Raw genomic sequence first — 72,089 nt, 5'->3', positions numbered from 1 at the left:
ATTTTGGTTAATTGTCATAAGCACCATCACCCCTATCATTCTACAATCATCCATCATGAGAAGACTGCATCTTTTGATTCCACCCTATCTTCAATCTGCCATGTTACGCTTATTCTTGTATTTTTCATTCTCTTTTTGTTTGGTCTTTCCATCGATTTACTGCTTCCATCTTATTTCCATCAAATCCATCATACCTGTAACGCTAAACAAAATCTCTCTGGCCCCACTATGTCTTTTAATGCAATTTAATTTCTTTTAGCTCCTTTACAGTCAAGAACACCAAAATCTCTCAGGTTCCTGCCATGCCTTTTAGCGCCATTTAATTTCTTTTAGCTCCTTTACAGTCAAGAACACCAAAATCTCTCAAGTTCCTGCTAAGAACAATGTCCTAATACACTTGTCATGATTCTTTTATTACTTTATTTAACTTCCAAATAAATTCAATTGTATGGCAATGCTTGTACTACATGAGATTTCTGAAGGCAAGATATACAAGCAATAAAAATCGTGAAGAACACAAGCAATGAATAAGGAATTCAGAAATGAACTGAATGACCTCAGAGAGTTTTATTTAGAATAGATAGATAACAGGAGAGAATGATGAAGTATATATATGATTCAAGAGGGTTAGAAATAAAGGAAATAACAGAAATCTTTACAGGATATAAAATGAGATAACTTTGATTCCGCACAAAACTGCCCCAGTTTTGTGTGCCCCCATTTTGCAATTATTGAATCTGACTACTTCCACATCAATCTTCTCATTCGCAGACTCATCATGCATACCCCTGAACATAACCAATTCACCTGTGTACAGCCTCGCTATCTGTCATTCATTGTATTTCCTTATATTCATCTCAAATCCTCAAAAAGGCCTCTGCCTCATTCCCCTTAGTTGCTTTCACCACACCTTTCTGATCTCAATATTATTTGAAGCTCCCCTGAAGGGTTTTCACTATAGTAGAGACTTTTTTTTTCCCTAATTTTTGCCTGAAGCGCCCACGAGGGGTTTTCACTCCAGCGGGATTTTTATTGCTCTAATTTTTGCCTAGACCGCCCTTTCGGGTTTTCAATCTGGCGAGCCTTTTAACTCTAATTTTTGCCTAGATCGCCCTTTCGGGTTTTCAATCTAGCGAGTTTTTTTTTTTTTTTTTTGCTATGGGTAATACTTTTTGATTGCGTCTGCATTCACCGGATTAGGCAATTCTTCTCCATCCATTCTTGTCAAAATTAATGCCCCTCCTTCAAAAGCTTTTTTCACCACATATGGTCCCTCATAATTCGGTGTCCACTTCCCTCGGTGATCCTTTTGAGGTGGCAAAATCATCTTCAACACTAACTCTCCCTCCCTGAAACTGCGAGGTCAAACTTTCTTATTATGTGCTTTCATCAATCTTCTTTGATACAATTGCCCTTTACAAATTGCTCGTAATCTTCGTTCTTCAATCAAATTCAACTGTTCATATCGCATTCGAGTCCATTCTGATTCTTCCAATCCCGCCTCCAGAAATACTCGAAGGGATGGAATCTCCACTTCGATAGGCAAAACTACTTCCATACCATACACCAAAGAGAAAGGAGTTTCCCCGGTAGATGTGTGTATTGATGTCCGATAACCATATAGAGCAAAAGGGATCTTCTTATGCCAATCTTTGTAATTCTCTGTCATCTTCCCAATGATCTTCTTGATATTCTTATTCGCCGCTTCGACAGCCCCATTCATCTTCGGACGATAAGGAGTCGAATTATGGTGATAAATTTTGAACTGGTCACAAAAATCCTTCATCATTTTGCTATTGAAATTCGTGCCATTATCAGTGATAATTCTTTCTAAGACTCCATATCGACAAACAATCTCTTTTCTCAAAAACTGAACAACCACGCTACGTGTCACATTAGAATACGAAGCAGCCTCCACCCATTTAGTAAAATAATCAATAGCAACCAAAATGAACCGATGCCCGTTAGAAGCCTTCGGCTCAATTGGACCGATGACATCTAATCCCCACATTGAGAAAGGCCATGGTGATGTCAACACATGCAATGGATTAACTGGAACATATGTTCTGTCTGCATAAATCTGACACTTGTGGCATCTGTTTGCATAACTTATACAGTCCCTCTCCATGGTTAACCAATAATACCCTGCACGAATAATCTTCCGTGACATTGCATATCCACTGGAATGAGTCCCACATATTCCTTTATGAATTTCCTCCATTATTTGTTTATCCTCAGCGATATCAACACAACGCAAGAAAACTATCCCATCATTCCTTTTATAAAGAACATTTCCACTCAAGAAGAAAGATCCTGCCAGTCTCCTGATGGTACGCTTATCATTCTCTGATGCCCCTGATGGATATACTTTCTTTTCAATGTACTTTTGAATATCATGATACCACGGTTTACCATCAGGCTCTCCCTGCAAATTTGAACAGTAACCTCGAACTTCTCGTTTCTCAATTTTAATTAGCTGCACTTCCCCTTTTAGGTCTACATCAAACATTGCCGCCAAAGTTGCCAAAGCATCTACTATTTGATTTTCTTCCCTGGGGATATGATCAAACTCAACCCAATCAAAAAACTTGACTAACTTTTTGATATGTTGGTAATATGGAATGAGCTTGTCATCTTTGGTTTCCCACTCATCATTCAATTGCCTAATCATCAACTGTGAGTCACCATAGACCTGTAGCCTCCTAATCCCCATATCGATAGCAGCTTGAATTCCCATCGTACATGCTTCATACTCAGCCATATTGTTAGTACATTCGAAATACAACTTAGCTGTAAACGGGATAATATTCTCATTAGGTGATATTAACACTGCACCAATTCCACATCCCATGATATTAGAAGCCCCATCGAACAATATAGTCCATTTTGCCAAATCCTTCTGAATCCCCTCTTCTATCGACACAGTCATGACATCAATATCTAGAAACTTCAAATCCATAGACTGAGTATCATCAATTGCTCCATCTGCCAAATAATCTGCTATTGCACTCCCTTTGATTGCCTTCTGTGTGACATACAAAATATCATACTCTGATAACAATATCTACCATTTAGCTATCCTCCCCGAAAGAGAAGGTTTCTCAAAAATGTATTTGATAGGATCCATCCTGGAAATCAACCACGTCGTATGATAAAGCATATATTGTCTAAGCCGATGTGCAACCCAAACCAAAGAGCAACACGTTTTCTCCAACATCGAATAATTTGCTTCACAACTAGTAAACTTCTTGCTTAAGTAATAAATGGCATGCTCTATCCTTTCCGATGAATCATGTTGTCCAAGCACACATCCCATGGAACTATCTGAGACAGTCAAATAGAGGATAAGCGGTCTGCCAGCCACAGGAGGCATCAACACTGGAGGACTTTTCAAGTATTGCTTGATATTTTTGAATGCTATCTGACAATCTTCGTTCCACTCAATAGAGTTACTCTTACGCAATAATTTAAAGATAGGTTCACAAGTAGCTGTCAACTGTGAAATGAATCTGGCAATGTAATTTAACCTTCCCAAGAAACCCCTAACTTCTTTTTCTGTCCGAGGGGGTGGCATCTCCAAGATCGCCTTCACTTTATCAGGATCTACCTCAATTTATTTCCTACTTACAATGAAACCTAACAACTTCCCCGAGGTTGCCCCAAATGTGCATTTAGCTGGATTCAACTTCAATTGATGCCTCCTTAATTGATCAAACAACTTCTGGAGATTCACAATATGATCTTCACCTTCTTTGGATTTTGCTATCATATCATCGACATATACTTCAACTTCTCTATGCATAATGTCATGAAACAAAGTGACCATAGCTCGTTGATAAGTAGCACCGGCATTCTTCAAACCAAACGGCATGACTTTATAGCAAAAGGTTCCCCAGAGGGTAATAAAAGTCGTTTTCTCACGATCCTCTGGTGCCATCTTGATCTGATTGTAACCCAAAAATCCATCCATGAAAGAGAAAGTTGAATGTCTAGCTGTATTATCCACTAAAACATCAATATGGGGAAGTGGAAAATTATCCTTCGGGCTTGCACGATTGAGATCTCTATAATCGACACACATCCGCACTTTTCCATCCTTCTTGGGAACAGGTACAATATTTGCCACCCATTCAGGGTATCTGGCCACTGCTAAAAAACCAGCATCGAACTGCTTCTTCACTTCATCTCTTATCTTCAAAAGCATATCTGCTTTCAATCTCCTTAGCTTTTGTTTCACTGGGGTACATTCTGGAATCAATGGCAACTTGTGAACAGCAATACTTGTATCAAGACCGGGCATGTCCTGATAAGACCATGCAAAGACATCCTGGTAACTATGCAACAAATCTATCAATTTCTTCTTATTCTCTCCTTCGAAGGCAGCTCCTACCTTAACCTCCTTTTTCTCCGTTTCAGTTCCCAAATTAACAACTTCAGTTATCTCTTGGTGCGGCTTTGTTAGTTTCTCTTCCTGATTGACTTGTCTTAACATTTCAGGTAAAATCTCAATTTCTTCCTCTATTTCATAGTCAGATTCAACATTGCTAATGGGTGCATCAAAATCTGGTTCATTAAGTTCGTCATCTTCGTTATCATCATTTTCAATCCTGTGAAAGAAATGAATAAAAATGGTTTTGAGAATGGAGAACAAAACTTAAATGGAAATGGAGAAACATGAACATGGATGACTGTCAAAAGACTTTCATTTCATGGAAAAGGGAATATGTACAAAGATTGAACATGCAATCGCCATACTATAAGATTTATTGAAAGCAAAGTAAAGCATGCTCATTACAAAAGACCCAAATGAAGGCCGTGAGCTGGGCCCACGATGGTAGTGCACTCGGGATTACTCTTGCAAGTTCTTGAGAGATACTGGGAGCTCCAGACTGGTCCAGTTGCCTAATTTGAAATTTGAAGGACGCGAGATGACAAAGCAAGGTCTAGCAGTTGAACTCTCTTCCTCTTCCACCATAGCAACTTGAAACTCTCCAAACTGATCACATATATTAGCGAGCATTGCCCCAGTTACATCAATCGAGTTTTCAAATAGCAGTTTTCCAAAAACTGCCCCAGTATCAGCCAAACTTATCTTGTTCTGCATCCCGCCATACACAAAACTGTCATAAAGCCAGGGAATCGGTTTCTTTTCAACTTCCAGCTCATTTCCTTCCAAACGAGCAAACCTCTTCGCCTGTTTTTCTGCTTGTGCATGGTTCCTGTCACTCTAGTTGGCTTATAACCCAAACCCCAACGTTCTGGATGTTTCACCATTTCTATTGGCTTCTTAATTCCCTGTCGATTCTTACCAAGTCATTCTCCCGGGCGAAACCCCTTTTTCAACATAAATCTTGCCACATTCTTCATAACCTTGGATACTTGTGGCATTAGGGGAGAAAATCCTTCCTTCACATAGCTAGCACTAGCAATTTCAAAGATTGGAATGAACTCTCAATCCCTTCTGTTGGAGCATCAATAGGAGAATTATTATACAAACTAGCAACCATCCATTCTGACTGGCCCTTTACTATATAAGCCCTTCCATCATGAACAAACTTGAGCATCTGATGCAATGATGAGGGAACGGCTCCTGCAGTGTGAATCCAAGGTCGTCCCAACAGGCAACTGTAGGTTGGTGAGATATCTATTACCACAAATGGTACATTGAAAGTTACGCTTGCAACCTGTAAAGGTATTTCAATTTCTCCCATAATCTCTCTACATGTTCCGTCGAATGCCCTCACCACCATCGGCACTTGCTTTAAATAAGATCTGTCAATCGGTAACTTTTCAAAAGTCTCCTTTGGTAAAATATTGAGGGATGACCCATTATCCACCAAGATACTTGCTAATTCCTTTCCACGACACATGGCTGAAATATGCAAAGCTTTGTTGTGCCCCATCCCTTCAGGTGGAATATCATCCTCAGTAAAGGACAACAAATGGGACGCCAACACATTTCCCACAATGCCATTAAAAGAGTCTGTAGGAATCTTGTCTGATACATACGCCTGATTTAACATTCTCATCAAGACTTGTCGATGCGGTTCAGAACTCATTATCAACTCCAAGATCGAAATCTTTGCAGGGGTTTTCTTCAATTGATCCACTATCATGTACTCACTCCGCCGAATAATTTTCAAGAACTCCTGGACTTCCACATCAGTTACAACTTTCTTTTTCTCCTCTAGGCGTACAAAAAGACCTTCTTCTGGAATAGAACCTGATCCTTCAACTTCAGGTATTGCTTTCCCTTTTCTTTTACGTTTAGCTTCAAGATCCACTGTCGGATTCCCTTCTGGCTCATTTCTCGTGTAACATCTCCCACTTCGGGTAACTCCACTGACACCAGAAATATTATCTACCATTTCTCCTTGCTTTCCTCTAACTTCAACCTCAGAATTCCATGGCACAGCCTTGTCATTCTTGTACAAAGGATCTATCTTTGGTTTGAGTGGCCCAACTGGTGGCGCATCTTCCACATAATACTGCAAGACAAATTGCGGAGCGTGATTCGGCCTATGCCCTTGATAATATCCTCCTATGACACTGACTTCATTTGATTGGCCTTTCACCTCAAACTTTATTATCTTCAAATCCATCAACTCTTGTACCTTCTCCTGAAAGCCACAACAATTCTCAATAGCATGCCCCTTTTGTCCTCTATGGAACTCACAAGTCTTCATGTCATCAAAAAGTCCACGTTGAACGGGCATATCCACTGCCACTTCCTCAACTAATCCTTCTTTCCTCAACACCATAAACAACTGGCCCAACGCATTACAATCTCTGATACCCATCTTTTTGTAGCACAAAATTCTTCAATGGCATTCACCCCCTCCTTCTCATGATTAGGCAATGGATTGTTGTTGACATTTGGTTTATTGATTGCACTAAGATCCAGCCATTTCGCTTCAATCATCCCCTGGACTATCCTTTTGAATTGTAAACAACCTTCAATTGAGTGTCCGGGTGTTCCTCCATGGTATAAGCATGTGGCATTAGGATCATACCAATGGGGATATGGAGGTTGGTGGACCCGTCCAGGAACAGGAGCCACTGCTCCTCGCGCTTGAAGTTTCGTGAAACATTCAGCATAGGTTATGGGCAAAGGATCGAAATGCTCAACGGGTCTTCTGGGTCTTTGGTTTTGGAAATTTGGACGAGGGTTTTGGTAAGTGTTTGGATTTTGGTAAGTGTTTGGGTTTTGCGAGTATTGATTGGGTGATGGTGCATTGAATCGGGGTGGATAAGGATTTTGGATGTGGGTATGATTATAGTAGGCTCCTGGGCTTGACATCCTTGGGGCATTGCTTCTAGGGCGATAATCTGAAGTAGCCACACCATAAACAGCTGGATTTGAATCAAAATTCACAGAATACACTTCAGCCTTCTTGCCTTTACTTGCTTTAGCTGGGTCTGATTTATCAAGGGTGGGATAATGTAGAGTACCTCTCTTCATGCATCGTTCAACTAGCTCCCCTGCTTGTATCATATCAGCTAAGTTACGATGACCGCCTCCTGCCAGATTGGAAGTATAAGGCTCCTGGAGAGCATCAATGAAAGCGTTCAACAAATCCTTTTCTGAAAGGGGTGGAATTATCTGGGCTGCCAAATCCCTCCATCGATGGGCAAATTCCCTAAAGCTTTCCCCACTCTTCATTGTTGTGTTCTGTAGATTGTAAATGGTAGGCACTCTTCTCTTCATTATGCTTATACTACTTCATAAACATTTCAGCCAAATCCTCCCATGAAGCTACTGATGAAGGATTAAGGGTATTGAACCACCTTTGAGCTGCCCCAGTTAGACTAACTTGGAAATAATGCATCAACACTTTCTCATTGCTTGCATATGGCTGCATACGCCGACAATACATCGTTAAATGATCCAAAGGGACTCCAGTACCATCAAACAAACTGAATTTTGGTAGTACAAAGTCATGTGGAACATTCAAATTCTTCACAAGACACAAATTAGCTGGGTTTAACATTCTCGAAGCATTGAAACCCTCCATAGCTCTTAGTCACTTTTCTAACTTCTTAATCGCATCCATCGAGTTACTATCTTCATTCCGAACTCCCTCAGTTACTACCCCGCCAATAAAAGTTCCCGCGGTATCAGCACCAACTGGGAAGGGATTCTCATGCCCATGAGGATCAACTTGATGAATGTAGGTTGGGTTCTGAGTTGTTGCCTGTTGAGAAACATACTGATGCTGGTGCAAACCAAGCAAAGATTGGTTACGCGCAGGAGTGAACCCGGGTGGGTAAACTGGTACTTCTTGGTGTAAATGATCGTCAGGAACCTCTGGTGTTTCAGAATTTCCAACTACTCCTTTTCCCTTCATTAGCAACGCCATATTCTTCATCAATAAGGTCATCTGCTCTTTCAGTTCAGCTATATCCTGATTCTGACTATGCTCACCCATTTCCTACTCCATATTCTCAATAATTCTTGATTTTAGGCGAGTCTGATAGGGGTGTCGATGATGCTTCTTGGACGCTATGATTATTTATGATTTTCTATGCATTTTGAACATGCATGTGTATATGAAAAGTATATATGTACATGTATGGATGATTAACGAGTGTGCAAGCATATATGGACATGTATGGATAATTAACAACCATGCACATGGGTACAACCTAGGCTAACATATACATGACAAATGTATAGACATGTGTGGTTCAGTAAATGTGTATATACAAGTGTAATCTAACTAATGCATTAAGTACATATGAATATGTAAATAAGGGATAAAGATACATGGTATATAAATGTACAACAACATAACATAATATAAGCAAGTGAAATAAATAGTTAGGGATAGGAATGCCCCATTTGTTCTTAAAATGGGCAATACCACCTAAAAATGTCTGGAGGTTTAGAACCATGGCTACGGTTTATCTATGGTGCATAGGGTGGTTTAACTAACTAATCACGAGGTCTCTGGATCAGGTGGCTTTTGCTCCATTGGATCACAAAAGCCCATCCATTAATGTTATAAGAGGACGTCAATCCAGGAAGGTGTCTTCCTCCACCCATACAGGGAAGTGAATCGCATGAAAGTGGTAGGTCAACCTTCACTAATCACTAAGTAACCCGGGTATAGGGTTATGTGTGTGCAGTGTGATAAGTGAATATGTGTGTGGGGGCATACAAACCAATATCCTTAACATTTAAATCTCACAAGGCCCATATCTGATGAAGAAATCTACAACATTGAACAAATACATCAAATTCTTCAAATTTAATATACAAATACAATGGGAACTAACATAAAACTATACAAGAAAAGCACAAAAATCAATCATACAGGCTCAACCCCTTTGGTATAAAAACCAATTTCCCTAGCAGAGTCGCCAGTTGTCGCAACTGGCGTCACGACGTCAACCGACGATGAAAGGATGAAAAATTTTTAGAGTCACCACCAATTGATTTAAGTGCAATTGGACACTAAAAATGGTCTACGAACCAGAGAATAGGTAAGGGGGTCTATTGAGTGTGGGGAAGGTGTTAGGCACCCCACAACTCCCTAAAAGTTTACCTAAATTGATCTAAGTGCTTTTTCTTGAAAAGTTGTTTGTCCAATATAAATGATATTTTGATTTAAAAAGATAACATAATTAAAGCATAGGCAGGAGCTGAAAGTCATCAAGTCCTCCTCCTAATTAACTTCAATTTAGTTACCATTATTTTTTGAGTACAAATGATACCTTAATTTGAAGAGATAACATAATTAAAGCCTAGGCAGGAGCTGAATGTCATCAACTCCTCCTCCTAATGAACTTTAATTTGGGTATCTAGTAAATTAAATTTATCATTGTGTTTAGGAATACAAATGACACTTTAATTTGAAAAGATAACATAATTAAAGCCTAGGCAGGAGCTGAATGTCATCAAGTCCTCCTCCTAATGAACTTTAATTTAGGTATCTAGTAAATTAATTTATCATTGTGTTTAGAAATACAAATGACACTTTAATTTGAAAAGATAACATAATTAAAGCCTAGACAGGAGCTGAATGTCATCAAGTCCTCCTCCTAATGAACTTTAATTTAGGTATCTAGTAAATTAAATTACCATTTACATTTTGTTTAAATAAGGATAACACAATTAAAGTCTAGGCAGGAGCTGAATGTCATCAAGTCCTCCTCCTAATTGACTTTAATATAGTATCCATTAATTTGTTTATGTGAAAAGTTGGTAAAGACGTGATTATTGAATTGATATATTGGCAAAACTAAACCTCTAAACATGCGAACTAATCATGTTAAAAATAAATGAAACTAAACTACACTACTCTATACTACTTTTCATTATTTCCACTACCCTATTACATGGCTTACATTTACAAAGATATACATGCCAAGTAAAAATAAGATAAAAATATACAAATAATGAAATATAAAGATAAAAATACAAATTTAAATATGGCCCATGGAGCCCATTAATTGCTCAAACCCGATCCAATCTCCAAATGAACTCTCCAGCCCCAAACAAAGTCAAGTCCGGCCCAAGTGGGATCAAGCCCGGTCCAAGCTCAACATCAAATACAAGGAAGGAATGATCAAAATTAGACGCTCAAATGTAATCAAGATCCAAATTAAATCAAAACCACATTATGAGATTCACATGTATATACAAAAAATTTATGTCACCTATAAACATATCTTCAAATCAAATCTGGACCAAACAAAATGAAATCCACATTTTTAACCGAACATAGCTCTTGGATAGTTTCTCTTTCACGAGATCAGTTCATCAGTCATCAACATTTCGGTATAATTTCATCAAGACTAAATATCAAAGCTAGATATCACAACCACATGTGGTAAAAAAAAATAAAAAAAAAACCAGATCTCCACACAGTGAGCGAACAAGGATGTCAAAGCAAGATATTAACACAAAGAGCAAACAGATCTCCAAGCCAAGAACATAAAAACCAGATATGCTTCAAAGAAATAGAACCGGAAAGATGGACCCAAAGAGATACAGAAGTAGCATCAAAGAAATGGAACCAGAGAAATAGAAATAAAGAATGATATAAATGTGTGTAGATTATTACCCTTGCAGAGAAGTAGAACTGAAGAGAACGAAACCCTTTTCTTCTTTGGTCTTTCGGAGCACCTTGACTTTTCTTTGTTCTCCTCTGGTTCTACTCTCTCTTTTCTTCTCCTTTTCTCCACTAATCATTGATGGCTTCCCTTGGTTGCTTTCTTCTCTATTTCCAATCACCCAAAAACCGTTGTTTTTTTCTCTCTTTTTGTTCAACTATTTCTCTTTTTGCTCCCTGTCTCTGTTGCCTCCTTCCCCCTTTCTTTTCTCTCTCACAACCCTTTTTCCCTCTCCAATTGTCTGGCTGCTCTCCTCTCTATTGTTCGCTCTCCCCTTATTTCTTTAACCTCTTTTTTTTTTTAAATCCCAAAATGCCCCCAAAAACCCTATTTTCTCTCCTTCTCTAAAACCCTCAAGACTTACATTTTTGTCTTTTCCTTATTTTTGTGAAACCCTAATAAAGGAACCACCTTTCTCTCTTAAGGATTTTCTTTTGTTTATTATTTATTTAATTGTCCTATTTTTTAGATATTTTCTAGGGTTTAGATCTTTTGGGCTTAGGTTTGAATTTTTATGGGCTTACGGTCCAAGAGGTGGGCCTTAGGATTTTTGTATGCTTATGGGTCCAAGAAACAAGTTTTGAATTTTTTGTAAGCATGTGGGCCTATGAAACGGGCTCTTGAATTTTGAATTTTTGCATTATTATTCTTCTTTTTTTTTTTGTATTTTTTTGTTTGGTTTGGCCGGACGAAAACTGGGTACTACAATATGTTATCTGTTTTCTTGTATATTTTTTATTCGATCTGTTTGAATACTGAAACACGAGAATTTCATTTGGTAATGTCTTCACAATGAATATTGAAATACAAAATTTTCGTTTAAACATATATAATATCATCATATCCAAAACATATGTAATATCATCAAAACATATATAATATTTGCATATCTGAAACAAATATAATATCAGTAGATCTGAAAAATCAAATCTAAAAACCATGTCAATTTTCACTCATTTTATTAGATTGGGTTTCACATTTGATACGCCTTGGTCCGATAAGTTGATTGGTGGTGGTGATGGTCGTCGACGTTAGCCGGATCGAGCTATTTTCAAAATGGTGGTCCGTGATTTCACGAAGCATTTCCCGTCACTCAAGTGATCATTGACGGTTGCTGATGATTGAGTTTGGTCGGGCTGACCTAGAGATTCAGTTTTGGTAGTTCGTTCAAAAATGAAGGCCGGACGGCAGCCAACTTCTGATATGATATGATGGTGCAAAGAAGGAGGAAGAAGGAAGAAGAGGGAGGGAGGGTATTTTTGGTAAGTTGATAGGCTTTGTCATTGTTTTCAAAAGTTTTTTTTAGGTTGTCATTATTGGAATACAACTTTTAGTTTTTGTTCTTATGGATACAAAAGGCAGTTCATATAAAAGCTACATACAAGTGGGTGAGGGTAACAAATCTCACCAACGTTAATATAAAAATCTTCGTCTTCCAACAAATTCCACAAAACATGGAAATCTACAAACCTTCCATACTACCATATTGTTGCACCATAGAAAAATAAACTTTTATTCTATCTTATTACAAGAAAAAATTGTTTTGAAGTAATTGACTTCGCATGCAATGAAAAGCAATAGAATACAAATAAAGGAAACTAACACTAATCATAAAAACAAAAAAGGCCTAAGAAGTATGCGAAAGTGTTGCTAGCTTGGCTCTTAAATCTTTTCTTGGTATTTTTCCAGAGGGAGATTTGGGAATTGCATGAACAAAGTAAACCTTATGCAGCCTCTTGTAGAACACAACCTGTTTGGCACAAAAGGAAAATATTATATATATATATATATATATATATATATATATATATATATAATATGTTGATGTAATAAATCGATAATCAAATTGTTTGTGAATGATTTGGAGAAAATAAGGCAAGACAGAGAGATTTTACGTGGTTCGACATTGAGCTTGGGTCCACGATGCAGAACTATATGATGTTCTTATTATTTCGGTGGGTTACAAAGTAAGCAAGAATCAAAAGTACAATCTTGTCTCCCCCTTTTGATCATTGCTAATGAACTCCTTTTATACTTGTCTTTAGTTGTTACCAGCAGTTGTTGTAATTGGTGCAGTTTGTAGCAATTCTAAGAAGTTCATAGCAGTTTGGAGAAGATTGTACTTGGCTATAACTGCTTAATGTATAACTGCCTTAGTTTCAGCTTCGTCACTTGGCTATTTGTTCAGCCTTTATGTATCGACCTTTGTATATAAGCCCTATATATTTGTATCGGCTTTGTATTGCCATATTTTGAGTAAGTCCATTTGGACTATGTTTTGGTCTGATTAATATTGGGCTTTTTTGACATTGTCTTTGTAGACTTATGTTTAAGCCTGGCCTGTGTATATGTAGGGTTAAACTGGACCTTTATACGTGGATTGGGTTGAACTGGACCCTTGTATTTGATCAGCGTTGAACTTGACCCCTACATTTTGCCCTTATTTTCGAGTTTGATTTAACTCAACAATATTTTGTTTGGGGTTGCATTGTATTTTAAGTTCTGTTCTTCTTCACTTCAATTGTGGCTTCACACCTTTGACATTGAAGTTCTTTTGTAACTACATTGTTCGAACAATCAATGTAATGGAATAACGGAGATATTAAATATTTCATTTGAGAAATAACAAAGATATTTCATTTAAGGAATGATAAAGCAAATATTTGATAAAACTAAATGTGAAATGATGTAAAATCTAATGATTTGAGAAATAACAAAGATATTTCATTTAAGGAACGATAAAGCAAATATTTGATAAAACTAAATGTGAAATGATGTAAAATCTAATGAGCCCATGTACAAATTACATCATCTATCCTGTTCATTGAAGTTCCAATGTAGGTTGCAAGATCCAGGAGAGATTCCTGCAGCCGATAGGTATTGTGACTTCAAGACCTTCCCCAAGTATTGTCACGAATCCTAACCAATGCGTCCCTGGCCGAGCGAAGCACAGTTGTGTAGGACTGGTTGTGTTCATATTCATTCTGAAGGTTCCTTTCAACTTCTTTCAAAAGTTCTTTTAACTCTTCCAAAGAGTTTTGAGGATTTTGTCCATATAACTCCTCAGATACTACAAATACCTCAACGACAGAGTCATCTGATTCTTTGTTTGTCCTGGAGGTGGAACCTTGCTCTATGATCTCTACTTTCCTAGAAGAAGTAGGATCTTCAGTTTTTACTCTCCTTGTGGGATTAAGATTTTCTTCTTCAATCCTTGCTCTTTTTGCGGGATTGGAATTGGAAGAACTAATTTTTTGTAGGAATGGGAGAATTTTAAGAAGATGAAGGATCCCCTTCTATTCCTTTTTTTCATCTATTTAAAGATGAAGGAAACACGTTGAGAGGAGTGGGGAGTTATTATTTTTTGAAGAACGTGGTAAGTTAGACGGTTGCACCCTCTGAAGGAGCTTTTAGCGTCTTTCCATATTCTCAAAAATGATTTGAATATTTTTTCTTCATCCTTCCCGATGCTTATGATGAAGAGTGCACTCCTATCTTATTTCAGTGTTTATTTTAAGTTTATATCATCTCATATTGGTTAAAGGATCTTCGATGAAATTTTTGTGCGTACTATCATTGTAAAACAGAAGATTATTTATGGAATATAAAACGCAGATTTCATTGAAATCTTTCTTGGAATTACAGAAAAGACAACACAAAGGAAAGATAGTATGAAATTTTATTCTAAGGTGCATTTAATTCTCAATTGTAGAGAACATTATCTATCCCATTTATGACAGAGCCGAGTTGCTCCGAGATCTCTGCGATAGCTTCGTATAATTTGTCTGGGTCCTGACTGTTTGCATGTTTTCCGCACGACATGTATCGAGTTCCTTGTATAGCATATTTTGAGACCATAAGTTATCTCCTATTCTTGGCTTTGATCAATTTTCTTTTCGAGTCTTCTTTTAGTTTCTTTCAGAGCTTCCTTTAACGATTCGATGGATTTTTGGGGATCCCCTTCATATATTTCTTCTTTCACAGGAGAAAAATTGAATATGGGATCTGTAATACCCCATTCTAATAAAAAGGAAAGAAAATATAGAATAATAAAAATAAAATGAATAAATGAGACTTAGTTGTGGAAAATACTAAAAGTTGTGGGATAAAGTTAGAATGTTATAAGGGTTTAGAGAATAGTTCAATTAAAGTTAGGGTCAAATAAGTAAAAGAATAAAAATAATGGAAAAAAATAATAATAACATAAACAGACAAAACAAAAAAATAAATTACAAAAAAGATAAAAAAAAGGAGTAAAAAGTAAAATGGGTGAAGGCAACTGTGCCTTCACCCGATAACCTTTATATATAGAAAAAGGGAGAAGGTTGCTTGGCTTCTTCTCTCCACCACCTCCGGCCAGCTGCTTCCGGCGAGTCTCCGGCCGGCAAGGTACTCTCCTCTCTAAGACCACACACATGCTTCAATTTCTTACAAGAAAATAGAAGATTAAGGTAATTTTTGAACTTAGGGTTGTGGGTAAAAGTGGGTTTTGGGGATTTTGATTCTTTAGGAGTTTTCTTTGTTCAATAGCTCAAATTAGACTCTAATCATATTATATTACTAGATTCAAGTGTGGGTTTTGATTCAACTTTAGAGAAGAGTTTGATTTCTTGAATTGAAGACACAAACCAGCTTCAAGGTAAGTGTTATTAATTTTAATTGTTCTATTTAAGGTTGGGTTGACATGAGAAATAATATATGGTGGGATTAGATTGTTTAACCTTTGAATTTAAGGTAGAATGTGGATTTCCAAGAAATGGGTTGAATTTTAAAGTATGGAATGTGAGACTTGAGTGATTGGTGAATATGGAAATGTAATGAAGTTTATTTTATTGAATAGGTTGGTGAATTTATGTGGAGTATACGTTACGTTTGTGGTAAGAATTTACAATTCGCTTTAAGGTAGGGAAATTTCACCCTTTACTATTCTCTTCGAATATGTCCTCCTATTAAGAACGTTTATCTTTTCTCATTGTTCATTATGATTCTTGTTCTCGCCTTAATTGTCCCTAAGGGAGAACAACCCCATTGTGTTTACTTTGTTGTATGACTTGAGTTTTATTGCATACCCTACATGTTCAGTCCTTTATTGAGCACAAATTATTCTTGAACATGCATCATGTAGTAGTATATATATACGTGGGTTGTATGTATACTTCATTGTTTAACCATGTTGGACATGCATTGTAGTTGCACGGTTGATGTTGGGTATGGACCCGTACATCTCCTAGGTTTGATTGATATGAAATGTGGAATGCTGGTGGGTTGTTCAGGGTTCCTAAGAATATGGGAACGCCAGTGGGCCGAGTAAGGATTTCACATGTACTCGAAGCACCATGCAATGATGTCGCTGGGCTGTTCAGGGTCCCAATATGTATAGGGACGTCGGTGGGTCAAGTTATGATCTCGTATGGTGTGGTTATCTACTTGGGTTTGGTGTACATGATGTTAGCTATCATATTGTTGCATTTGTGCTTTTCTTTAATATTTCAGCCTTATGTTATTCATTTACTCTTTATTATTCCCTACAGGGCCTTTCGCTCACCCTTTTCTTTCTCCTATTTCCTCCTCGCAGGTGAGTCTAGTTCCGGTACCAGGGTCGCGAATCAAGAGGAGGGTGCGTGACATGGATGGACCTCTAAAGAGTGATAGGACTAGATGGTTCTAGACTTTGATTATGTTATTACTATTTTGTCGTACCTATTTTCTTAGTTGAGACACATGGTGTGATATCCCTTTCGATGGTGGGATGGATAGTTGGGAGGGTGCTCCGTGTGATTGGGACTCCCGAACCGGGTTTGTGGACTTTGTGTCCTGACGATTTCCTATGTTTGCAGGATTGCTACTTGTGTTGGTTGTTGATTATACATGTTTTGTGTGTAGAGAAATTATGTGTGATTGTTAGGTGGCCTGAGGCCCTGTTTAGATTTGAAAATTGATTGATGATATGATTTGTTAGGTGGCATGAGGCCCTGCTTAGACTTGAGAATTTAACTGTGATATGAATTGTTAGGTGGCATAAGGGAGGTGCTGCCAAAATTTTCAGTGACTCAAATGATTGAATTAATTAGGACATTGATTAAGAGGATACCAAAAGTAACACATTCTGGGTTGGGGCGTTATAGGGTCTCCTCGTCCTTCATCTTCCCAAGAAGCAGAACCTTCATTAGTTTTCGACTTCTTCATTGGTGGAGAGTTGGGGGTACTCATTTTCGAAGATTTTTCCAGAAAGTTTGTCTTTGTTGTTTTCCTTTTGTTTTTCTCCTTCGTCTATTTATAGAGGTAGAGTACGGAAGAAGCTATCTCTTTGGAAAACGTGACAGTTAATTCTCAAATGCGTGGGAAGATGAATGGTTGTGAGATCAACTCACGTTCGTTCTCGAGTTGTGACGTTTTTCAGCCGCCTAAAAATTAAATGCTAAATCTATGGCTTAAATACTTTCTAGAGCAATATACTGATATGTGGTTTAGATGATTTTGCAAATATTGAGACAGATGAATCATGTTACATCTATCGAGACAGATGAATCATATTACATCTATTTCAAGATTTTTGTCTTTTTGAAGCTTCATCTCCCTTTACTGGAGTTTTGTCTCCTAGGTGTGGCAGTTTTGTTTCATCTACGAGCTTTGTTTAAGAATTTCGTCTTTATTGGGAAATTTTGGAAAGTAATAACTTTGAGATAATATTTCATTCATTGATAAGTTAGTACAACTAAACTAGTTGACCTTCTAAGGTTGTGGCCATAGGGCATGGTGCATTCTAACTAAATTATTTTTCATCAGAAGATTAATAATTTGCAAAGCTTCTTGCAGCTTTTGAAGATCTTCTTTCGTGGCAGCTAATTTGGACATATCTCAAGGCCGATAAAGGGAACGCCCTGCCAGTTTATAAGCTCTTGTGAGTTCCGTTATTCTCCTCTCAACTTGGAGGAGATCTTGGTCCAGGAATATTACCAAGTTTTGTAAATTGGCAACGTGCTGGCGAGGGTCATATCTGGTAGTGATTTGAGGTGGCTCTTTGTCCTAGTTGGATGCTGGTTCAGCCATTATCTTTTGGTACTCAAGCCTAATAGGAGGGAATCCAAGGTTTTGTGAGGAGCTCATGGATGGAGTTTAAAGAGTAATGTTTCTACTTTTGTGACTCTCTTTCTGTCTTCGTTCTGTACTTAAAGGATAGGGAGGATGTAACGTTTGGATAGAGTCTAGTTCGATTCTAACTAGTTTTAATGAGATACTTAAATGGCGCCAGCTTTCTCACTATTATCGAAGAGTTGAGATTGATCGGACGGTTGAGATTAATTCGGGAAAACGGTTTCCAAGAAGTTTTAACTTCTTGAGCTTTGAAATTACCATTTACTCCCTCAAGGTTCTTAATGGGTTTTATGTAACTACCCACTATCTAGAGCTTCAAGAGTGCGGTTCGAATCACATACAATACGTTTCTTGTCTTCTTATTCTTCTCCTTCTTTCGATTTTTCTATCATGGCATGGATGGGTTCCAAAGAACTTCTTGGTAGGTATGAGAAAGAAACAGAGAGGGATGAATCAAATTTCGGTCCCTCGATTATTTCAAGTGAGAATCACACTACTCCAGACACTTAGGATGAGTTTCCTGAAAGTGATTTACCCAAAAAAGAATTAGGTGATGGAATTGCTAGTCATAGGGCTTCGTCTTTTCCTGTGCCCAAAGGAAACTTTAGTAAGAAAGTGGCTAGCCCAAAAGATAAGGGTTCTAGGCCGATCACTCGTTCGAAGGGTAAGGCAAAAATGGCTAATGAAGAAGTGATAATAGATAAGGATCCTGCCTCTGTATTGTCAGAAGAGGATTTAGATAATATTAGGAAGGATTTTGAGATTCCCCAAGAAATAGAAACCTAACTCCTTACCCTTAGTGAATTGGCATGAAATTCTCGGGTGGATTATTGTATACCTACTGGCACCTAGATGTGGATTAAAATTTCCTATAGGATCTTTAGTTAGATCCGTTCTAAGATTTTTCGGAGTTGCCCCCTGTCAACTAATGCCCAATTCTTGGCACATTCTATAATCTTTAGAAGCTTTAAGTGAAAAATTCAACGTTCCTTTTGGATTACATGAATTTCTTGCTGCTTATTCTTGGCAAGAGAATAAGAAAGATGAAGGTAGATATATGTTGACAAAAAAGGATAAGGATGGTTTGATTGCTTGGACTACGTCCAGTGATCACAATTGGCAGAAGAGATATTTTTTGGTACGGAAGGAAAATCTCCTGGAGGACTGTCACGCCTCTCTCTCCTAAGATATACCGAAGTGTACCTATACCTACAGAGACGTGACCGGCAGGGGACACCCCATTCCCCGAACCAATTCCCATACTGATAATTAAACCCAATAAACATATGTAATAATAATAGTGATAACCACCTAAATCACCGGAGTAAATAAACAACAGCGGATCAGTAGAATATATCCACTCGATACCAAACCGTGTAATATACACAAAATACAATACCAAAATCCACGCCCTGCTAGAATAGTCGGCTCGAGGCTACACATCAGCTCACGCAACCCGTCACTAACCACCATCTCCGGCACCGAACTCACCTGAAAGGGAATCAAGAAGAGGGGTGAGCTACAAAGCTCAGTAGGGCGTAGAAAGGAAACACCGATATCCAAAAACATATAAGAAATTCAGGAATATGATGCAGAATAAGCAATACAATAAATAAGCAATCATCGACAATCCAATCAGGTAATATAGTAGCCGATGAGGCTATATAGCACTGTAACCACGAACCCCGGCCACCAGAAATCCATAATCCACTCCAAAATCCATAATTCATAATCCGTAATCCACAATCCACCCCTAGACCAACCCTAATCCCCGTATGGTGTCTCCCAGTCCAGGTCCACACCGAAACTGGATAGCATAGCCTACACCAGAGAACGTCCCCTGTGATGCACCTTATCTCAGACGGTCTACAGGTGCGTACCTGGTCTATATATATATCATCCATCGTAAATCCATATCCAATAAATTGGGCTCTTATATGGGCCCCACAGTCTACCAACCACCTCCAATCACCTCTAACCACCCCACTCCTAAAAACAATCCAATAATCATAATCAACTAGGAATATAAATAAACATATAACAAGCCATATTTCCACCCCCGGAAACCGACAAAACCACCATATAATAAGAGTTCGTGAAACCGGAACTCTAGAATCACAAGTAAGAGTAAGGAAACCCCTACCTGGAAATCGGAAAGCAAATACCACGCAAGCGTCCCCGTCAACCCCTGACTTCGAAAGTCAACCCGCTCCGAATCTCAACCGGGATCACCGTCTACACCGAAAAACACGATATACGAAAATACAGTTAAAATACGATCGGTCAACTATGGTCAACGGTCAAAGTCAACTGTCAAACCGGGTCAAATGGCCAAAACTGGGTCAAACCGGGTGAAACAGTGCCAAATCGGGTGAAACAATGCCAAACCAGGTCAGACCGATCAACACACCAGTCAGCCGAGTCAACTCTGCCTGACTCGGTCAACTCGGCCGAAACCCATTCAACACTACTGTCGGCGATCCGGCCACCCAAACCTGTCAAATCTTATATCAAATCGAAGAGCTCGATGAGATGAACTCATAGGTACCTGAAACAAGCTAAACCGTCATCAGAATCGGCCGGATCGACCAAAGGAAGTTCACGGTGACCGGAACTTCAATCCCAGATTTCTTCCAAACCGGAGCTCTGTTTGATGTGATTCAAGTTGGGTTACACTCTTCTCGTCAATACGCTTCTTTTGGTACCAACCACGACCACCACCGTCGCCGGAATCACAAAATCACTGTCAAGAGGGTGTTTTTGAAAAATTTAAAAAGTTTTGGTATTTAATTAATTAATTCATCTTTTCACTGTAGTCCCTACAGTCTTTACAGAAATGCCATTGTACATTTATAAGACACATACACGTATTAAACTTAAAAAAATCATAACTAATTCCATTTAACTCCGATTAAGGTGATTCTTGTCCCAAAAATTTTCTTTTTAAATCCCCCACTTATGAAAAATATTTCTAGATTTTTATCTTAATTTAATTTTTATTCTCTCCAAATCCCGGTTCGCGATCATCGAGGATTACTCCACCTCGATCAACGCGTCAAAAAAACTATGAATAGTGTAAAAATCAGGTCAGGATATTACAAGGACGATGACTCCATTCCTAGTCCTTGGCAGATTCAAGGTTTAATCAACTAGTTTTTGTTTATCTTTGCCTAATTCCTGATATAAATAATTATCTTTTTATTGTAGGCAAATCTCCCAAAATCATTATCACTAGAGAAGCTGAGAAAAATTATCGGAATTTCCTAATGACAGTGCCTCGGGTTGAAAGAGAGTGGAAGTTTGTCTACTCCAACTATCTTTTTAGTAGTAAGTTAGCACTTTGGTGTCTTCGTCTTTGATACATGTCTGATTATAATAGATTTTCTTGTTTTTTGATAGAATTGCATATGGCTCCTAGGGCAGTCGTTCCTTTGGCTTTGAAGGAAATATTTGAACATAAGAGAAGCAAGAAGAGTACAAAGGAAAGAAGATCAAAAAAGAGGCATGAGCCAAGTTTTGAGGTTCAAAGTGGGTTAGGGATTGTACTCGAAGTTTTTGATATTCCTAAAACTCATGAGGGTATACTAGACAATTTTGCACCTTTAGAAGGTATGAGAAAAAAGAAAGCTAAGCTTTTGAATCTTTCTTTGGAAGTTGAAGATACATTAATAAATAAAGAAGCCAAAGGGGTTGTCCATATAGCAGATGATGAAGGAAAAGAAGATGAAGTGAGAGTTGATGATGAGAAGACGGAGGAAAGTCATATTTCTTCGAATTCACCCATGAGAGCTCTTCTCGAGAAAAAGTTTATTCTTTCTGGTGCTAGACCATCGTCTTCTGCATCTTCAGCTTGGAATTTTGAATTTGCTATTCCTAACATCCCTATTTTTACAAAGCCCGATGGATTATTCTTTGATTTAGATAAGTTAGCATATCCCTTAGGCTTCGAGGCTCCTCCGAAGTTAGATATTGAGGAAGCTTTTCTCTTTAGCATCTCACATTCCTTTCAGGTATGTGTTAGATCCAATCTGCTTTCTTTTCCTATTAATTTACAACTTATCATTGTCTTTTACTTTCAATCCCTCTCAGTTCAACTATTCATTCGAAAGGAGATCCAACGCTTGAAGGAAGAGAAGAAGAGCCTTTCCTTTTCACTTAATCTTTTGTAGGCCGACACTGAAAAAGCTTTAGAGAGGCTAGAGAACAAGAGAGAAGGCTGAAGTCCAATTGGAGAAGGTAAAGAATGACGATGCCGAGGGTTTAAAAAGGGCAGAAGATAGATTGGGTGAATTGCAAAAGGCATATTGCTTTGAAAGGTGATTTTGTTGACCAAGGGAGATAATTGTCCAATGTGGAACACCAGAAGAACTTTTGGCTTTGAAGACAAGATTTCAAGAAAATGAAGTCAAACTGAAAAACCTTCATGATGCCGACTCTAGGTTAAGGGACTGTGAGATTAAACTGAGTGCTTCTATTGGGAAAGCAAATCGGCTATCCGATGAACTGATAGAAGCAAAGGAAGATGTCAATTTTTATAAAGGAGAAGATGCTTTTGCAGCTGGTAAAGAAATGATCAAGGCTTAGGGAGAAGTAATGATACAGTACAGGGTCAGTGCCTTGAGTGAAGAGGAAGTTGATCGCATGATCAAAGAATATGAAGAGTTCAAGCCTACTAATGCAATGCAAACTTTCGCCTCTAAAGCCAAAGATAATACCTAAGCTTAGCGATTTTATTGTTTTGTATTTTCCTTTCCAACTTTTGTAATCCTAAGTACAATACCGTAATCTTCGAATTTCTTATCAGATTTCTTTATGGTTTTAACTATTGTGCAAATAACTTAAACTAAAAAACGAGATTGTAAGGAAACCACAAGAATTTTAAAATGAAGCCATGACTAAAAGAATTAAATGTACAGGACCTTTCAGAAGATCGCATATTAAGCTTCATGCTCTTGTCCTTCATCTTCTTGGCCTCATGCTTCGTTCTGTAGACTAACTGATGCTCCAAAAATCCAGTATAGAACGATGGTGATGGTTTAATGTGGTCCGTCAGGCACTTATATATACTAAGGCATATATATATATATACTTAACTCGTTTGAGAGAATATATACATTTCAATGATTCATCATTCAGACCCCTATATATATATATCTTTTTAGAAAAGTTACAACCTGATGTGCTTTGTGTTCCAACAGTTGTTGAGTATCTTTCCTTCTTTGGTTTGCAATCTGTAAGAACCACTGCCAATGACATCTATGATTTTGTACTATCCGTCCCATGTGGCCCCCAGTTTTTTTAGAATTCAATTGCTGTGTGTTTTGGAAAACTTTTCGTATAACCCAGCCATCAATATTGAAAATTCTTTGATTTACTGTTTTGTTGTAATATTTTGCAATCCGATGCTTATAGGCCGTTGTCTTGATAGATGAAATGTTGCATCTTTCTTCGAGCATATCCAATTCTTCGACTAAGACGATGTTATTTTCCTCATCTTTTGGCAATTCAAATCGTGCTGATAGGGGACCAATTTCAACTGGTAGAACTGCTTCGGCTCCATAAGTTAGGGAGAAGGGAGTTTCACCTATTGATATTTTTGCTATTGTTCGGTATGACCAAAGAACCTCTGGAAGTTCATCTGCCCAGGCACCTTTTGCATTTTCTAGCTTTTTCTTGAAGGTGTTAACAATCATCTTGTTAGTAGCTTTAACTTGCCCATTCGATTGCAGATGTTTAGGTGATGCGAAACAAAGCTTTATTTTCCAAATATTGCAGAAGTTTTTGAGTTTGTGGCTGATAAATTGAGATCCATTATCGCAGATGATCTCATGAGGAACACCGAATCTACAGATGATGTTTCGTCAAATGAAACTCTTGACTTTGATATCTCGTACTTGTTTATATGCTTCTACTTCGACCCATTTGGCAAAATAGTCTGTTAGGATTAGTAGATAAACTTTTTGTCCTGAAGTCGGTGGAAGCTTTCCAACAATATCCATACCCCATCTATAAAAGGCCATGCAGATGAAATGGGAACCAGTTCCATTGGTGGTTGATGCGGAACTTGTGAAAATCTCTGGCATTTATCACATTTGGCCACATAAGCAGATGCATCTCCATGAAGCGTGGGCCAATAATAACCATTTTGCATGACTTTACTAGCTAAGCTTCGTCCACCTGAATGGTTACCGCAAAAGCCTTCATGTAGTTCTATCAAGGCATACTGTGCTTCATCTTGTGACACACATCATAGCAGAACTCCAGAGTATGATCTTTGTAAAGAGTTCCATTGAACATTCTGTAACGAGATGCTTTTCGTTGTAAAGCTCTAGCCTCATTTTTGTTTGAAGGCAATACGTCATCTTGCAAATATTGCATGAATGGAATTCTCCAATCATTGTCATTCGTGATTATAACGAATGATTGTTCCATGATGGTATCCTCATTTATTATTGGTGACTCCAAGTAGATCAAAGGGATAGTCTGAGTTGTCTGCGTCGAGATTGTTGATCCCAAATTTGCCAATGCATCAGCTTATTCGTTCTCCTCTCGTGGAACTTGATTGATTTGAAACTCCATAAATTCTAGCCTCAACTGTTGCACTAGCTCCAAATAGGTATTTATTCTCTTTCCTTTCGCCTGATATTCACCATTTAATTGATTGATGATTAATTGGGAATCTGAAGTCATATATACGCGTTGAACTCCGACTTCCTTTCTGAGCTTCAATCCTTCAATCAAAGCTTCATATTCTGCTTCATTGTTTGTAGCATAAAATCCGCAATGCATAGCCTGACGAAATTGATCTCCTTGGAGGGAAATTAAGACGATACCCAAACCACTTCCTTTTATATTGCTCGAACCATCAACAAATAATTTTCAGATTGCATCATAATCTTCGTTGATTTGTCACAATTCTTTTTGAGCATCGTTGATCATCCCTGGGCTAAATTCGGCAATGAAATCTGCCAAAACTTGAGCCTTGATTGTCGTTCGATGTTGATATGTGATGCCATATTTTGTTAGTTCTATTGCCTATTTTGTCAATCATCTGGACAACTCTGGTTTGGGAAGAACTGTTTTGATTGGGAAACTCGTCACCATAGTTATGGGATGATTTTAAAAATACGGATGAAGCTCCCTTGCTGCGGTGATAAGTGTTAAAACAAGCTTTTCCATCAAAGGATATCTTGTTTCAGCATCTAACAAGATTCGGTTGACATAGTATACTAGATGTTGTCGGCTGTCTTCCTCTATTAGTAGTACTGCGTTTATGGAAAATTCAAAAATTGCTAAATAAAGATAGAGTATCTCACCAGTTTTTGGTTTTGCAAGAATTGGGGGACTTTTCAGGTATTCTTTCAATTTCTTCAATGCCATCTTGCATTCTTTCGTCCATTTGAAGTCAGTTGATTTCTTCCAAGTTGTGAATAGATGATGACATCTTTTGGAAGATTTGGAGATAAATCTATTCAAGGACGCAATCTTCCTGCTAATCGTTGTACATCTCTTATGCTTGTTGGGGAAGGAATATTTAGAATGGCTTGAATTTAGTATGGATTTGCCTCAATACCCCTTTGTGTAACAATGAACCCCAGAAACTTCCTGTTTTGACTCCGAAAACACATTTGAGAGGATCTAATTTCATTTGATAAGCATCAAGGATATCAAATGCTTGTTTGAGATGCCTGATATGATCCTTGGCTTTCAGCATCTTGACTAACATATCATCGATATACACCAACATCGTCTTTCCAAGTAGACTTGTGAACATGTGATTGACAAGACGTTGATACATTGCCCTTGCATTTTTTAATCCAAACGGCACAAACGGCATCACCTTGTAACAATAAGTACTGCGTTCAATTATGAATGCAGTCTTCTCTTGATCCTCAGGGTGCATCAAAATTTGATTATATACAAAGAATACATCCATGAAGCTAAGTAATTCATGTCTAGCTATTGTATCTACAAGTACATCAATATATGGAAGTGGGAAAAAATCTTTTGGGCAAGCTTTATTCAAATCAGTAAAGTCAATATAAACTCTCCATTTCCCATTTTTCCTTTTTACCACTACCACATTCGCTAGCCAATCTGGGTATTGGACTTCTCGAACAAAGCCAATATCTATCAACTTTCGAACTTCACCATTGATGACTTTGTTTCTTTTAGGAGCGAACCTTCTTCTCTTCTGCCTCACTAGAGGGAAATTAGCATCGACTTGCAATTAATGAGTGATGATATTTGGATAAATTCCAATCATGTTTGCATGCGTCCAAGCAAAGGTGTGCTTATGGTCTTTCAGAAATTGAACTAAGCTTTTATGGAGTTGAGGATCCAGATATGCTCTAATTTGTACTTTCTGTTTTGGGTAGTCAGGATGAATGATGACATCTTCTATCTCTTTCTTAGTCGATTCTTCTTGACTACTTAGAATCAGATGCTGCTGTAATTGCTATAAGGATTTGGCTTTTCCTTTAAATGTTTGCTTATAACAACTCCTTGCCTGACGTTGGTCCCCATAAATCTCCTGCACTCCATCTCGAGTCAGGAATCGTATCACTTGGTGATATGTTGAAGGTACTGCCCTCATTGCATGGATCCAAGGTCTTCCAAGTATCGCGTTATATGGGGATTGGCAATCTAATACATTAAATCGAACATGTGGATTCACTCCTTTCGCATATACTTGTAGTGGAATGGATCCGATAGTATACTATTGCTCTCCGCTGAAGTTGATGAGTGGAATGGGGCCTCTAATTATATCGGCTTCTGAAAGACCCATGGCCTGGAGAGTTGACATGAATAAAAGATTTGTTGAACTACCATCTTCGATCATGATTCTTTTGTCTTCACAATTGGCAATTTGCCAAGTGATCATGAGGGCGTCATTCTGCGGATTGAGCAGTCTAGTCATCTCATCGTCTGTGAAGCTGACAACCTGTCTTGTGAATTGAACCATCGGTTTCTCCGTCCATACTCCAGAATTTTCTATATGCTTTACATGTTTCTTTGCAGATGAGTGTGTGATGCCACTAATTTCAGATCCCCCAATAATCACATGGATCGTCTTGTCTAGATGAGGTGGTTTGTGTTCTTCTCCCCATTTTCAGCTTGAGCCATTGCCGCTTTTCCTTTCTCATATAGTAAATCCCGAAGATGGCTTTTCTTTAGCAATTGATTTACTTCCTTTTTTAGTGTAAAACATTCGTCTGTTGTGTGACCATAATCATTATGAAATTCACACCATTTGGGCGTGTCCCGTTGATCAATTGGTTTGTGAATTTTATCAAGCCATCGAACAGCGTTTCCCATAGTCTTCAACATCGATAAAACTTCGACGGGTGGTATTACCAAATTATACTCATGAGACCGGGGCTTTTTCTTCAAGTCCATTAACTAAGGATCCTTTTGAGGATAACATGGAGCCTCTGAACTTGGTTGCTTCTGTTCTGGTTTCTTCGATGGCTCTACAGATTGTTCTGGAAGCCTTCCTTCATCTTCTTCCCATTTGATTTGGATGCTTGCTCTTTCCTGCACCTCTTGAAATGACTTATATGGACATTGAGTAAGTTTACCATATAACTTGCTTTCGGGAAGAAACGCCATATGAAATGCATTGACAGCGATCTCGTCTAAGCAACCTGGAATCTCAAGCTTGTCCTTGTTGAACCTTGTTAGGAATGAACGTAGAGATTCCCCTGGCTTATGTCGTAGCCGATACAAATCATTAGAGGTTCGAATTATTTTCCTGCTGCTCCATGAATGCATCGGCCAATAGCGTAAATGAAGCAATTTGCCCTTCGAAAAGACTGAGATACCACTTAAAAGCGGTCCAACCAATGTTGAACTAAATCCTCTACACATACATGCTTCATGCTTATTGAAAGGGTATGACGCCAGAGTCAACCGTGGCTGTACTGATCTACATGATCTTCTGGGTCAATGGTATCATCATAAGGTTTGATACATGGGATGATGAATTTCTTTGGGAGTTCTTCCATGGTAGTGGCATGGACGAACGGAGATTTGAGGAAAGTGCAATTCTTCTTAAGAGGTGGTGGAATGCCTGGTATCCTAAAAAATGTAGACTCCATTTCTTCCAATCTTTTGTTCATACTTTGTTGAGTTGCTATTTCTGGTAATGTCATAGTTATGTTTGACCATGCACCAATTGTTGGGATAGCTGATGATGAAGTTGGTATTGGAAACAATGGTGTCATGGATTGCGTTGTTGGCCATAGAAATTGAGTTGAAGTTGATGCTAGTGAAGATCCCGTCTGAGGCACAAATCCAGGCAAGGGAGAACTTGCCTTGGGAATTTGTGTTGTTTGCCCATCGTTTGGTCGAGCAAAAGTTTTTGGAATAGTACTAACAGGGATGGTACTGGTAACACGAGGACTTGACGCTGGAGTCATTAGATTAAGCAACCTCTGATCCTCCGCGCGAACATCTAAGTTTTGTTGCTCCAATTGTTGGACCTTCTCTCGTGTTAATCGAAGCATTGAATCAAAGCTTTCATCTTCTCATTCATAGCATTATCTCGTGAACCTTCTGAACTTGCCGTCTTGATTTAATTATAGGACCTCTATCTGGCGCACGAAATTGTTGATGTAAGAAATTGACAATCGAATTGTTTGTGAATGATTTGGAGAAAATACGGTAAGACAGGGAGATTTTATGTGGTTCGACGTTGAGTCTAGGTCCACGGTGCAGAACTATATGATGTTCTTATTATTTCAGTGGGTTACAAAGTAAGCAAGAATCAAAAGTACAATCTTGTCTCCCCCTCTTGATCGTTGCTAATGAACTGCTTTTATACTTGTCTTGAGTAGTTACCAGCGATTGTCGCAATTGGAGCAGTTTGTAGCAGTTTTAAGAAGTTCATAGTAGTTTGAAGAAGTTCTCTGCCGGTTTCGGCCATAACTGCTTAATGTATAACTGCCTTAGCTTCGGCTTCGTCTCTTGGCTATTTGTTCAGCCTTGTGTATCGACCTTTGTATATCAACCTTATGTATTTGTATCAGCTTCGTATTGCCATATTTTGATCGAGTCCTTTTGGACTGTATGTTTTGGTCTAATTAATATTGAGCTTTTTTGACCTTGTCTTTGCAGACTTATGTTTAGGCCTGACCCGTGTATATGTAGGGTTGAACTGGACCCTTATATGTGGATAGGGTTGAAGTGGACCCTTTTATTTGATCGGGGTTGAACTTGACCCCTACATATACACGTACATAAGACATAACTAATTAAGCTAACCAGATATTTACAATCCATTTAATTAATTAAGTTGTACCTGTTTTGATATGAATTCCTTCACAGCCTCTTCAAGTGAGTTCAAAACCCTTCGATCATACCACAAATGCCACTGGAACTTCACAGGCAACATTATCTTTTTGACTGTATACAAGTTTATTTATTAATTAATTCATAATTAAAAAATTTAATTAATTATGAGTGCAATTGGACTTACGGGACAACAGCAGCATCAACAATTGATGGGTGGCTAAATCAAAATTAACGCTAATTAAGAAATCATATATATATATATATATACACGTATGAAGAAGCTATTGATACTCTGACTGATAGGAATAATATGCTAAACGCCATTATTTTATGTAATATTCAAACTCGATTTATTTATTTGAATAAAATATATTTAGTATTTAAAATGAGAAAAGACATATTGACATCAGTGTCTTTTATTCTGTATGGTATATGAATTGGTGTGTAGAGTCTAAGCTTGCACACGGAAGATCAATTCATAAGTTCCTATCGAATATAAGTAAGCGATCACAGCTAAGACGGAATTAGACAAACTGTCAGCTTGGCTGTGGTATAGTATTTAAGTATACCTATCTTGGTTACGGAGAGCGGCAAAGCTTGAACTTACTATACCAGTACACTTGGAGTGTATTGATCAGAACTACGTGTGAGTCAATTTTCCCAGTCTGACTATATGAAAAATTGTACACTCACACAAACGTTATAGAATTGTTCATATTCTTAATTTATTAAAAATTATTAGTACATGTGCATTTAATGTACGGGACTTTGATTTACTAAAGGGTGAGGTCTTTTTGTACAGGCCAACAAACACCAAGTGAGTTGGGCCACCGCATTAATTGTACGATGGAAAATAATCTGTTAATAAAATTCACGTCCAATTATGGATTGATGATACCCTCTTGAGAATGCTTATAGGATTTGAGATTGTGTCAAAACCCTGCAGGTGGATTTTAATTAATCCGACACATTCAAATAAGTTAAGCGGTGAGATAAAGGAAATATTTAAAGATGTCCATTAAATATTATATGTCAGTGGCATATTTAATTGACGGGTATCTGTAACTTAACGTGAGGAATTTATGAACAAGTATAACGAAAGGCTCAGATTTACTTTGAGATAAAAGGGGGAGTGCAATTATAATATTTTAGTGGAATATATTATAATTTATGAATTATAATTATGTCCATGGGTTTGGGCAGATAACTAAATTCATAGGAAGCCCATGTTTTATTTTTCCTAGTTGGTCCCCACTGTAGCCCAGATGCCCAATACTAGAAGATATAGGAAAACCAAAACGGATCGGAATTAGGAGAGGGAGAGGCTTAGGGGCCAGCCCACCTAGGGAGAAAACCCTAGGTGTGGCCAAACCCTATAAATACACACATAGTGTGTGTTTTGTTAACACAAGTTTTGAGACACCAGTTGGCCTCTCTACTCTCTAATCGTTTCCACTAGTTTTTGGTTTGTATTCTTTAGGTTCTTGGAGAAAAGAGACCACCCTCTCAATCCAAGTTTGGGAATTGGTGCATACGGTGGAAGATCCGCATGTTTGAGCTTAGTATCAAACTCGCTGACTCCATCCTTTGTTCCTAATTTTTAGAGATCAAATCAAAGAGATCTAAGGTATATAATCTTCGTTCAATTAATTGATATGTGATTTGTGCTATGGTGATTAGTATTTGATAAGAAAATTTTGAAACTTGTCTAGCTATCGTTTATCTCTATGAGGTCCTCATACGCTTCCGCTGCGTTGCACGTTTCCAACAATTGGTATCAGAGGCCGGTCATAGATACGTAATCGATGCTAAACAAAATCAAAAATTTGTCAAATTTAATTTGTTAGCATAATCTATGTTTTTCGGTGTTATTGCTTACTTGTTTTTGCAGGTTGAAATTCTAGCTATCATGGTCTAAGTTTTTTTTAATTCTGATTTTAGAATTGTTCACTCCGAATAAAGGAGTAGGAATTATTGTAAATCAAATTTTAGATTGTGAACTCCGGTTTGAAGGAGGCTAGGATTTTTTTTGTAAGAATAGATGAAGAAACGAAGAGACGAAGGGTATCGGCAGCCTTGCTGCAACTGCCGGTTACTGCTGCCAGCACAGGCAGCTGCTGTCATCACAGGCAGCTGCTGCCGGCAGCAAGTGCTGGCAGCAGCTTTGGTTGCAGCCAGCAGCTGCTGTAGCACGTCTGGGCAGCCGGCGGTCACCACTGGAAGCTGTCGGACAGATGTGGGCGGCAGGGGGCAGATCGGGCAGCGGGTGCGGGGCAGTCCGGGCAGTAGTATTTCGAGCAGTTTCCAAACGGGGATTCCTAATCAAATTGAGATTCGACTTGATTGAAGACCATGATAGCTAGGACTCTTGATTGATTTGGTTTCCTATTTTAACTATGTCTCTTGTTTTAATTGCATGTGTGATTGTAATTAAATGCCATGCTAGATTAGGATTCCTATTTATTTATGGATGTTATCTAAACATGCAGAATAAAATATTAATCACCCAAAAATAAAATATTAAGTGGGAGAAGGGTTACACATCACCCTACGGTCTCCATCATTGGTTCAAAGAAAAATATGTAATAATAAAATTTGGAAAGTTGAGATATTAAATGTGACTACGGTATTATTTTGGGAAAATCCGTTTTAACTTAAGATTCTTTTTGGTACCAAAGTGTGTAATTCCGACCCATGCATTTAAGTATTCTAATTTAAGATTAACAATGCAACGTCTAGAAAGTTCTGTCAAGGATTGAGGTTACTTGATTGCGCGTTGTTTTTCGGAAAGCCCCCTTACCTGGGAACGACTGGTTGCTAGATTTGTTAATCGTTAAATTGAAAACCTATGGTGCTGCGATAACGGTTTCACTTCATGGAGAAAATCCGTAACGAATCTCGGTTTTGGGCGGTGATACCAAAATGCGTAAATTCCGGTCAATGCATTTTTTAAGATATCTCAATTCCAGGAGTTTTGGAATTACGGAAATATTTTTTAAGTTTGAATTATTGGTAAGAAAATATAATAGAGATGTAATTGAAAATATGTGTTGGCTTAGCCCTTCCTCTCTATCGGAAATTTTCGATTACAGATATCTCAGATTATTAGTTTTCTTGATAGTCATAATGAGTAGTCATTTATTATAAAATTATTTCCCCATCGGAATAAATTTTATGAAGATGGTGAGATTATGATCAAGTGATGGTTATACACTTAACTATAAATTATGGAAATATTTCCCATCGAAATCAATACCATTATTTATAGGACCAAAGCAAGTTAACTAATTAAATTTACATTTGACACGGCGTGTTGTCTAGACAATGAAATTTAATGTGAACTAAATTGCATGGAATTTATTCTTCCATCGAGATATGAAATTTCATTCTAAAGTGTTTTGATTGTTAACAAATTATATGATTGATTATGGGTGCAATCTTAGATAATTCGAATCATTTATGCCATAAATTAATTTTTGAATATGTCCCTTTTTTTTCGGTTTTTCAAAATGCCTTCATTCAACCCATTATCTGTTATACTGAAAGACCATAAGTTGGATGGAACAAACTATGTCAACTGGAAAAGAAATTTGGATATTGTGCTCACCTCTGAAGAGTACAAATTTATGTTGACTGAATATGCTCTGAATTGCCTGAGGAGGGTGCCACTGATGAGCAAATCAGTGCTCACAAGAAGTGGAAGAAGGCTGATGAAATGGCTAGATGCTACATGTTAGCATCAATGTCAGACGTGTTGCAAACACAACACCGGAATATGACAAGTGCCTATGACATCATTTATAGCCTAAAGGAGATGTTTGGTGATCAAGGCAGAGCCGCAAGGCAGACTGCCATGAAAACACTCTTAAACACCCAGATGAAGGAAGGAGCCAATGTAAGTGAGCACACTCTTAAGATGATGAGTCTTTTGAATGAGCTCGAAATACTTGGTGCTGATATTGATGATGAAAGCCAGATTGATATCGTACTTCAATCTCTTCCTGATAGCTATGAGAATTTTCGACTGAACTATAACATGAACAAAAGGCTTTATACCTTGCCGGAACTTCTCAATGAGCTTAAAGGAGTAGAAAAACTTCAACCTAAGCAAGCTAAGGTTAATCTGAATGAGAAAGGATCTTCTACCATACCGAAAGGTAAGAAGAAGAAAAAGACTCAAAAAAAGAATAAGTCAGTCGATTCCAAGGGTATTTAAGGTGGAGTGAAAATGCCGAAAGGCAAGTGTTTTCACTGTGGCCAGAAGGGACATTGGAAAAAGCAATGTCAAACATGGCTAAGCAAGAATACTCAAGGTAACTATCTTTTATTTGTTGTCGAAACACAATTAGCGGTTGTGTCTACTGGATCTTGGTGTGTAGACACAGGAGCCACTAATCATGTTTGCAATTCATTGTAGGGGTTCCAAGAAACTAGGCGACCAAATAAGGAAGAGAGTTATGTGCTTTTGGGAGATGCGACAAAACTAAGAGTAGAAGCAGTAGGAGTTTTTCATTTGAGTTTTAGTAGTGATAGGACTTTAATTTTGAACGATTGTCTTTACGTACCAGCTATGAGACGAAATTTACTTTCAGTTCCATCTTTAGCTTTGAATGGATATTGTTTTGAGTTTGATAACTCTATTGTTATCAGGTACAATAAACGTTTTATCTATTCTGGTACTTTGGTAGATAATCTTTACATTATAAGTCCAAATTCTGCTATATGTAATGAATTGAATAACTCAACAATTTTTCCATCTAAGAGAAAGGAACCTTTGAAACCAAATCAAACTTATCTTTGGCATCTACGCTTAGGTCATATAAATCTAAACAGGATTACTAGACTGGTACGAGATGGACCTTTGAGTTCATTAGAAGTTGAGGAACTTCCAGTCTGTGAATCATGTTTGGAAGGTAAGATGACTAAGAGGCCATTTTCGGCCAAGGGGCATAGAGCCAAAGAATGTTTGGAGTTGGTACATTCTGTGATGTGTGTGGTCCAATGACTATCCAAGCGAGAGGAGGTTATGAGTACTTCGTCACTTTCATAGACGATTACTCAAGGTATCGATACATTTTTCTAATGCACCGTAAGTCTGAAACTTTTGAGATGTTCAAAAGCTATAAGGCAATTACGGAGAAACGTTTAGGAAAGAGTATCAAAACACTACGATTTGATCGTGGTGGCGAATACCTCTCAGGAGAGTTTATGGAATACTTAAACGCAGAAGGGATTTCATCCCAGTTGACTGCGCCAGGCACACCATAACAAAATGGTGTGGCAGAAAGGAGGAATAGGACTCTTATGGAAATGGTAAGATCAATGATGAGTTTTTCTGAGTTGCCTAATTTCTTCTGGGGCTATGCCCTGGAAACAGCTGCCTACATTCTGAACTTAGTTCTTTCTAAGTCAGTACCAACTACTCCTACTGAATTATGGACAGGGTGAAAGCCCAGCTTGGCCCATAACTGAACAACTGAACAAGATACTGATCCCAGTAACTACAAAGAAGCTCTCCAAGATAAAGATGCAATATCTTGGAAGGAAGCTATGAAATCTGAGATGGAGTCCATGTACTCAAATCAAGTCTGGGAACTTGTAGAACCACCAAATGGTGTAAAACCCATAGGTTACAAGTGGATCTACAAGAGAAAGAAGGGGGTGGATGGGAAGGTTGAAACCTTTAAAGCTAGGCTTGTTGCGAAAGGGTACACTCAGAAAGAAGGGATCGATTATGAGGAAACCTTTTCGTTGGTAGCAATGCTTAAATCTATCTGGATACTTTTATCCATTGCAGCATATTGTGATTATGAAATATGGCAAATGGATGTCAAGACAGCTTTCCTAAATGGAAGTCTTGATGAAAGCATCTATATGGTACAACCAGATGGATTTGTAGCGAGAAACCAAGAGCACCTGTTGTGCAAGCTTAAGAGATCCATTTATGGATTCAAGCAGACATCTAGGTCTTGGAATATAAGATTCGACCAGGCCATAAAATCCTATGGATTTGAGCAATGTCCTGATGAACCTTGTGTCTATCGGAGGAGCAATGGAAGTGTGGTGGTATTCTTAGTACTTTATGTAGATGATATATTACTCATCGGAAACGATGTAGCTATATTATCTACTGTTTAAGTCTGGTTGAGTAGTCAATTCGAAATGAAAGATTTGGGAGAAGCCGGCCACATTCTTGGGATCAAATTACTAAGAAATCGAAACAAAGAATGATGGGCTTATCTCAGGGAGTCTACATTAACACCATTCTGGCAAGATTCGGCATGAAAGATTCCAAGAAAGGATTTCTTCCTTACGGATATGGAGTCACTTTATCTCGAGATCAGTGTCCTAAGGATACTGATGAGATAAAGAAAATGAGTCAAGTACCATATGCTTCAGCAGTGGGAAGCCTCATGTGTGCCATGATGTGTACTAGACCGGACATATGTTATGTGGTTGGTCTAGTTAGCAGATATCAGTCTAATCCAGGTATGGAACATTGGATTACTGTGAAGCACATACTCAAGTACCTAAGGAGAATGAGAGATTATGTGCTAGTTTACAAGTCTGATGAGCTTATACCCACTGGGTATACAGATTCAGATTTTCAGTCAGACAAAGATTCCAGGAAATCAACTTCAGGGTATGTTTTCACATTGGGAGGTGGAGCCATTAGTTGGAGAAGTGTCAAGCAATCTTGTATTGCTGACTCCACTATGGAAGTTGAATATGTAGCAGCCTCTGAGGCAGCTAAAGAATCATTGTGGCTCCGGAACTTTCTTATAGACTTGAATGTGGTGCCTATAGCTCTGTCGCCTATTACACTTTACTGTGATAATAGCAGAGCAGTTGTAAACTCAAGGGAACTAAGGGCTCATTCAAAAGGAAAACATATTGAACGTAAGTATCACTTGATACGAGAGATCGTACGGATAGGTGATGTCGTCATGGCCTTGAGCAGAAGTGGGAGATTGATAGGAATAGTATGCTAAAGGCCATTATTTTATGTAATATTCAAACTCGATTTATTTATTTGAATGAAATATATTTAGCATTTAAAATGAGAAAAGACATATTGGCATCAGTGTCTTTTATTCTATATGGTATATGAATTGGTGTGTAGAGTCTAAGCTTGCACACAGAAGATCAATTCATAAGTTCCTATTGAATATAAGTAAGCGATCATAGCTAAGACAAAATTGGACAAACCGTCAGCTTGGCTATGGTATATAGTATTTAAGTATACCTATCTTGGTTACGGAGAGCGGCAAAGCTTGAACTTACTATACCAGTACACTTGGAGTGTATTGATCAGGACTACGTGTGAGTCAATTTTCCCAGTCTGAATATATGAAAAATTGTACACTCATACAAACGTTATAGAATTGTTCATATTCTTAATTTATTAAAGATTATTAGTACATGTGCATTTAATGTACGGGACTTCGATTTACTAAGAGGTGAGGTCTTTTTGTACAGGCCAACAAACACCAAGTGAGTTGGGTCACCGCATTAATTGTTCGATGGAAAATAATCTGTTAATAAAATTCACGTCCAATTATGGATTGATGATACCCTCTTGAGAATGCTTATAGGATTTCAGATTGTGTCAAATCCCTACAAGTGGATTGTAATTAATCCGACACATTCAAATAAGTTAAGCGGTGAGATCAAGGAAATATTTAAAGATGTCAATTAAATATTATATGTCAGTGGCATATTTAATTGACGGGTATCTGTAACTTACCGTGAGGAATTTATGAACAAGTATAACGAAAGGCTCAGATTTAATTTGAAATAAAACGGGGAGTGCAATTATAATCTTTTAGTGGAATATATTATAATTATGTCCATGTGTTTGGGTAGATAATTAAATTCATAGGAAGCCCATGTTTTATTTTTCCTAGTTGGTCCCCACTGTAGCCCAGAAGCCCAATACTAGAAGATACAGGAAAACCAAAACGGACAGGAATTAGGAGAGGGAGAGGCTTAGGGGCCGGCCCACCTAGGGAGAAAACCCTAGGTGTGGCCAAACCCTATAAATACACACATAGTGTGTGTTTTGTTAACACAAGTTTTGAGACACCAGTTGGCCTCTCTACTCTCTAATCGTTTCCACTAGTTTTTTGTTTGTGTTCTTCGGGTTCTTGGAGAAAAGAGACCACCCTCTTAATCCAAGTTTGGGAATTGGTGCATACGGTGGAAGATCCGTAGGTTTGAGCTTAGTATCAAACTCACTGACTCCATCCTTTGTTCTTGATTATTAGAGATCAAATCAGAGAGATCTCAAGATATATAATCTTTGTTCAATTAATTGATATGTGATTTGTACTATGGTGATTAGTATTTGATAAGAAATTTTTGAAATTTGTATAGCTATCGTTTATGTCTATGAGGTCCTTATATGCTTCCGCTGCGTTGCACGTTTCCAACACTGACATGCTTGGAAGCCTTTGAATTTGATTGTCTCCCTCACTCTGTCAACAATGAAAACCTCATCATCATCATCAACATAACCAATGTCACTCGTGTGAAGCCAACCTGTTGGGATTATGTCCTAAAAACATACCATGTATGACAGTTCTGAGGTTTATTGATGAATATTTAATATTGCATTATGTGTATTAGATGTCTTTTCATTTATGTATGAATGTTCCATCAATGTCTAGAGATGTTATTTATAGTAATCTTGGATACTCAGATACACTTTATGTGTGAGTATAGACAGACACAAGATTCACTATTACATCCGAAATAAATTAGTCACAACCAGATTAACAAAGTTAGGCACTTTGTTGATATAGGTTGTAGTGCATGGACATCTCCAAATAGGGGAGTGGTTTGTCTTGATCACTCGAGAGGAGTCTCGGATTGGTGCATTGGTGTATGTAAGGAAACATACATTGACGGACTTACATAGGAAAGAACAACCAGAAAAGTACTATCAATGAGTTGTTCATCCTATAGCTGTGAGAGTACGATATCTCTTAAGCTTGAGTAGGTCAATACTTTCATACTTATAGCGTGTGCGTTTTGATTCATCAATGAGTGAGACACACACTATTGTCAATATACTCGATGGATTGGATGTATGCCACTAGGGTGTGGGAGCATACCTACAAAATAGTCATTCATGTACTTTCGGGATACGGAAGTGTAAGCACCCACCTGAGAGATTCAAATTAATCTACCCAGAAACTCTGCAGAGTGATCCTTATGGATCAAGCGTTAGCATTTAGATTGATCGACGGGTCAATCTAATACGCTTAGTGGATAGATATAAGGGAACTGAGAACTCAGGGGAAATATGGACTTTGAAGTGTTTGATAGTACACAAACTCTCACTTCAACTTACCGGGTGTTGCATGGAGGATATATTCGTACACATCTCACAGGTCAGGGACAGGTTTCTAATAAGGAAAAGCCTCGATGTAAGTATCGTACATCTCTAGGAGTTCATCCATAGTTCAGGTAGTGTCAGACGAACATTGGATTGAAATATTATTCCTAGTCATAGGGCTTGGCGGTAAAGAATAATATTTTGGGAGCCTAGATTTGTATGTCCTGCGGAGTCCCCTTGGTAGCCTCATTTTAGTCTCTCGTCCTATTAAAGGAAGATCGGCAAATTTCACCATATCACAACGGTCATTGGGATATTTACAAGAATAGAATTTGTATGACAAATAGATATAATTTTATTGGGTTTTGGATTTCCAAAGATAACCCTAAGATGAAATTATTTTTGTTAAGATATACAAAATTCTTGTAAGTGTATTTATGATAAAATAATAAGTCTCGAAATTTTGATTTGGATTGTAAAATAAATATTTTACATAATCAAAATTAAAGTCAAGAATGGACTAAGAATCAAAATAATATTTGAGCCTTGAATTCTTGAAGTATTGGGCCAAGCATGCTTTGCATTGCAAAAACATGGACAGCCCAATGAGAAATAAAAGAGGCGTCAATTATAAGTAGTTGACAAGGTCTCCTTTATTGGTTTTCCTAATTCCCATTGGATTAGTAAAACTAAACCTAATAGGGACTCTATTATTTTTATATAAATACAACATGTGCTCTACGATTTACTCAATTCTTAGGCAGCACAATTGCGGCACAACCGTGTCCTATTAAATACAAAGAAAAACAAAGTATTGAGTTTAAAAAAAGTGATGGCCGTATAGTTGATTTTTGGTTCACCACCAATCGGTGATTCTTTGCTTTGCACGTTCGCAAGGAGATTAAGGGGAATACCAAGGAAACGACATAGGCATTCCAAGTTGGTAGAGATCAAGCCGGTGGTTCGTGCGTTCAAGAAAAGAAGAAAGCTTAGGACCTCGATTTTGAAGAGGTTGGTTAATCCCAAACTTTCTTGATACCATGTTGTGTGTGCTTGATCTTGTTTTAATAATTGTTAGGATATAAAACTAGAAGTATGCTAGGATTATTTACAAATATTAAAACTTGATCTTACGTGTTCGATTAACATGTTAAAATAATATTTGAGATCAAATAAATTTTTTGAAGCATGTTAGGCAAAAACACGCTATGGCCGTAGGGCATCGTTCGTTAAATTTTGATTTATACCTATGCTAAGACGATCCTAGTTAGCTTCCGCTGTGTGTCTAAAATTAGTTTTAGCAACCAACACAACCCTCAACGTCTATAGTGCTTTCTGCGGCCTCCGGATCATTAAGATATCCTGATGAATTTGTAGCCAATTTAATTAGTTACATATGTACACATATATATTAGAGACCTATTATTTCGTCAGTATACTATATACCTTTCATAATATGAGATCCACAAATGCAAATCTCGCCAGGCTGGTTATAATCGAGAGCTAGCAACCGGTTTCAGGGTTGATGACCTTCAACTCGGCATTCTGAACCACCGTGCCACATGAATCGGACTTGGTCGGGAACGGCTGCTTTGCAAATCCAACGCACATTGATAGGACCGGTCCGGCCTCCGTCATCCCATAACCCTACATTTCCATTTCAGAATCACAATGTAATTGGTAATTGCAATACAGTCACCAGACAAATCATGACACACATAATAATAACAGCATGAAAACAGTGTGTGCGCGCTCATGTTGGCTAAATGTGTGCCATGTGTCTGCCTTTTATGTTAGGTGTTTAGGTTTCATTAATGGGCGCAATAATAGCTCCATCTATTCTTGTACCTGCCTATGACAGACCATCATATGATATGGATGTAAAAAATCGAGTTTTTTAGAGACAACATCATATTAATAAAAAGTTATCCTTAATGTTTGAAAAAGTTATCTAATTCTATCCAAACTTCTAGAATCCGATGAGATGGTATCGGTTTTTTCTTTCGTGGCAATCGGAGTGATTGCGTGACATATACATGTCATTTTCATATTTATAAAATGTGCCAAATCAAAAAATAAAATAAAAAACTCTAAAAAGACCATTTTTTCTTCTTCCTCAACTCTCTCTCCCCCAATCTTATCTTCTTGCATTTGGATCAAACCATTCTTTTTAGAAGCTTTTGAGCTTATAATGGCCTTTGACACCACCATTAATGGAGTCTTCTTACAAGCTTTTGAGCTTGTAATAGCCATCGACGCCACCATTAATAGTCTTTTTTCGATGAAGATGAAGAAGATTTTAACCTAGATGCACCTGTACCATTCAAGACAACTGAGATTTGCAACAATAACCAACAAGAAAAATCAAGATAACATACATGAGTTCATGAATAAAAACCACCGAGATCTACTAAGGATTTTTCGATTTTGATGGATTTTTTGGAGACAGACCTTTGTAGTTCATTGACTCATATTGTGTTCTCCACCACGAGCTACGGCTCCATCTCTCGAGACGGCAGAAAGCTTGATGTTGAAGAAGAAATTCTTTTTGACCACTTCCTTTACATCACCAGTTCCTCCACCACCACTACCCTCCTTGTTGGATGATCCAAAACAAGGAAAACACCCTGCCAACTTCACCGAATTAGAGCATGATCAAACCTGTGTACTTCACATATTCGAACTTGTCCAAATTCACCTTCTCCCGGGAAGCCCATATTGTCGAGTGGATCCTACACTAAACTTAAAGTGTGGGATCTATTTAACACCATTCACGCATGATTCCATCATGTGTGGGATTGCACTTTTACCAAATGAATGATGTTAGCTTTATTTGGTGTTAAATGGAATGGATCCGAATTTTCAAAGCTCATAATAGTAATCAAAATTCCTTGCACCAAAATAGACCTTTGAACTTGTCAATTCTTGATTAATCCACCATCCACCAATTCCACCACAAGATTTGAACTTGCCCTTGCCGCCCACATCTGTCTGGTAGCTTCCGGCGGTGACCGTCAGTTGTCGAACGCACTGCATCACCTGCTGGCTGCAGCCAAAGCTGCTGTCTGCGCTAGCAGCGGTAGCCGACAACGGTAGCAAGGCTGTCGGTGTCCTTCATCTCTTTGTTTCTTCATCTATGTTTACAAAAAAATCCTATCCTCCTTCAAACCGGAGTTCACAATCTAAAAAGTCGATTTACAAAATTCATACTCCTTTATTCGGAGTGAACAATTCTAAAATCAGAATTAAAAAAAATTGGACCATAATAGTTAGAATTTCAATCTGCAAAAACAAGTTAGCAATAACACCGAAAAACATAGATTATGCTAAGAAATTAAATTTGATAAATTTTTGATTTTGTTTAGCATCAATTACGTATCTATGACTGGCTCCGATACCAATTATTGGAAACATGAAACTCGCGGAAGGATATGAGGACCTCATAGACATAAACGATAGCTAGACAAGTTTCAAAAATTTCTTATCAAATACTAATCACCATAGCATAAACCATATATCAATTAATTGTAAGTAGATTATTTACTTTGAGATCTCTCTGATTTGATCTCTAATAATCAGGAACGAAGGATGGAGTCGGCGAGTTTGATACTAAGCTAAAACCTACGGATTTTCTACCGTATGCACCAATTCCCAAACTTGGATTGAGAGGGTCGTCTCTTTTCTCCAAGAACCTAAAGAACATAAACCAAAACTAATGGAAAAGATTAGAGAATAGAGAGGCCAACTGGTGTCTCAAAACTTGTGTCAACAAAACACACACTAAGTGTGCATTTATAGGGTCGGCCACACCTGGTTTTCTCCCTAGGTGGGCTGGCCCCTAAGCCTCTCCCTCTCCTAATTCTGATCCGTTTTGGTTTTCCTGTACCTTCTAGTATTGGGCTTCTAGGCTGCAGTGGGGACCAAATAGGAAAAATAAAACATGGGCTTGTTATGAATTTAATTATCAACCTAAACCCATGGACATAATTATAATTCATAAATTATAATATATTCCACTAAAATATTATAATTACACTCCCCGTTTTATCTCAAATTAAATCTGAGCCTTTCGTTATACTTGTTCATAGAATTCCTCACGTTGAGTTACAGATACCCGTCAATTAAATATGCCATTGACATATAATATTTATTCGACATCTTTAAATATTTTCTTGAGCTTACCGTTTAACTTATTTGAATGTGTCGGATTAATTAAAATCCACCTGCAGGGTTTTGACACAATCTCAAATCCTATAAGCATTCTCAATAGGGTATCATCAATCCATAATTGGACATGAATTTTATTAACAGATTATTTTTCATCGTACATTTAATGTGGTGACCCAACTCACTTGGTGTTTATTCGCCTGTAAAAAAAGACCTCACCCTTTAGTAAATCTAAGTCCCGTACATTAAATGCACATGTACTAATAATCATTAATAAATTAAGAATATGAACAATTCTATAACGTCTGTGTGAGTGTACAATTTTTCATATAGTCAGACTGGGAAAATTGACTCGCGCGTAGTCCTGATCAATACACTCCAAGTGTACTAGTATAGTAAGTTCAAGTTTTGCCGTTCTCCGTAACCAAGATAGGTATACTGAAATACTATACCACAGCCAAGCCGACGGTTTGTCCAATTCCGTCATAGCTGTGATCGCTTACTTATATTCGACAGGAACTTATAAATTGATCTTCCGTGTACAAGCTTAAACTCTACACACCAATGCATATACCATATAGAATAAAAGACACTGATGTCAATATGTCTTTTCTCATTTTAAATGCTAAATATATTTTATTCAAATAAATAAATCGAGTTTGAATATTACATAAAATAATGGTCTTTAGCATACTATTCCTATCAATCTCCCACTTCTGCTCAAGGCCATGACGATACACATCTATTGCCAGGCCCTCCAAGTGTCCCTCAAACGATTTTGTTGGTAAGCACTTGGTGAATGGATTCGTAAGGTTATCCTTTGATGCTATCTTCGTCACTACGATGTTACCTCTTTGTATGATCTCTCATATCAAGTGATACTTGAGTTGAATATGTTTTCCTTTTGAATGAGCCATTCGTTCCTTTGAATTTGCAACTGCTTCACTATTATCACAGTAAAGTGTAATAGGAGACAGAGCTATAGGCACCACATTCAAGTCTATAAGAAAGTTTCGGAGCCACATTGATTCTTTAGCTGCCTCAGAGGCTGCTACGTATTCAGCTTCTATAGTGGAGTCAGCAGTACAAGATTGCTTGACACTTCTCCAACTAATGGCTCCACCTCCCAATGTGAAAACATACCCTGAAGTTGATTTCCTGGAATCTTTGTCTGGTTGAAAATCTAAATTTGTATACCCAGTGGGTATAAGCTCATCAGACTTGTAAACCAGCACATAATCTCTCATTCTCCTTACGTATTTGAGTGTGTGCTTTACAGCAATCCAATGTTCCATATCTGGATTAGATTGATATCTGCTAACTAGACCAACCATATAACATATGTTTGGTTTGGTACACATCATGACATACATGAGGTTTCCCACTGTCGAAGCATATGGTACTTAACTCATTTTCTTTATCTCATCAACTTTCTTAGGACACTGATCTCGAGATAAAGTGACTCTATATCTGTAAGGAAGAAATCCTTTCTTTGAATCTTTCATGCCGAATCTTGCCAGGATGGTGTTAGTGTAGACTCCCTGAGATAGGCCCAACATTTTTTGTTTCTGATTTCTTAGTAGTTTGATCCCAAGAATGTAGCCGGCTTCTCCCAAATCTTTTATTTCGAATTGACTACTGAAGCAAACCTTAACAATAGATAATATAGCTACATCATTTTCGATAAGTAATATATCATCTACATAAAGTACTAAGAATACTACCACACTGCCATTGCTCCTTCGATAGACATAAGATTCATCAGGACATTGCTCAAATCGATAAGATTTTATGGCCTGGTCGAATCTTATATTCCAAGACCTAAATACCTGCTTGACTCCATAAATGGATCTCTTAAGCTTGCACAAAAAGTGCTCTTGGTTTATGACCACAAATCCATCTGTTTGCACCATATAGATGCTTTCGTCAAGACTTTCATTTAGGAAAGCTGTCTTGACATCCATTTGCCACATTTCATAATCATAATATGCTGCAATGGATAAAAGTATCTGGATAGATTTAAGCATGGCTACCGGTGAAAAAGTTTCCTCATAATCGATCCCTTCTTTCTGAGTGTACCCTTCGCAACAAGCCTAGCTTTGAAGGTTTCAACCTTCCCATCCACCTTCTTCTTTCTCTTGTAGATCCACTTACAACCAATGAGTTTTTCACCATTCAGTGGTTCTACAAGTTCCCAAACCTGATTTGAGTGCATGGACTCCATCTCAGATTTCATAGCTTTCTTCCAAGATATTGCATATTTATCTTGGAGAGATTCTTTGTAGTTACTGGGATCGGTATCTTATTCAGTTGGGATCATTTCGTACACTTCACCCAAGATAGCATAGCAACTAGGTAATCTAGTTACCCTCCCACTACGACGAGGCTGTGTTTGTTCGTCTAGAGTATTTTGGTATGATGATTCTGTTTGACTTGTATTAGGATCTTCACACTAAACTGGTTGATTCCCCAGCATGTCCTGATCATCCCTCCAAATAGAATCAGTTTGGGATTCCACAATCCTCCCACAGTTATGTGGTACTGGATTGCTATCCTCAATTGGTGTTTCTTGAGTTGTTTGGTTTCCTTGTGCTTCCCCTCTTAATTCTTCAAGAACAATCTTACTTTTGGGTTTGTGATTCATCATATAGTCTTCTTCTAAGAATTTGGTATTGGTGCTGACAATGATCTTCTGATCCTTAGGACTATAAAACAAACCACCTTTGGTACCTCGAGGGTATCCAATGAAAAAACATACTTCTGTTCTTGATTCCTACTTCCCAGTGTTCCCTACCAACACATGGGTCGGACTAACCCATATTTGTATATGGGCTAAGCTGAGCTTTCGCCCTGTCCATAATTCAATAGGAGTAGTTGGTACTAACTTAGAAGGAACTAAGTTCAAAATGTAGGCAGCTCTTTCCAGGGCATAGCCGTAGAAGAATTTGGGCAACTCAGAAAAACTCATCATCGATCTTACCATTTCCATAAGAGTCTTATTCCTCCTTTCTGCCACACCATTTTATTGTGGTGTGCTTGGCGTAGTAAGCTGGGATGAAATCCCCTTTGTATTTAAGTATTCCATAAGCTCTCCTGAGAGGTATTCGCCACCACGATTAGATCGTAGTGATTTGATACTCTTTCCTAAACTCTTCTCCGTAACTGCCTTATAGCTTTTGAACATCTTAAAAGTTTCATACTTACGGTGCATTAGAAAAATGTATCCATACCTTGAGTAGTCGTCTATGAAAGTGACAAAGTACTCATAACCTCCTCTCGCTTGGATAGTCATTGGACCACACACATCAAAATGTACCAACTCCAAACATTCTTTGGCTCTATACCCCTTGGCCGAAAATGACTTCTTAGTCATCTTACCTTCCAAACATGATTCACAAACTTGAAGTTCCTCAGCTTCTAATGAACTAAAAGGTCCATCTCGTACCAGTCTAGTAATCTTGTTTAGGTTTATATGACCTAAGCATAGATGCCAAAGATAAGTTTGATTTGGTTTCGAATGTTCCTTTCTCTTAGATGGCAAAATTGTTGAGTTATTCAATTCATTACATTTAGCAGAATTTGGACTTATAATGTAAATATTATCTACCAAAGTACCAGAACAGATAAAATTTTTATTGAACCTGATAACAATAGAGTTATCAAACTCAAAACAATATCCATTCAAAGCTAAAGATGGAATTGAAAGTAAATTTCGTCTCATTACTGGTACATAAAGACAATCGTTCAAAATTAAAGTCCTATGACTACTAAAACTCAAATGAAAAACGCCTACTGCTTCTACTCTTAGTCTTGTTGCATCTCCCAAAAGCACGTAACTCTCTTCCTTATTTGGTCGCCTGGTTTCTTTGAAGCCCTGCAACGAATTGCAAACATGATTAATGGCTCCAGTGTGTACACACCAAGATCCAGTAGACACAACGCTAATTGTGTTTCGACAACAAATAAAAGAAAGTTACCTTGAGTATTCTTGCTTAGCTATGTCTGACATTGTTTTTTCCAATGTCCCTTCTGGCCACAGTGAAAACACTTGCCTTTCGGCTTTTTCACTCCACCTTAAATACCCTTGGAGTCGACTGACTTATTCTTCTTTTGAGTCTTTTTCTTCTTCTTACCTTTTGGTATAGTAGAAGATCCTTTCTCATTCAGATTGACCTTAGCTTCTTTAGGTTGAAGTTTTTCTGCTCCTTTAAGCTCATTGAGAAGTTCCAACAAGGTATAAAGCCTCTTGTTCATGTTATAGTTCAGCCGAAAATTCTCATAGCTATCAGGAAGAGATTGAAGTACAATATCGATCTGGCTTTCACCATCAATATCAGCACCAAGTACTTTGAACTCATTCAAAAGACTCATCATCTTAAGATTGTGCTCACTTACATTGGCTCCTTCCTTCATCTAGGTGTTTAGGAGTGTTTTCATGTCATTCTGCCTTGCGGCTCTGCTTTGATCACCAAACATCTCCTTTATGTTATATATGATGTCATAGGCACTTGTCATATTCTGGTGTTGTGTTTGCAACACGTCTGACATTGATGCTAACATGTAGCATCTAGCCATTTCATCAACATTCTTCTACTTCTTGTGAGCATTGATTTGCTCATCAGTGGCACCCTCCTCAGGCAATACAGGGCATAGTTCAGTCAACACAAATTTGTACACTTCTGAGGTGAGCACAATATCTAAAATTCTTTTCTAGTTGACATAGTTTGTTCCATCCAACTTATGGTCTTTTAGTATAACAAATAATGGGTTGAATGAAGACATTTTGAAAAACTGAAAAAATGACATATTCAGAAATTAATTTATGGCATACATGATTCAAATTATCGAAAATTGCACCCATAATCAATCATATAATTTGTTAACAATCAAAACACTTTAGCATGAAATTTTCTATCTCGATTGGAGAATAAATTTCATGCAATTTAATTCACATTAAATTTCATTGTCTAGACAACACGCCGTGTCAAATGTAAATTTAATTAGTTAACTTGCTTTGGTCCTATAAATAATGGTATTGATTTCGATGGGAAATATTTCCATAATTTATAGTTAAGTGTATAACCATCACTTGATCATAATCTCACCGTCTTCATAAAATTTATTCCGATGGGGAAATAATTTTATAATAAATGACTACCCATTATGACTATCAAGAAAACTAATAATCTGAGATATCTGTAATCGAAAATTTCCAATAGGGAGGAAGGTCTAAACCATCACATATTTTCAATTACATCTCTATTAAATTTTCTTACCAATAATCCAAACTTAAAAAATATTTCCGTAATTCCAAAACTCCTAGAATTGAGATATCTTAAAAAATGCGTTGATTGGAATTTACGCATTTTGGTATCACGGACCCAAAACCAAGATTCGTTACGGATTTTCACCATGAAATGAAATCGTTATTCGCAGCACCATAGGTTTTCAATTTAACGATTAACAAATCTAGCAACCAGGTCATTACCAGGAAAGAGGGGGCTTTCCGAAAAACAGCGCGTAATTAAGTAACCTCAATCCTCGACAGAACTTTCTAGACATTGCATTGTTAATCATAAATTAAAATACTTCAGTTTGGGGTCGAGAAACCGAAACCCGTCTGATAAATTAAAATACTTAAATGCATGGGTCCACACTTTGGTTCCTAAAAGAATCTTAAGTTAAAAATGGATTTTCCCAAAATAATACCGTCGTCATATTTAATATCTCAACTTTCAAAATTTTATTATTACATATTTTTCTTTAAACCAATGATGGAGACCGTAAGGTGATGTGTAACCCTTCTGCCACTTAATATTTTATTTTCGGGTGATTATTATTTTATTTTCCATGTTTAGATGACATCCATAGATAAATAGGAATCCTAATCTAGCATGACATTTAATTAAAATCATACATGCAATTAAAATAGGAGACATAGTTAAAATAGGAAACCAAATCAATCAAGAGTCCTAGCTATTATGGTCTTCAATGAAGCCCGAATCTCTACTTGATTAGGAATCCTTGTTTGGAAACATCTCGAAATACTGTTGCTTGGACTGCCCGAACTGCCCCACACCAGCTGCCCTTGCCGCCCACATTTGTCCGACAGATTCCTGTAGTGACCGCCAGTTGTTGGACGTAATGCAGCACCTGCTGGCTGCAGCCAAAGCTGCTGCTTGTGCTGGCAGCAATTGCCTATGATGGTAGCAGCTGCCTATGCTGGCAGCAGTAGCCGACAGCGATAGCAAGGCTGCCGGTGTCCTTCGTCTCTTCGTTTCTTCATCTATTTTTGCAAAAAAATCCTTACCTCCTTAAAACTGGAGTTCACAATCTAAAAATTCGATTTACAAAAATTAGTACTCCTTTATTCGGAGTGAACAATTCTAAAATCAGAATTAAAAAAAAACTAGACCATGATAGTCAGAATTTCAGCCTACAAAAACAAGTTAGCAATAACACTGAAAAACATAGATTATGCTAATAAATTAAATTTGATAAATTATTGATTTTTTTAACATCGATTACGTATTTATGACCGGCTCCGATGCCAAATGTTGGAAACATGAAACTTGCGGAAGCGTATAAGGACCTCATAGACATAAATGATAGCTAGACAAGTTTCAAAAATTTCTTATCAAGTACTAATCACCATAGCATAAACCATATATCAATTAATTGCAAGTAGATTATTTACCTTGAGATCTCTCTGATTTGATCTCTAATAATCAAGAACGAAGGCTGGAGTCGGCGAGTTTGATACTAAGCTCAAACCTGCGGATCTTCCACCGTATGCACCAATTCCCAAACTTGGATTGAGAGAGTGGTCTCTTTTCTCCAAGAACCTAAAGAACACAAACCAAAACTAGTGGAAACGATTAGAGAGTAGAGAGGCCAACTGATATCTCAAAACTTGTGTTAACAAAACACGCACTATGTGCGTATTTATAGGGTCAGCCACACCGAGGGTTTTCCCCTTCTCCCTCTCCTAAATCCGGTCCGTTTTGGTTTTTTTCTGTATCTTCTAGTATTGGGCTTCTGGCTATACAGTGCGGACCAACTAGGAAAAATAAAACATGAGCTTCCTATGAATTTAATTATCAGCCCAAATTCGTGGACATAATTATAATTGCACTCCCCGTTTTATCCCAAATTAAATTTGAGCCTTTTGTTATACTTGTTCATAAAATTCTTCACGTTAAGTTACAGATACCCGCCAATTAAATATGCGACTGACATATAATATTTAATTGATATCTTTAAATATTTCCTTGAGCTTACCACTTAACTTATTAGAATGTGTTGGATTAATTAAAATCCACTTGCAGGGTTTTGACACAATCTCAAATCCTATACTCAAGAGGGTATCATCGATCCATAATTGGACCTGAATTTTATTAACATATTATTTTCCATCGTACATTTAATGCGGTGACCCAACTCACTTGGTGTTTATTGGCCTATACAAAAAGACCTCACCCTTTAGTAAATCAAAGTCTCGTACATTAAATGCACATGTACTAATAATCTTTAATAAATTAAGAATATGAACAATTCTATAACGTCTATGTGAGTGTATAATTTTTTATATAGTCAGACTGGGAAAATTGACTCACACATAGTCCTGATCAATACACTCCAAGTGTACTGGTATAATAAGTTCAAGCTTTGCCGCTCTCTGTAACCAAGATAGGTATAATGAAATACTATACCACAACCAAGCCGACGGTTTCTCCAATTTCGACTTAGCTGTGATCGCTTACTTATATTCGATAGGAACTTATGAATTGATCTTCTGTGTGCAAGCTTAAACTCTACACACCAATTCATATACCATATAGAATAAAAGACACTGATGCCAGTATGTCTTTTCTCATTTGAAATGCTAAATATATTTTATTCAAATAAATAAATCGAGTTTGAATATTACATAAAATAATGGCCTTTAGCATACTATTCTTATCACCTATACCATTCAAGACAGCCGAGATCTGCAACAATGACAAGCAAGAAAAATCAAGATCACATACATGAGTTCATGAATAAAAGCCACCGAGATCTACTAAGGATTTTTCGATTCTAATGGATTTTTTGGAGACAACCCTTTGTGGTTCATTGACTCATATGGTGTTCTCCACCACAAGCTGCGTCTTCATCTCTCGCGACGGCAGTAAGCTTGATGTTGAAGAAGAAATTCTTTTTGACCACTTCCTTTACATCACCAGTTCCTCCACCACCACTACCCTCCTTGTTGGATGATCCAAAACAAGGAAAACGCCATGCCAACTTCACCGAATTAGAGCATGATCAAACTTGTGTACTTCATATATTCAAATTTATCCAAATTCACCTTCTCCCAGGAAGTTGATATGCATATATTTGATCCCACTTTTGTGTGTATTTCTATATTTATTCCTGGTAATTTTGATGGTTGGGTTGATAGTATATGAATTCTTTGTGTTTTTATTGTAGGAGAGCTCATGAGAAATTATGAAGTGAAAATCGCGTCAGAAAGGAGTGAATTGGAATTGAATTTCGTATAGGACCGCTCGAGCACAAATGATAGCTCGAGTGGCCTAGTATTTTGCTCAAGCGCCCCAGAGAGATCGAGCGGAGCGTAACAGAGCTGCGGGACCAGAAGTTGATTTTTCAACCGCTCGAGCGGCCATTTCTGCTCAAGCGGACCCCGCCCCGACGGACCAGTTTTCTGAATTTACTTAGAATTAGGTTTTCTTGGTGCTAAAAGCTTAGTATAAAATGGGGGCCACGAGTTTAGGAATGGACACATTCTTTTCTTGGGTTTTCAGGTAGCAAAACTCCGTCTCTTCAAGTTGTTGTGAGGATTCAAGGATCTGAAGGCTTTCTACCCAACAACAGTTCCATCAAATTAAGGGGATTTTCTTCAACTCTTTTCCATAATTTCTCTTCTTAGATTTATTTTTGATACTTGGAAGATGAGTTGTAACTAAACCTCTTTGCTAGGGCTTAATGTAACCTAGTTTGAATATTACAAGTATTTCAATTTAATGGTGCATAATTTTGGTTCAGTGATTCATGTCTTTAATTACCATGCTTATAGTTTATTGTTTATTTGATTGCTTGATCACTAATTGAATGCTCAATTAGGCTTATCTAGCAGGGACTAAGGAACGAACTGAATTCATGTGTCTTAGTGGAATCAAAATTAAAGAAATCAATTGTCGACTGCCATGAACAAGGTTTAGGGGATTGATTGGTTGTTATAGTTCTTTAGATCGTAATGAGTTATTAGCCTTGGATTAACGATTGCGAACCAAACAGGATTAATCCATTGTTAATAATATTTGTTGGCACCGCGAACAAACAAACCGACATATTTAAGAAAGAATCAACCCTTGAATTGGAACCATAATTGTGTGTTTGCTAATTGAATACTTGTGATTGGATTGCTAGGTGAAATCATTGCCCTAGTGTTCTTCTCTTATTGGATACAAAATCAGAATTTTATTTTTTTGCTTGTTTATTTTCTTTACATCAATCAATCTTTCATTCTCCTACCTTTTCTCAATCATTCATCAAGTTAGGTATCATAATTAGATTATACTAGTCTCCATGGGATCGACCTCGTTACTTGCATACACTGTGCTATTCATAAACTCTTGTGCACTTGCGAGAATTTATTACATCAAGTTTTTGACGTCGTTGCCGGGGACTAGTTTTAGTTTAATGGTGTACCTAGCTTTCCTTTTCTTTTAATTTTTATTTTTTTTTTATTTTCAGGTTGTAAACAATGGCGGTGGTTGTGCAAGCTGAAATGATGGATGATCTTGACATCCCCACCATTCTAGAATCTCCATCTTGCATCACACTTTCGACAACAGCTAGAAACTATGAGCTTAAGACCATTCACTTCAATATGATGCCTTCTTTTCATGGTCTAAGTTCGGAGGATCCACTTAGTCATATTCGTGAGATTTTTAATATGGTTTCTAGCATGTCTTTGACTACAGGGGTCATTGAGGAACATCTAAGGATGAAGATATTCCCTTACACTATGAAGGACAAGGCAAAGATGTCGCTCAACAGTCTGTGGCCTGGATCACTCCGTACGTGGACAGAGATTCAAAACAAGTTCTTGGAGCAATTTTTCTCAACTCAGAAAACTGACGCATTAAGGGACAAGATCATGCAGTTTGAGGAACAATTAGATGAGTCTTTTTCTGAGGCATGGGAAAGGTTTAATAATTTATTGAATCAATGCCCTCATCATGCTTTGCCTTTATTAGTGTTGATGAGTATTTTCTACAAGGCACTGACAGTTTCTAGCAAAGCTGCAGTTAATAATTATGTAGGGGGATCGATTATGAATATGACTCCAACCGAATGTCAAACTTGATTTGAGAGACTTGCTATTGAGACGCAACATTTGAAAGTAAGAGGTAAGCGAGCAGGTGTGTATGAAATTTCTAATTCTGATTCTTTTGTAGCAAAATCGTAGGTTGATGCCATCTCAAGCAAGTTGGACATGCTTCTAGCAATGAATGGGCGTACGACTCAAAGAGTGGATTTCCCGGACTTTGTGCAAGAGCAAGCAAATATGGTAAACTCTTATAATCGGAATCCAAGGTTTGATCCCTATTCTAACTCCTATAATCCAGGTTTTCAGACACATCCAAACTTTTCTCGGAAGAACACCCAAAATCAAGCCAATCCATCTACCACCACATTGGAGGACATGGTGCGACAATTGGCTATTAGTCAGCAGAAATTGGAGGTTCAAGTGAGTCAAATCGCATAGGCATTGAGTCAAATGGAGGCTGGAAAATTTCCAATCCAAACTTAGATCAATCCGAACAATATGGAGCAAGCCATGGCAATTACCGTTTGTGATGAGCAGCAAAGCAAAGTTGCTACAGATTTTGGAGAGCAGAAAGCGATTGATTATAATATCAAAATGTTAGTAATATAGAACAAGATTGTCACATATCGAGTACAAGAGCAACCGCGATGTACAATCACGAATGGTCTGTCTGACATCAGTAAACCTAGTCCACCTGTGAGATCTTATGTCCCTCCAATCCAATTCTGGGGCGTCTTAGGAGAAATAGAGAAGAAACACCATCAGTGCAAAAGATAGCCCCGAATACGGATGTGGAGCCTTCTATTGTGCAAGAAAATAAGAAAGTATATGAGAATAAGGTGGTTCAACTGACTGAAGAGTGTAGTGCCGTATTACCAAAGAAGTTGCCGCCAAAGCTTAAGGATCCAAGAAGTTTCACTATACCTTGTTGCATAGCCAATAAAAATTTTGAACGTGCTTTATTGGATTTAGGTGCATCAATTAATATAATTTCTCTTTTTGTCTTCGAATCTTTGAATGTAGGAGCGCTCAAAAAGACCTCTGTGGGCATCCAATTGGCTGATCGATCTATTCGATATCCTAAGGGAATACTAGAAGATGTTTTAGTTAAGGTACATGGACTAATTTTTCTACCGGACTTTCTAGTGCTTGATATGCGGGATTGCCAAGGTAATGGAGAAGAGCTTTCGTTGATTTTTGGGTGACCATTCGTGAAGACTGCAAGGATGACCATTGATGTGTATGAATGCACACTGACAATGACAAATAATGAAGAAACAATGACCTTCAAGCCCAAGGCAGCTCAAGGTGAGAAATCAATGGAGAAGGTGCTCACTATTAAAGATTACATTGTGGAGAAAAAAGGACATCCAACTGAAATTGAGTCTACGAATCTACCTAGAGTCATGCCATATGAGAGAGATAAGCATACTTCCGCCTTTGAGTCCTTTCCTTTGTCCACTAACAAGTTGTTTCCCTCCATTGTAAAAGCACAGCATGTTAATATCCTCCAACAAGTGGTTTTCGATAAAAGAGAAAAGGGATATTCTAATCTTCTTGAGGAACCAATTGCTCGTGCTAATATGAAGGACGCAAGTTATGCATTAGGTGTTGATGTGGGTGTGGTTAGAAGAAGACGATTGTTACAACCCAATGAACTGAAAGTGGGCTTCCAAGTTCATTAATCTAGCTATGTGAAGAGTTACGTCTTGTCTAGACATTAAATCAAGCGCTTTGTGGGAGGTAACCCACCCAGTAAATTCATTCCTTTTATTGTATATTTTTTTTAGTTCATTATAGAAGAGCACTCATCCCACATTGAATTGAATTTGATTATTTGTTCAGCAAATGTGAGCAGCTCAGGACGAACCAGAGTGCGATCCATATATGCAGAAAGCTACGGATGTCTAGTTCCTGCAGAATTTTATGGTTCGTCAATCGGAGATCAGATCAAAGAGAAATTGATAATTATTTGACTACTGCACAGTGCTGAAGTTTAAGCGGAAATTCTTTCCCGAATGACTTCTTTTTCAGGTTGTGTTACTCTAACTCAGCACGCTTTCTTTATTCTATACACTGAGGACATTGCATGATTCAAGTGTAGGGGTGGTCAGTGGTGTCTCGTTCTTTATTTTCAAAAAAAAAAAAATTTGCGATGTTTGTGGGTATCGTCCTGGTAAACCCTCACGAGACTATAACTCGTCCACTAGGGACACCTAAGGGTTTAAGGGCTTGTGGTATGCGCTAAATACCATCGTGATTCTCTACAACAATGGACTGTTAGGATTAGTTAGAGTCTTTGTTGTGAGTTTTGGGTTCAATGCTCCTTCGCAATGATAAAATTAATTTGTGCCACTTGATCACTCTAAAGATGATTTGCTTGAATTTTTGATTTGAAGATTAAATATGTCGTGAATCATTAACTTGCATGTGAAGTCAAGAAATTGCATGGTGTCATTCATCACATAGAAATTGTGGAGACTTACACCCGGTGAGACTTTGAGCCTATCATTTTATTTTGAGGGATTCTGTTTGTACTCCATGATTTCTTTCATGCTTAAATTTTGTTGAAATAGATCTCATATTCCTTGTTTAGATCACTTTGCCAAGCATATATTTTTGTGAATTCAGGTCTTGATGAACTTTTCTTATGATGACTTTGTTGATCTTGAGGGATTAAAGTAGGCCTTCTTTGATTCGTTTGTTTACCTTTCTAACCTACCCATTTATATTTATATCGCTAGTACCATTTTTGAGCCTAAACACAAACCTTTTTGTTCATAACGCATCAACCTTAGCCCATTTGATTTGAGGATTCTTTTTACTCAATGACAACTTAATTTTTGATATTTTCTTCAGAACCATTGGGGTGAGTGTAGAATTAAATGGGAGTTGGTTGTTTGTTGTGCTTTGATAAGTTTATTAGAGTTGTGCTTTGGTTATGAAAGAGGGGAGTTAAGTGTGGGGGTATTGCAAGGAAGTGAAGAAAAAGAATAAAAAAAAGAAGTGGAATGCAGAATTGAGAAAGAAAAGAAAGAAAAAACAAGAATCAATGAGGAAGAAAGAGCATGCGTTGAAAAAAAATCAAAAGAATTATTAGTGGTATCTCTTATATTGTTGATGTATGGTGATGAGCTTCTAAGAATTGAAAAGTGTTGGTGCATTGTGAATTGGTTGGGAATTACATATTTGGAGAAGGGTTTGGATTGCTATATGTAAACTTAGACGGTTCTCTTGAATGTTATGTTCTCCTTATCTTAGCCTTTACCTACATTATACCCCTAGCCTTATGTTACAAGCCTGAAAATTCCTACTTGATCTTGAGAATGACTTGGTTTGATTTTCATAAGTGACTCGAGATATTGTTCACGATTTGTGGTAAGTGATATCCGTTGATGAGATCTAATTTTTATTTTCTTCTTTAGTGTTCTTCTTGACTTGTATGTGGGCTTTTGTTATCTTCTTACATTATTCCGCCCACATACGTCTTTTTTTAGAGTACTTAGCCAACTTCGGTGTCAATTTGTATTTTGAGAGAATTATCTGTGAGGTTTGAAGTTGAAGAAAAGGCTATGTGATGGATGACTACTTTTGTGAATTTTGAGATGGATATGACGGTTCTTGATTATGATTTTATTGAAGTCTCTGAGTTGAGGTATGAGTACGTAGTTTTGGATGTGATTATGGTGGAATGAATTGATGAGATTAATGGAGTATAAGAACCTATTTTGTGTTTTCTTCTCTCTTGATTTACTCGAGGACGAGCGAAAGATAAGTGTGGGGTTATTTGATATGCACATATTTGATCCCACTTTTGTGCGTATTTCTATATTCATTCTTGGTAATTTTGATGGAATTGGGTTGATAGTACATGAATTCTTTGTGTTTTATATTGTAGGAGAGCCCGCGAGAAATTATGAAGTGAAAATCGTGTCAGAAAGGAGTGAATTGGAATTGAATTTCGTATAGGACCACTAGAGCACAAATGACAGCTCGAGCGGCCTAGTATTCCGCTCAAGCACCCCAGAGAGATTGAGTGGAGCATAACAGAGTTGCGGGACCAGAAGTTTATTTTTCCACCGCTCGAGCAGCCATTTCTGCTCAAGCGGACCCCGATGGACCAGTTTTCCGACTTTACTTAGAATTAGGTTTTCATGGTACTAAAAGCTTAGTATAAAAGGGGGGTCATGTCACGCCCCTCTCTCCTAAGATATACCGAAGTATACCTATACCACAGGAACGTGACCGGCAGGGGACACCCTATTCCTCGAACCAGATCCCAACCAGATCCCAAATCTAAAACTAAACCCAACAGACATAATCATAATAATAATAAAAACTACCATAATATCCACAAAGTACATCCACCTATGTACATATACAACAGCGGAATAATAAAATATATCTACCCGATACCAAACCGTATAGTATCTACAAATACAATACAATAAGTTCTCACACCCACACTGAAGAGTCAGCCCAAGGCTACACACCAGCTCACGCATCCCTCTGCCGACCGCCATCACCTACATCCAACTCACCTGAAAGGGGATAAAGAAGGGGGGGTGAGCCACAAAGCTCAGTAGGGCGTAGAGAGGAAACGCCAATATCCATAAATAATAGTAATAAATCCAGAAATGTAATGCATAGTATGCAATACAGTAAATATACATCTATCAGTAAGTAAACCAAATAGCACAATAGCCGATAAGGCTAAACAGCACTGGAACCACCCACACTGGTCTCCAGAAATCCATACACCAATCCAATCAAGTGAAATGGTAGCCGATAAGGCTATCCAACACTGTAACCACCACATCAATCTCCAATAATCCATCACACCCCTGGACCCACCCTAATCCCCGTAGGGTGTCTCCCAGTCCAGGTCCACACCGAAACTGGATGAGGATCGGGTATCCCGATAGCATAGCCTACACCAGAGGGCGTCCCCTGTGATGCACCCCATCTCAGACGGTCCACCGGTATATATATCCGGTCTGTATATGTATATATATCATCCATCAGAAATCCATATCCGATCATTTGGGCGCCTATATGGGCCCACAATCCACGTCCACATCCAACACCTCCAATCACCACTCACAGAAACATACCAACAGTGATATATAACAGAGAATATAAATCAACATGTAAACAGGTCGTATTTCCACCCCCGGAAACCAACAAAACCATAACATCGTCAGAGTCCGTAAAATCAGAACTCTAAAGTCACATGCAAGAGTAAGGAAACCCCTACCTGGAAATCGGAAAGCAAATACCACGCAAACGTCCCCGTCAACCCCTGACTCCGAAAGTCAACCCGCTTCAAATCTCAACTGAGATTACCGTCTACACCGAAAAACACGATATACGAAAATACAATTAAAATACGGTCGGTCAACTATGGTCAACGGTCAAACAGTATTGAACCGGGCCAAACAGTGCAAAACCGGTCAAACTGGGTCAAACAGTGCAAACCGGGTCAAACAGTGGCAAACCGGGTCAAACAGTGGCAAACCGGGTCAAACAGTGGCAAACCGGGTCAGACCGGTCAACAGACCAGTCAACCGAGTCAACTCGGCTGAAACCCATTCAACACTACCACCGCAGATCCGGCCACCCAAACCTGCCAAATCTTATATCAAATCGAAGAGCTCGATGAGATGAACTCATAGGTACCTGAAAGAAGTCAAACCATCGCCGGAATCGACCGGATCGACCAAAAGAAATTCAAGGTGACCGAAACTTCAAACTCCGATATCTCCCTAACCGTAGCTCCGATCGACTTGATTCAAGTTGGGTTACACTCGTCTCGTCAATACGCTTCTTTTGATACCAAACACAGCCATCATCGTCACCGGAATCAGAAAATCACCAGGAGAGAGAAAGGTGTACGGGAGAGAGAAGAGTTGTGAGGAAGAGGGTGTATTTGTAAATAGTGAGAAATCTGGGTATTTAACTTATTTACTTAAAACTTCACTGTAGTCCCTGAAATTTTACGAAAATGCCACTCACCAAATGTAAAAATCCAACTAACTAAAAAAAAACATAATAAATCCAATATAAATCCGATTTGAGTGATTCTTGCGTCTAAAATTTTCTTTTAAAATCCTCCACTTATGAAAAATATTTCCAGATTTTTATCTTAATTTAATTTTTATTCTCTTCAAATACCGGTTCACCAACACAGAGGTTCCCTCCACCTCAACCACCACAATAAAATACTATGAATAGTGTAAAGTTATATCAGGATATTACAGGCCACGAGTTTAGGAATGGACACATTCTTTTCTTGGGTTTTCAGGTAGGAAAACTCCGTCTCTTCAAGTTGTTGCGAGGATTCAAGGATCTGAAGGCTTTCTACCCAACAACAATTCCAACAAATTAAGGGGATTTTCTTCAACTCTTTTCCATAATTTCTCTTCTTAGATTTATTTTTGATACTTGGAAGATGAGTTGTAACTAAACCTCTTTGCTAGGGCTTGATGTAGCCTAGTATGAATATTGCAAGTATTTCAATTTAATGCATGCATAATTTAGGTTCAATGACTCATGTCTTTAATTACCATGCTTATAGTCTATTGTTTATTTGATTGCTTGATCACCAACTGCATGCTAAATTAGTCTCATCTAGCTAGGACTAAGGAACGAACCGAATTCACGTGTCTTAGTGGAATCAGAATTAAAGAAATCAATTGTCGACTGCCATGAGCAAGGTTTAGGGGATTGATTGGTTGTTATAGTTCATTAGATCGTAATGAGTTATTAGCCTTGGATTAACGATTGTGAACCGAACAAGATTAATCCATTGTTAATAATATTTATTGGCACCGCGAACGAACGAACCGGCATATTTAAGAAAGAATCAATCTTTCATTCTCCTGCCTTTTCTCAATCATTCATCAAGTTAGGTATCATAACTAGATTATACTAGTCTCCGTGGGATCGACCTCGTTACTTGCTTACATTGTGCTATTCGTAGAGTCTTGTACACTTGCGAGAATTTATTACATCAGATGCCCATGTTGTCGAGTGGAAGTCGTGGCCGAAGAAGACCATCTCTCAGAAGAAAGGGGCATTTCCCCTGATTTTACCAAATTGGGTATTTGATGAGTTGGGGTTGAAATAATGATATGGCATTTCTTTAAAATCATGAATTATATATGTGGATATGCCACACTATCATTCTGGTTGCCACATATGCAAAATCCGATGCTCACTCATCGGAATAGGAAAATGGGGACATAAATGAGTAGTATTTTGAAACATTAAGGATATTTGGGGTAAATTTTAAACTTGAAGGACATAAACGATCAAAATGTGAAACTTAAAGGATATAAAGTATGATTTAGCCTTTTTTTACGTATAGACACTATCAAATTTTAAATACCAATAAAACACCCATAAATTTTTTTACCAAATTGGCATTTGACGCTGTTGCAAACAACGTCATTGAAATTTTTTTGCACTAATGACGTTGTTTCAAATAGCATCATTGACCGAATATTAAAAAACACTAACGGCGTCATCATGAATCATAACAATTTTTATCTAAAGACGCTCTTTCAAACAGCATCTCATATCTATAAGATTATTAGAAAAAATTTATAAAATTGCTAAAGAAAAGAAAAGCTCGATTTATCGGCGAGTTCATCAAACTCGATTTCCATGTTAGGCATTTAACCTCTCTTACCCAATGGAGCCTAATCTGAAAGGGGTTGTTGTGTTTTGAGGCAAGAAGATATAGAGGAAAGGGCTTTACTTCCCAAGTAGATGAGTCATGAGACGATGAGTAAATCGACATGAATCGGAGATGAGGAGATGGCTAAATCTGTGAAGATGAAGCGATTATGGATCTGTGCCTTCAAAAAAGTTCCGATGAAGTGCATAACATTTTTTAAAAAAAGTTAATTATTATTTGATAAAATTGAATGACGCTCTTGCAAAATACGTCATTCAAATTTTTTTAGAAATAACCTCAATAATGCTGTTTCAAGTAGGGTCATTTATAATGACATTGTTGCAAACAACGTCAAATGCCTGTTCAGTAAAAAAAAATTATGGATGCTATGCTGGTATTTAAAATTTGGTAGAGTGCCTGTATGAAAAAAGAACTCTAAAAAACCAGCATGTCACTTTCTTTAACCCTATAGATTTTATTTTATTTTGCAAAGTGAACCCTACAGATTTGATGATATAACAACTCTTTCTAAACAAAAGGTTTCAAAAATGTGCATAGTATACATATGTACATTCATACTATATAGGAATGAAAAACTGACCTGTCTATAATAAGGTGATTAATATGCCGTTTATCACGTTTTATCAAGTGGCTATTTTTTTATTTTTTTTGAAAAGAAGGTCATACGCCTCATTGTATTAGGTCACTCAATAAATTGAGTAACTGAGGTCCATAGGCACTTGGGGTCATCATAAAAGTGAAATACAACCTAAGGACCAAAAAAACAAGAACAAAGTAATAAAACACAAACACTAAACCGGACATCATTAGACATTGTTAGACGACACCAGATTACACCAGACACGCCGAACCACTGTCCAACGAGCTGACTCTACTGGTCTAAACCGGGTAACAAAAACTAAACATAAAAAAAAGCACAGATCACAACTTGGATCTACAATCATATATTGGCAACCCTGCAAACGAGGAGGTCAAACCTCCTCAAATCTAAAATCTCATCACTAAAATTCTGAATTAATGTCGCCGGAACATCAGAAATGCCGATGATTGAAGATCCACGACAACTGGAGGAGATCAAAATCTGGAGAAGATAATCCCTATAAAATCCTTATTCAAATCACAAAAACATAACAAAAATAAAACATATATGGGTGAAGAAATGACATATCTAACCCATGGGAGAAAAAGAAGAGGAAAGAATAGGGGGAAGAGGGGAGAATAGAGGCCAAGAAAAGGAAAGCGGAGAAGGAGAGAGAGAAGATGGGAAAGAAGAAAGAGGAGATGGAGGCAGTGAACAAAGAGAGAAGGAGAAGGGGGAGGGGGCGCCAAAGCAGGGAGAGGCTCCCCTCCCAAACTCTTCGAGTTTTCTTTTATAAGGTGCTTATTTGGTACAAAGGACAAACGCTATGCCAAATACCTTATATAAGCTAACTTATAAGCTCTAATAAGTTTTGTTTTCTAAGAGCTTTTTGTTTTTTGTTTTTTTGTTTAAGATAATATTATATTTTTAAAATATTAATTTTAAATTTGTAAATATAAAAATATCTTTTAATTTCTAAATTTAAACTTAAATTTAATAAAAAATTACCAAAATTAAAAATTCATAAAATAGCAAATCAATTATTTATACCATTCTCATTTTTAAAAAAATTTTATTCTATCGTTTTAAACTAATCTTAAATAAAATTTTCATAACTTATAAACTAGCATCAGCTATAAACTTCACAAAACACTAAATAACCGACAACTTATTTCATGGTTTATAGAGTTGATTATTTTTCACAACTTATGAATTAGCCTATATTGACAACAATAAATTTTATAAAACACCTAGCCTAGCTCGAACTACCACCCTGATTCAAGCAAGCAATTGAATTAATATTTTTTTTTAAGTTTTAAAGATTACTCCCTCTGTCCCATTTTGCTTGTCCTTCTTTCTATTTTGGGATGTCCCAAAACTAGTGTCACTTATTTCATTAATTAACAATTTTGTTATTGTATTCCAATATTATCCTTCTTACTTTAATTATCCTTGTTTCAAGGGAAAAAAAAAAGTAGGACCATAAATAAGGACAAATTTGGAATAACAACGTTATTTTGTGGAGTTGAATTGCATTAAAAGATGTCTCCTTAAGAAGTTGGATTTTCAAAAGGATGACAAACAAATTGGGACAGAGACATTATATACAACTAATAATGAAGAGGATTGGGAATTTCCCAAGATAAATCATAAATAGAGGGAGTCACCAATTCATTGGCTATTGAATATCCACCACAAATAGTCTGAGTCTCTAATTGATTGAGGAAAGTACACTTTTGGCCATTGGCAGATAGCCCCTATTACAACTCAGTCTCTCTCGTTTCATTTGTTTCAATTTACCCCCTCATTTTACACAAGTGTTTCACAGACATAATTTCTTTATACGGGCAGTCAAACTACTGACCTATCACGTTGACCAAATGGTTTTCGTCAAAAACTTGACATGGCAAATGAAAAGCTGAGTTGTCACTGTTAGTGGTAGGGCACCAATTGTATAGGCGTGCGATTTGAGAGGGAAAACGTTGGGATCTCTTAAAACCCTAAATGATACAATGCTAGAGCATATGCTAGTGGTTTTGTTGGTCCCTCTGCTACTAGCTCTGTCGTTCATTCTGGATTAATCTTTATTGGTGATGCTGCACAAAGGAGGAATGTTGTTGGTGGAGGTGGTGCTCAAACTAGATAAAAATGCCTATCAAGAGAGCAACCACCACAAAGACCCTATAAGGTGCCACCTCATCTTCAAGATATACAACCATGCTTAATTCCACACAAGAATCTAACAGTTACACTACTAAGCAAGCTTGAGTGTGTTTTGTTCTTGTTTTAATATATTTCCTAATATGTTTAAGTTGTTCTGGGGCTCTTTTTATATGTACTAAAATATTGATGGAATGAGTACTCAAATTCTGGTATGATCACCCCAATTATTTTGGACCATTATGCTACATATTTATTTTGTCGGGGGCTTTTTTGTTACATTGTTGATAAGTTCTGATAGTTTTAATTGCTATTTCAAATGTCAATTTCTTAATGTGCCATTTGGATTTTCTTTAAAAAATTTATAAAATAAATATCCACCTATGCAAAAGTTGGTTAAAAAATGATTAGTTTGACTTTTTTGCTTCAGGTCAGTTGTTTGACTGACCGGTTATAAAGAAATTATGCCCGTGAAACACTAGTGTAAACTGAGTGGACAAAATGAAATAAATGAAAAGCGAGGGATTGAGTTGTAACAAGGGCTATCTATCAGTGGCCAAAAGTGTATTTTCCTCCTAATTGATTTCAAAGTAGCTTGTGGAGCCCACACCATTTTCAGATTGTCTGCTTATCTTGCCCCAAAATTACGAAGATGTCCACCAAGCAAAATGACTAAAATATTCTTATCTATACTCTCATAAAATGACAAAGATACTTTTGTTTGATTATTACAAACCTGACCAAAAATGGCTAGAGGCAGCCTGTCTTGGACTTGGAGAGCCAGTTCGCGCTCTTTCCCAAGCGGAGCCGCCCCATACAACACGACCCGAATTGAACTCAAATCGAATTGGGCCACCATTGGATTCTTTGCCAGCGCCAACACTAGCGGCAGCACCACCGCAGCCACGGACACCTTGTATCTCTGTATAAGCTCCAACAATGCCCCAACCTCAAATTTTTACATCAACAAAATGGCAGCTCCTGCTCTAAGCGAGCACAAAAGCACACTATTCATCGAGCATATAGGAAACAGCGGAAGCACACACAGAACCACATCTTCCAGTCTCAAATACAGACTCAGATTCTCTCCATCGACTTGTTGTGCCACACTTGTGATTAAGCCTTTGTGTGTCAAGATTACTCCCTTTGGGAACCCTGTAGTCCCTGAAGAGAATGGTAATGCTATAGGATCTTGAGAATCAATTGCGGCATTTGGGATCTCTGTTTCGTGTTTCAATTCAGAGAGGACAGTGAAATGTAGACAATTCTCTGGCAGGTCATCATTCATCAATGGTGATGACCTTGAAATCCTCTCATGCAGGGGTAAATTCTATAATTGTAATTGTTGAATAGTCAACGTTTATCTTCGAGGGGCTCATTTGTACCTTTGAATCCTACGAACGTCACAACAAGAACAATCGTTGAAACTGAGAGGCTCGGACGATCAAGTTAGTACATATCGGAGGTGGAAGACCGGCGATGGTCTATGTGTTTTGTTTGAGTCTATTTAGTGAGGGTTCAAAGAGTTTCGATTTCTAGCTTGTAATATTCTAAAAATCGATCCTCTTCTCCATGGTAGGAGAAGAGTATTTATGTAAAAGTGAAGATTGGCCTCAGGAATTATGTCACCCATTTGTGTCCTATTGGATAGGATTACATGGTGTAAGAGTACGAAAGTCAAGTATCTCGGTTGGGTCATGTTTGGCAGACAAAAAGTAGGATAAGGATATTGAGATATGAAATGATTATGATACGTGTTGGCTGGGATATGGACAGTAGTGTAGGCGACAATTAATGCATGGATATTTGTATGGCAGAAGGTCATACCTGGTGACGCTCCCTTAAGGAATGATCATATGATAAGTCGACACTCAACCCTGCCAACGCCTTCACTGTGGCGGTGCCAATACAATAAAGATACTTCGAAACATAATTCATGTCTAAGGGCGAGTTACTATAAATACAACACAGAAGTACAGAGAAAGATATTAGCTGTTAAAGTCAGACATGGTGTCAGACAACATGTTCGCTACTAGGTGACAATATGGTTAATAGACAATGCCTCTAAGGTTGCAAGTGGGCCTCAGAGTGGCCCCAAATACTAGCCCAAGTGTATTGGTTGGACCAGTGGACATGGGTAGTCCAGCTTGGTTTTGTCGTTACATGACCCAGTGGGGCCACACAATTTTTTGCAACTACGTACAATTGTCCCCCACTCTCTAAGTGTGAAGACGAATTCATCTTGGAGAGTAGTTCGTGGTGTGCTCCTACATAGAACTAGAAATGGTTGAGCAAATGCAACCTGAAAAGGTATGTAAAGGTATGTATAACACAGATAACCTTAAGAGGCATGTATAGGATATGTAGCCTGAAGAGGCGTGTATAATAATGCACAACTTTGTTTGTTTGAAGTCGGCGAGTGATATGGATTTAATTGCAAGTGCACAAATCGCACAAGTAATAAAGAGATGAGTAAATTATCGTTCCCATGAGGATATGTTGGCAATAGAAATCAATGTCAAATCAAGTAACAGCTATGTAAATTGGGAAAAAAGATGTGTGATTGGTTTTGTTTTTAAACTAAACTAAAGCAAAGAACAAACGAGCAATTAAGTAATCACAAATCTAATCAAAGATGGGAAGCACTAGGGTACTTAATTTCATCTCACCTATCCAATTCAACTCCCTTGGTCCCTTAATCCCTAATTCCTCTCTCAATAATGACAATCGATTTCCCTACCTATTCAATGTTCTATTCCTAGATACATCAAACATATTTTCAATATAATTCCCTGTTATTCCTAACAATCAGACTAATATATCGAAATCCCATTAAGAACTATGGAAATCAATTAGCGATTGCATAAGTCACAAACCTATAGTCCTATGGTTCATGCACCCTATGTTATCTATGGCTTGAGGCAAACCCTAGATATCTCCTTTCGGTCTCAATCTAGGCAACAAAGCATTTAGATGATGATCAAGCATCCAAAAGCATTAAGCACACCCATAGACAACCAATAAGATAGAGAAATCAAGAAATAAGGAAACCAAGTTTATTGAATCTTCAAGGTTTGGTTACATTAAGTGTAACGGCCCATCCCGCAGGATCCAGTTGGGCCCATGGACCGCTACCCCCAACCCATCTCCAATTCCGTTAGGAGGGTTGTTGGTGAGAGTCGAACACGCGACCTCTCACCCTTTAACGTAGTGTCTGTTCCGGAACTGATCTCTATTAACGTGCAGTCGACGCCAACAGCGGAAATAGGAAATGAGAGGCTACCAAGACGTAGATCTGGGGAACAAAAGGCCAATGAGGTCTAAAAAGATGCCAAGGAAGTGATGGACAAGTATGTTGGGATTGTGTCCTAAAAATATACCATGTATGATGACAGTTCTGAAATTTATGGATAAACACTTTAATGTTGCATTTGTGTTTTAAATGTTTTATTTAATATTTTATTTATGTATGAATGTTTCATCAACGTTTAGGGATGTTATTTATAGTAATCTTGGATACTCAGATACACTTTATGTGTGAGTATAGATAAACACAAGATTGACTATTACATCCGAAATAAATTAGTCGGAACCAGATTAACAAAGCTAGGCACTTTGTTGATATAGGTTGTAGTGTATGGACATCCCCAAATAAGGGAGTGGTTTGTCTTGAATACTTGAGAGGATTCTCGGATTGATGCACAAGTGTATGTAAGGCAACATATATTGACGGACTTACATAGGAAAGAACAACCAGATAACTACTATCAATGAGTTGTTGTTCATCTTATAGTTGTGGGAGTACGATATCTCTTAAGCTTGAGTAGGTTAGTACTTTCACACTTGTAGCTTGTGCGTTTCGATTCATCAATGAGTTAGACATGCGCTATTGTCTATATACTCGATGGGTTGGATGTATGCCACTAGGGTGTGGGAGCACACCTACAATATAGTCATTCATGTACTTTCGGATTACGGAAGTGTAAACACCCACCTGAGAGGTTTAAATTAATCTACCCAGAAACTGTGCACAGTGATCCTTATGGATCAATCGTTGATACTTAGATTGATCGATGGGTCAATCTAATACGCTTAGTGGATAGATACAAAGGAACCGAGAGCTCAGGGGAAATATGGACTTTGGAGTGTTTGATAGTACATAAACTCTCACTCCAACTTATCAGGTGTTGCATGGAGGATATATTCGTACACATCCACATGTTAAGGATAGGTTTCTAAATAAGAAAAGCCTTGATGTAACAATCATACATCTCTGGGAGTTCATCCATAGTTCAGGTGGTGTCAGACGAACATTGGATTGAAATATTATTTCTAGTCATAAGGCTTGATGGTAAAGAATAATATTTCTGAAGTCTAGATTTGTATGTCCTGCGGAGTCCTCTTGGTAGCCCTATTTTAGTCTCTTGTCCTATTTAAGGAAGATCGGCAAAATTCACCATATCACAATGGTTATTGGGATATTATAAGAATATAATTTGTATAACGAATAGATATAATTTTCTTGGGTTTTGGTTTTCCAAAGATAACCCTAAGATTAAATTATTTTTGTTAAGATATACAAAATTCTTATAAGTGTACTTATGATAAAATAATAAGTCTCGGAATTTTAATTTAGAATGTAAAATAAATATTTTACATAATCAAAATTAAAATCAAGAATGGACCACGTACCAAAATAATATTTGAGACTCGAATTCTTGAAGTATTGGGCCAAGCTGGGCCTAAACCATGCAATGCAAGGCACAGCGGGCCGAATAAGGAATGCTCAAGTCAGCGCCGTTGCTACATGCAAATGGCATCTTCGATTGTTTTGTTTACTTCCTAAATAATTGGAAATAACAAAACTTAATTGGACCGTTTTTGCTCTCCTAATTCCAATTTAATTGGAAAACAAACCTGAAACGGGACTTGTTTTATTTGTACATAAATACACAATTCTTTCTCCTGTTAAAGAGATTGAGAAAATGATAATGCTTCAGACCCCCGAAAGACCCCCATTTAATGTGCAGTGTTGGATGTGAAGTGGGTCATATATGTGTGTTTTTAATCAATGGCTATTTTAATGCCTCATAGATTTGAGGACTTTTTGGGGTAATCTTTTGGGGGTCTCTAGCATTGTCCTTGAGAAAAATATGGTCTTTTGATAAGCACTGTATGAGGCAATCTTTGCCTAAAAAAATACTAGATAACCTAGAGTGGTGCTCATAAAAAGGAGACCGTGTGTTCATGACGTAGAACGGGCTGAGGTTTTCTTAATTGTTCTTGGTGGATTCCAAGTTTCTTGATTTCGTCGTGAACGAATTCAAGTGTTCTAGCTTCCACACTGCGTCAATTCATCCTCAATAGTAACCGTGTGTTTGATCTTTTTGGTTCACCATTGATGCAGTGTGGAAGCTAGAACACTTGAATTCGTTCACGACGAAATCAAGAAACTTGGAATCCACCAAGAACAATTGAGAAAACCTCAAGAAATTTTATTAATAAAACTGAATGTATCAATTACAAACGTTTATGAGATTATTTATGGACTGAAAAAACAATCAAACCCTAATTGAACTCCTAATTAAACTAGAATTGGAAAATTGAAAACATAAAACGTGCGGGAAACTTAATTAACTCCGTTGAACTTCAAAACGATGCCTTTTTGATCTCCTTCTGAAACTTAAATTTAGGTCTTCAAAATCAGTCCTCGGAAACATATTATAGGAAGAAAACACATGAGGGAATCAAAAGTTATGGATGGTCAAAGTTGGAAACTAAATCTTTAATTCCCAAAAATAGCAACTTCAATTCCGATTTCGATTTGGCTTCCTCCAAACACGTTCCAAATTCTTAAGGAATTCTTCCTCAGCCCGTTCTACGTCATTCCCCTCCACTTGGAAAGAACTTGCCCTCGAGTTATGAGTTGACTAAAAAGAGTTGTCTTCACCATGATACTCAAAGAGAGTTGATCCTTTGAAGTCTTTGAGTCCATTGGTTGAATTTGTATTCTTCCATCCCAAAGAAACAAGTATTTCGAATAATACAGTTTGTTCAATATACTCATGAACTCAATAAATTCCATGAAATTTGGACGACCCAAATTCATAGTTCTCAACATCAACTCCTTGACAATCTCTAATATTGAGGAGTTAATAATGCAATTAGAATCCTCAACCCCAATAATATCAACATGTTGCGTCTCACACTTTGTTGCCAAATTTATAGAATTTTGAGATTGGTGAATAATATGGCCTTCAATTGAATCTACATCTTCAATCACAACAATTTTGTCATTATGGTGCATACGTTCTTCTCTAACTTCTTCTTCGATCAAAACTTGACTTGTGAATTCTTCTTTACTCTCCATAACCTCAACCTGCATTATATTCTTTGAACAATTTTTCAACTCTTTCTCTGTAAAATCACTAAAACATGTATGCTCCTTGGGCTCTTGTGAGATTTGATTAGTTTCAATTCCTTCGGCTAATTGAGAATCTTCTGAATTTTCTTCATACAGTATCCCACCTTCATCAAACTTCAAATCATCATCACTAACTGAATGATGTTGTTGGTGTCTGCGATAATTTTTCTCAATAAGCTTGCCTCGGTCATCAGGGAGATCTTGTGCCACATCACGAGCATCTCCCTTGTTGCCAGTTGATTCTGGCCAGTGTTGACTAGCAATTCGCCAAGCATACGCAGAACTTCGGCCATCTGTTGCCTTTGTTGGGCCATCTGTTTTGTCATATGTTGCCTATGCTCATCAAACACAGTCCATAGATCATCTATCCCTTGACCAGCGTCATTGGAATTACGATTCCATTCCGTGTTAGACATATCCGACAGGAAAACGACTTGCTCCGATACCACCAAACGCAGTGCGGAAGCTAGAACACTTGAATTCGTTCACGACGAAATCAAGAAACTTGGAATCCACCAAGAACAATTGAGAAAATATCAAGAAATTTTATTAATAAAACTGAATGTATCAATTACAAACGTTTATGAGACTATTTATAGACCACCAAAACAATCAAACCTTAATTGGACTCCTAATTAAGCTAGAATTGGAAAATTGGAAACATAAAACGTGCAATTAATTAACTCCGTTGGACTACAAAACAATGCCTTTTTGATCTCCTTCCGAATCTGAACTTTAGGTCTTCAAAATCAGTCCTCGAAAACATATTATGATAAGGAAACACACAAGGGAATAAAAAGTTATGGAGGGTCAAAGTTGGAAACTAAATCTTTAATTCCCAAAATAGCAACTTCAATTCTGATTTTGATTTGGCTTCCTCCAAACACGTTCCAACTTCTTAAGGAATTCTTCCTCAGCCCGTTCTACGTCAACCACCAATCGGTGATTATTGCTTTGCTCACTCATAAGAATATTAAGGGGAATACCAAGGAAACAATATAAGCGTTTCAAGTTGGTAGAGATCAAGATGGTGGTTCTTACATTCAAGAAAAGAAAGAAAGCTAAGGACCTCTATATTGAAGAGGTTGGTTATTTTCTAAACACTCTTCATGCCTTGTTTGTGTGATTAAAATCTTGAATTATTTTTGTATGGATATAAACCTAGAAGCATGTTAGCATTATTTACTAAGTTTAAAACTAGATCTAATATGTTTGCATGTCATGGTAAAAATATTATTTGTAACCAAATAATTTTTTTAGAAGCATGCTAGGCAAACATACTTGAGTCATGGGGAACATATGGGTTGTAGAAAATCGTTAGTTAAATTTTGATTTGTACTTATGCTAAGTGATTGGACTTCTAGTTTGAGGTTTTAATGTCCTTTAATTAGGATGTTCTAGCACTTGGCTAATTTATTTTGTTGCATTTTAGCTTAGTTTTACACTTGCAAATGTTTCCCCTTGGTTTTGTAGGAATCAGACCTTGTTCGGGCAAGTTGGAGCACTTTTTGGGCATTTTTTGCTATGAGGTGTCGAGACACCTCCCAAGGTGTCCGGACACTTCCTTTGAAAAATGAAACAGAGCCTATAACGAAGACTTGATGAAGCTCAGGTGTCCGGACACCTTCCGAAGCCGTCCAGACACCTTGTCGCGAACCAATAGCTACAACATAGATTTTTGAAGGGTTTTTCGGGTATTTCTTAATTATAACCAATGGGGATTGATATTGTAAGGGTAATTAGGTATTTTTCATTGTAAAAAGAGAGAAAACCCCTAAGATTTGGTTGGCTACCTCAGGGATTCACTCTTGGAAAAAAAAGCCTCCATAGTTTCTCTCTCTTTTTCTCCCTGGGTTTTGCTTAGTTCTT

At 37.6% G+C, this 72,089-nt stretch overlaps 1 long non-coding RNA gene, 1 other non-coding gene and 1 pseudogene across 3 annotated transcripts; 1 reads left to right on the top strand and 2 right to left on the bottom strand.

The window, feature by feature from the left end:
* Positions 1 to 12,745: 12,745 nt before the first annotated feature.
* Positions 12,746 to 71,186, bottom strand: LOC119979841 (annotated as a pseudogene).
* Positions 15,383 to 16,751, top strand: LOC120017234. Of its 2 annotated transcripts, none has more exons than XR_005472112.1 (3): positions 15,383 to 15,569; positions 15,683 to 15,757; positions 15,959 to 16,574. It is a non-coding gene; the product is annotated as an uncharacterized LOC120017234 (long non-coding RNA). The 2 variants fall into 2 exon arrangements; XR_005472111.1 differs by lacking the exon at positions 15,959 to 16,574 and adding an exon at positions 16,694 to 16,751 and having other exon boundaries at positions 15,384 to 15,569.
* On the bottom strand, positions 53,163 to 53,269 carry LOC119980156. Its single transcript, XR_005463796.1, has one exon. It is a non-coding gene; the product is annotated as a small nucleolar RNA R71 (small nucleolar RNA).
* Positions 71,187 to 72,089: the final 903 nt, after the last annotated feature.

This window comes from Tripterygium wilfordii, chromosome 15, assembly GCF_013401445.1.
Source record: "Tripterygium wilfordii isolate XIE 37 chromosome 15, ASM1340144v1, whole genome shotgun sequence".
Lineage (NCBI taxonomy): Eukaryota > Viridiplantae > Streptophyta > Magnoliopsida > Celastrales > Celastraceae > Tripterygium > Tripterygium wilfordii.
The sequence above is the reverse complement of the archived record's forward strand: the minus strand, read 5'-3'. Positions and strand labels throughout refer to the sequence as shown.